Raw genomic sequence first — 69,184 nt, forward strand, 5'->3', positions numbered from 1 at the left:
ATGTAGAGTGGAGTTTGCCTGGTGCCAGGATGTAGAGTGGAGTTTGCCTGGTGCCAGGATGTAGAGTGGAGTTTGCCTGGTGCCAGGATGTAGAGTGGAGTTTGCCTGGTGCCAGGATGTAGAGTGGAGTTTGCCTGGTGCCAGGATGTAGAGTGGAGTTTGCCTGGTGCCAGGATGTAGAGTGGAGTTTGCCTGGTGCCAGGATGTAGAGTGGAGTTTGCCTGGTGCCAGGATGTAGAGTGGAGTCACGTAGGTAAAACATCAAAATTAATGAAAATAAAAGAAAAAAAGAAAAATCACGACGTTTCGGAGGCAACACAAGTCTCCGTCATCAGGTGGGACCGTCACAGCCGAATTAGCTGCATCAAGTGAGGCAATGATTCAAGAAGTAATCCCTTATAAGCAAGTTGAAGGGGGGAGGAGAGGGGGGGGGAGCTCATCAGAATGTGGTAGCCAATGAATGGAACGTATCGGGAGGGAGGGGGGGCTCAAAGACAGCACGGAGTGCTAAGCACAACGCATCGGGAGGGGGAGGGGGGCGGGGCCAAAACAATGGACGACGGCTTGGACGCGGTTGCTGCTGCACACGCCAACACAATGGACAGAGAGGGGGGAGGGGAGGTCTGATACACATGATAGACAAAAGAACGAAAATGGCCATGTTTATACCAATGCTGGCTGAACAATGAAGAGAGCACTGCCAAAAAATAACTGGGGATGTTAACACTCGGTAAAGTAAAGTAAAATAGTGCCTGTCAGATAAGATGGTCCAAAAAAGTGTAATTAAGTCTTTTTTGCGTGGTTGATAACATCTTTCCAATGATTACTAAGTTTGCACCCATCATCACGGTTGAAATTATGTCTGTGTTTGTATATTTGTATGGCTTCGTGTACAAACCTTTGATGGTAGCCGCGAGGTTTGCAGAGAACCTTGGTCTCGGAAAAGACAATTTCATGAGAGCCCACCGAGTTGTAGCAATGATCGGCAACGGCAGAAGAATCAGTTCTGCCGTGTTTCAGATCTGACTTGTGCTCGCGGACACGATCAGAAACATGACGTTTCGTTTCTCCAATGTAGCAATCACCACAAATGCAACTCAATTTGTAGACGGTCCCACCTGATGACGGAGACTTGTGTTGCCTCCGAAACGTCGTGATTTTTCTTTTTCTTTTATTTTCATTAATTTTGATGTTTTACCTACGTGACTTTACCGAAAAAACCTAAGAATATGATTCCTTGCAGTCACGAAAGCTTCAAATCTAGAATTAATGTAGAGTGGAGTTTGCCTGGTGCCAGGATGTAGAGTGGAGTTTGCCTGGTGCCAGGATGTAGAGTGGAGTTTGCCTGGTGCCAGGATGTAGAGTGGAGTTTGTCTGGTGCCAGGATGTAGAGTGGAGTTTGTCTGGTGCCAGGATGTAGAGTGGAGTTTGTCTGGTGCCAGGATGTAGAGTGGAGTTTGTCTGGTGCCAGGATGTAGAGTGGAGTTTGTCTGGTGCCAGGATGTAGAGTGGAGTTTGTCTGGTGCCAGGATGTAGAGTGGAGTTTGTCTGGTGCCAGGATGTAGAGTGGAGTTTGTCTGGTGCCAGGATGTAGAGTGGAGTTTGTCTGGTGCCAGGATGTAGAGTGGAGTTTGTCTGGTGCCAGGATGTAGAGTGGAGTTTGTTTGGTGCCAGGATGTAGAGTGGAGTTTGTCTGGTGCCAGGATGTAGAGTGGAGTTTGTCTGGTGCCAGGATGTAGAGTGGAGTTTGTCTGGTGCCAGGATGTAGAGTGGAGTTTGTCTGGTGCCAGGATGTAGAGTGGAGTTTGTCTGGTGCCAGGATGTAGTGTGGAGTTTGTCTGGTGCCAGGATGTAGAGTGGAGTTTGTCTGGTGCCAGGATGTAGAGTGGAGTTTGTCTGGTGCCAGGATGTTGAGTGGAGTTTGTGTGGTTTATAGCAATACAGTATATAATGTAATGGTGGGTTTGTCTATGGCAGTATATAGTACGGTGTAGACTCGTGTGATGTAAGAGAATAAAGTTTAGATGGAAGCATATTATATTTTTTACGATGTAGAATTGTAATGTATTACTTACTGTTAGTAACTCAGCTTATTGTAGAGTATATTTAGTATACTGATGATACTATGTAGTTTATACTTTAGTTGTTTACGTGGTGGTTTTAGTTACTGCAGCTACATACTATTAACACTCCTTCCCTTTATTAATGCTACCCCTATCCCCTCATTTGGATGCTGCTAATCCTGCATAATGCACGGGCATAAGTAGTACTAATCACATACCTGCATTTCCCATATCCCCTCCCTTTGATGCTGCTAATCCTGCATAATGCACGGGCATAAGTAGTACTAATCACATACCTGCATTTCCCATATCCCCTCCCTTTGATGCTGCTAATCCTGCATAATGCACGGGCATAAGTAGTACTAATCACATACCTGCATTTCCCATAAATATGCTCAATTCCTCTTGATATGCAAATTCTTTTGTCAAGGCCCCCTTTCCCCCCCTTCCAACCCAGATTAAATATACGCTCCAAGCATGGTGCTGTTTCATTCAGACGCTGTCTCCCCGACAGACCTGGTCTTCACCTGAGGACGGCTGCTCGCGTTGTGGCCGAAACGTCGTGAGAATTATTTAATGTTATATTTTATTATTTCCATTCTACGTGACTTTACCTAAAGAACCAAGAAGACGCTTTATTCATATAGAATACTCTCAAATCGGGCGTTTAGGCTGTCGACGACACCGTCCTCCATAACCTCCTCGTCCCAGTCGTCTTGGTCGATGGCGATCTCATCAACAACCTGATCAAGTTCGTCATTGCCATCATCCTTGGACGGACGACAGGCAATAAGATCCTGCGCCGCTCCAGCCCAGTTAGACGTAACCTTCAGGCAGCCGGCCGTGATCCATGAGTGCAAGCACATGGACTTTATGAAGAGCGTCGTTGACAGCGACTGGTGAACGCATGTGAACTCCCGCCCGGCTCCGCTATTCGCACGTTCACAGGGAGTTGACGTAGCCGGCGCTCCCAAGTAGTCGCAGGCCATCTTGTAGTGGGCGGGGAGCAGCTCTTTGCGGAGAAACCACCACTGCATTACGTCAATGAAGGCGCTGGCGGTCGTGACGCCCATGCTCAGAAAACGATCGACTTCATCGCCGTCGTCTATGGAGTTGCCGACGTTGGGGAACAGGGTGCTGAACAGCGACCGCTCCTCCATATGGGCAGCAACTGCCGTCGGCGAGATCGTGAGCACGTCCGAGTAGCGATGCTGCAGGACAGAATGAATTGTGGCCTTCAGTGTAGCTAGCTCGTCTTGGTCTGTCGTTTTCGGCAGCTGTGGATTCAAGTAGGATGCCACAATGGCGGGTTCCTGAACCAGTAGGTGGCGGTACCGCACCAGTTCGGCCTTCATCCCTGTCGCAGTCAAGGGCTCATCGATCGCTCTAAGGGAGGCTTCACCGTGATCGCAATGACGGACGAGGTGCTCTATCGTCACCGGCACGAGATCCAATGTCGAATTGTGGTCCGCCGACAACGAGGCCATGACCTGGCGCGGCATTCGCAGGAATGCTGTCACGCCCTCGATGTTTGCCCACTGCAGTTCAGATAAAGCACCGACACCAATCACATCCTGGAAGCGCGCCATGATAATGTCCAATGGGACACACTTCTTGATGGCGTCGTCGTCCATGTCAAACGTCGAATGCCACCTGGTCGGCGAGTCCTGGTGCGTCGGCTCCTTGGTGGCGAGCTTGGCGATCTCAGCCTCACGGCGGTACGACTGACGGACGACCTTGCTGCACCTGATATTGACGAGCGCCTTGCGCAGTTCGGCATTTGTTGACTTGATCAGTTTTAGAACTTGGACGACACCGATCTGGACGGAATGATCCGCACATCGAATATGGTGGCAAGCCCGCAACTGCTCATATCCGGCGTCCACGTTGACCAGGGCGAGCAACGTCTTGACAGCACTGTTCGCATCGGAGCCATTGTCGCTGGTGACAGCGAGCAGCTTGGTCGAGATATTGTGCCCGAGGCTTTGGAGGTGCTCAAACAGAGCGGCCCCAATGCGCTTGCTGACACCCCTTCCGGACTGCACATCGAGGATTGTCAGCAGAATCGATTTTGACGCACCAGATTTGCTGTCGATCCAGTGCACCGTGACCATCCAAAATCCCTTCAGGTTGCGGTTCGACCACCCGTCGATGGTGAGCGAGATGGCGACATCCAGGTTGGAGAAGAACGCCCCGGCGATGGGCAGCATGATGGCGTGATGCTCGACAATCCTGCGAATGATGGTGCGGGTCGATGGGCCCTCGTATCCCTGCATCAATGTGTTGACCAAGGTCTTGAACTTGTCGCTGCCGGCGGTTCGCAAAGAGATTGCACCTTGGATAACAAAATCCACCACTGCGTTCTCAAACTTTACCAGGAGGCGATCCGGGATTGCTGGCCGGCTCAGCGTTTGCTGTATTAGGCGGCTCGCCGACGCCGACGACCCAACCTCGCTGCCTGGGGCGAGCACATTGTGTTTCTTGAGGTGGGCTTTCCACCCCGACGTGTTCGTGTGGGTGGAAAACCACTTGCGGCAGTGCGTGCTGTGCATGCGGATCACCCTCCATCCAATCGTGTGTGTGCTCCCACGGGAACGCATACCGCTGCCTCTTTCGATTGCTGTTCGCAGCAACCCCAAAAAAGCCGTTGCTGGCATCCTCGTCCTCTAGTACCTCGACCTCAAGAACGTGGACCGTCTCCATGTGCTCCGCCATCACTTTAAAATGGAGGCCACGGACTGCGTCACTGCGCCACGGAACTTTTAGCGGTAAACAAGGTACTGTATTTACCGGGTAATTATTCGCCCTACCCTTACCCTACCGGGTAATTCTTCTGAGCTACCTTTACCCTACTCTTTACCATAACCCTTGGCATGTCGAAACCTTTACCCTTTACCTTTACCCTTTTACCCGGTAATAAAGGTAATTTACCTTACCTTGCCGAGGCCTACCAATCAGTGAGAGCAAATCAAACCTTTGTACCTATGCGTATTAGTAAATATAACCCTATATACCAATCAGTGAGAGCAAATCAAACCTTTATACCTATACGTATTAGTAAATATCTTACCTATATATATCAATCAGTGAGAGCAAATCAAACCTTAATGCCTTTCCGTACTAGTAAATAAGACCTTCGTCTTCATATTCTTTGGGTCTTTCAGGAAAGTCACGTCGATAGGTTCAAAGAAAATAACAAAAAAAACTACGACATTTCGATCAAACACAAGCGATAGTCATCAGGAGGAAAAATAAAACCGTTGAAAAAAGAGGTGGTGAAAGCCGCTGAGGCAGACTTTTTTAAAGGTTTAAAGTGGGTGGAGCCCAAGGGTCATAAACGAAGTGGGCGGGGCTAGCGATCTAAATGTGATAAATTAGCATGTGAATGTAAGATCAGAGAGCAGCCTTCACGAGGGCGTGGAGGTGGCTATGTAAATGTGAGAGATTAGAATGTGAATGTAAGATCGGAGAGCGGCCTTCACGTGGGCGCGGAGGTGGCTATGTAAATGTGAGAGATTAGCATGTTGATGGGAGATCAGAGAGCGGCCTTCACGAGGGCGCGGAGGTGGCTATGTTAATGTGAGAGATTAGCATGTTGATGGGAGATCGCAGAGCAGCAACGTCAAGCTCGGCGAGTGAGGTGGCTGTGTTAGTGTGGGAAATTTAACATAGCATGGGAACATCACAGCCAGTTATGACTTAAACTGGTTGATAACGTCCTTCCAATGATTGCTCAGTTTATATCCATCTTCTCGATTGAAGCTGTGTCTGTGTCAGTAAATGTGGATGGCTTCATGAACGAATCTTTGTTGATTGCCAGTGGGTTTGCAAAGTACCTTCGTCTTAGAGAAATCAATTTCGTGTGAGCCCACGCGTTAAAACAATGATCAGCCACCGCCGAGGTATTGGTCCTACCGTGTATTAGATCTGCCTTATGTTCACGAACACGGTCCAAGACATGTCGCTTAGTTTCCCCAATGTAACTGCTGCTGCAGACACAGCTTATTTTGTAGACGCCGGGGTATTGCATGTCAGGGATCACATCCTTCACAGATGACATCAGATCACGAATTTTATGTATTGTGTTAAATCGAACCTGGATCTTGTGTTTGCTCATGATTTTGGAAATATGTTGGGTGACCCCTGCTATGTATGACAAGGTGATGGTTTTGATTCGGTCCTCAGATGGTTCTTTCCCAACGGTTGGGGTGATAGCTTTACGGATTGTGTAGTTTGAATATCCATTCATCTTGAGAGCTTGGTGTACATGTTCCAGTTCACTGGCTAGGTGGTGACAGTCGAAAATGCATCGAGCTCTATGGTGTAGAGTTTTGATGAGGGAATTCTTCTGGGAAGGATGGTGGTGGGAATCAGGTTTTAGAAATGCATCTGTATGGGTGGCTTTCCTGTGGAGACAGTGTCCCATTGAGTCATCTGGTCTCCTTTCGATTAAAACATCCAAAAATGGTAGCTTGCCATCCTTTTCTACCTCCATGGTGAATTTGATGGCTGGGTGTATGGAATTGATGTGATTGAGGAATTGGTTCAGAGCTGGTCGGCCATGTGGCCAGATGACGAACGTGTTATCTACGTATCTTTTCCACAAGGATAGACGTAGAGTGGATGCCTGGATGGCATCTGTCTCAAAATTTTCCATGAAAACATTAACTACAACTGGAGATAAGGGAGAACCCATTGGGGTATCTTCAACTTGTTTGTAGAAAGTTCCAAGTAAGTGTTGGTGAGGCAGTGTCTAACCAGGGCCGGTACATCAGCATTCACTTATTGTTAGACCAAGTCTTCAATGATTGCAATGGTGTCAGGCACAGGAACTTTGGTAAACAAAGAGACTACATCGAAATTAACGAGCAAATCACCTGGAGATAGTGAGATGTCCTTAATTAACGAAACCAAGTGAGCTGAGTTAAAAATGGTTGTAAGGTCTCAGACAGAAATCGGGCCAGTTTGTAGGTGGGTGAGTCAATGGTGGAGACGATCGGACGAAGGGGTGTACCCTCTTGATGGATTTTGGTAAGCCATACAATCTGGGTGGTCTAGCAGCAGAGGGTTTTAAGGAAAACCGCTTGGTTGGTTCGATTAAAGTTGTCGAATCGGTGATGATATTGTTGGTTTTCGTAACGAGGCTGTTGGTGGGATCTCTTTTAGTTTTGTATAACTACCATCATTAAGTAGGTCCTGAATTTTGTTACTGCATGTGCTTTTGTCCACGATGACTGTGTCATTGCCCTTAATCGGCTGAGAGAATGACGATATCATCTCTCTTTTTTTTTAATTGGGGGGGAAAACTTCTTCCTTTTCCGAAACAGCAAATACAATCTCGCGTACCAATCCGCGCTATGAAATATAACTAGACAATGCCCTAAGCGCGCTGGGAAATGTAACGTCACCCGACCGCCGTCATGTCGGACGTAGAGGACGACTTCATGTGTGACGACGAGGAAGATTACGACTTGGTGAGTCGTGGCACGCGAGCTGGGGGCGAACACGGCTAAGACGCATGCGACTAACTAGTTAGCCGAAGCGACTAACGATCTCGAGGGTCTGTGTTCTTCAAAGCGAGCGAATTGTAACGATTTAATCTCATCGCGTGGAGGGCGACAGGGGCCTGGCCTAGTGCGGCCTAGGCCATAGGCATGAATGTTCTTATTTCTGAAGCTTTCGTGACTGCAATGATTCATACTCTTAGTTTTTTTTCGGTAAAGTTACGTAGGTAAAAAATAAATACTAAAAATAAATAATAATCAAAAGAATAGGAATAATAATAGAAATAAAATAATAAATCGGTGATTTCTTATTTTATTTCTATTATTATTGCTATAATTTTTATTATTATTAATGAATGTTCTTAGTTTAACGCGTTAGCAGCAGCAGCAGTAGTAGTAAGTAGTTGGAGATTTTCGCGACTAATATCCTTCATAGAGTTGTTTTGTCACGATGTTATTACTGGCAAATGTTCGTACTCAAGATTGTAACATGTTTGTGGATTTGCTCTCTAACACACAGGCGGTGTCGTTGCTGTATTGGTAACGAATTGGCCACGTTCTGTTTACGTGACAACCCTCTCACTAATTGGCTGTGTCGGGTGGTGGTGGTGGGTTTAACGACACATTTATATATTGACGCAAAAAAACTCGTGGATGGAGGTTGTCACTTGGTATGATGGGAGGTGGGGGAGCGTTTCGAATGTGCGCTTAGTTGGCCCAATTAAATATCATTAATGACACGATTCGGGCAGTTGTTTGAGATCAATTAAAGTCGCGTTTGTGGAATTGTTTAGTTAGGTTTAGACGTTTAGTGGTTGAGTTTTTTTTGGCGGTGGCAATGCGGGTTGCGCCGTTTGTCCCGATTCGTAATCGATAATCGATTACTTTTCAATGCTTTTATAAATAATAATAGTGTAATACCGTCATCTAATTGGGTGACGGAGAGAGAGCTTGACTCGCAGTGCTGTTAGTATCTCGAAAGCTAAGCAGATATTGAGCCTGGATAGTGCTTGGGGGGCCGTCCATAAATGACGTCACGTACCTGGGGGGGTCAGACATTTGTGACGATGTGTGACGAGGGGGGGGGGAATGTGACGTCACATCAAAATGCACAACTTTAAATAAATATAGAAATGCTATAACAACACTCGTACAACATCAGAGTGCAGCACCACATTAAATACGCACTGCAATGACAATAGTTTAAATCGATTTGAAGCATGTTTTATTTTCAAAATGGAAATATGGTTTGGGGGGGGGGGCAGATTTTTGTGACGTCATATTTGAGGGGGGTCTGACTTTTTGTGACGCTGTGTGACGAGGGGGGGGGTCAAAAATCGTCCGAAATCGCGTGACGTCATTTATGGACGGCCCCTTAGCCGCACTTGAAGAGCATGGCCAAGTATGGTCAGATAACTCCCACGGCAAGACACGGTGTGCAGAGGAGGCCCTCATCCAGCAGTGGATTGACAAAAGGCTCTGAACCTGTGGATGATAATGACAATGACGATCTCAAAACCTCACTGTTGCATTATTAAATACGTATTTTGTGTGTATGTATGTTGAACTTTTTATTTCGCACCGTACGTAGTCATCCGCGCTAATCGGAGGTGCGGTGGAAGGACAACGAACTAAACACAAAAAGCAGTTATAAAGACTTGAGTTTTCAATCTAGATTTGAAAGTGGATCGCTCCAGTGGCTTCCTAATGTATGTGAGAGACTGAGAGGAAATCGAAAGTTCCTTCCGAAACACACATTACAACTGAAAATACATCCAAACGCTGAACTCTAATGAAAAGTCTCGATACTTTGTGAGGCTTTTCTTGATGAATATGACATTCCAGTAATCGTAAGCATGGGGACACTTTCGTAATGCTGTATTGCACCAAGTGTCACAGCTCTCCACATCCCCAAGGATCATAATTGTATTTGCAGATGCAAGTCATGGCAATACAATTTATGTGCAATTTAACAGGTAAAGCTAAATTGAGTGTCAGGACTTGCAATGGCATGTTTGGCTAATTTCACGGCATGCTTGGTCAGAGCACATGGAAGCACCACACTCGAGACTGATGCGGTGTTGCAAATTCCTTGAAGTTGAAAGTTGCCAAAACTAACCTCAAAAGATCACTAAATGCTATGCCACTATATAGACTTAAAGTTTAATTTTTTTTGGCAATCCACAATTTAACATGTGTTAAACATAACAAGCTGATACAGAATTCCTAATCCATATCTGGAATAATGTCAGTGCACAATTTACCAAGTATTAGACAGAGTAAACTTATATATGATACTTAAACCATATCTGTTTAACACGTAGGCTTTCGCGACCAATATTGTTCATAATCAACGATTTTTGGGTTTAGATCGCGTTATTTATAAATGTGTCGTAACCCTCCACCACCCGACACGGCCAATCAGTAAAAAAAAAAGTGTCACGTTGACAAAAGACAAATAGTTCACTGCTTTAGCCCACCGGTGTGTTGAAGCGTGAAACCACAACATTTACAATTTGAGTACGACGTTTCGCTGGTAATTGCATCCAGCATCATCGGGCAATTCGCCAGAATGGTGAGGCTCTGCTGTGTCTCCCGTTCTTATATAGAGCAGCAGCAGGGTGACGTCATCATTAACTCATTAACTCATCAGGTGCAAAGATTTGAGGGGGGGGGTTATTGTAATTATATACTTGATTAGTTTATTTTAACTGCGTTTGGTATTACCTTCGAATCTCTGCACCTTTTGAGGAACGCCAATGAAGATATCAATTTCATCCGCTTAATGCGGAGCTTCTCCAATTTTCTGGTTTTAAGAAAAGTATCCTCCCCATAGAGGTTAGTCAGTTTGACTCTATGGGGAGGATACTTTTCTTAAAACCAGAAAATTGGAGAAGCTCCGCATTAAGCGGATGAAATTGATATCTTCATTGGCGTTCCTCAAAAGGTGCAGAGATTCGAAGGTAATACCAAACGCAGTTAAAAATAAACTAATCAAGTATATAATTACAATAACCCCCCCCCTCAAATCTTTGCACCTGATGAGTTAATGAGTTAATGATGACGTCACCCTGCTGCTGCTCTATATAAGAACGGGAGACACAGCAGAGCCTCACCATTCTGGCGAATTGCCCGATGATGCTGGATGCAATTACCAGCGAAACGTCGTACTCAAATTGTAAATGTTGTGGTTTCACGCTTCAACACACCGGTGGGCTAAAGCAGTGAACTATTTGTCTTTTGTCAACGTGACACTTTTTTTTACTGATTGGCCGTGTCGGGTGGTGGAGGGTTACGACACATTTATAAATAACGCGATCTAAACCCAAAAATCGTTGATTATGAATAAACCATATCTGTATTCATACTCTTTGTTTTTTTCGGTAAAGTCACGTTGGTAATTTTTTTAAAATAAATTTAATCACGACGTTTCGGGTGCAACACAAGCATCCTTCTTCAGGTGGGGACAACTTAGCGAAAGCACACTGCTTAAGTGTGTGACTTAAAATCTAGAACCATATCTGGAATTTATCGTACATTTGCATAACGTCATCATCCCAGAAAGTCTCTAAATTTGTCGCTAAAACAAAATGATTTCACTAGTAATGCCCAAAAGGTTGCTGGCTTTGGTGACAAAATCGCTAAGTTGGCCACACTGTTATGATGTGTATCCCACTAGGAGTATTCGGAGGACAGCAACTCGGAACCAAACGTTGACCTAGAGAACCAGTACTACAACTCCAAGGCTCTCAAGGAGGATGATCCCCATGCGGCACTCGCCAGCTTCCAGAAGGTACGACAATTTTATTTATACGTCTAAAGTGTGACCACAGATAATGATCATTCTGCAGTCACAGGAAAATATCTGGTTCCTGGCTGTCTGTCATTTCAGTCTGAATGTACTTTTTGGTTCCAGCCTTGCTCCAATCCAGACTTCAGTTTATTGAGGTGGCTTTGGGGAGCAGTGATTTGGCACCAATGATATTCCGGTTGAATTCAGGGTTTTTCCCGCCTGTGATTTAAACCGGTTTCTCAAGTGTTGTACATTGATAGCATCAACACAATCACATGCAAGAATGAAGTAACTTTGCATTTGGTTTTAACTTAATTTCGTGTATTTTCAACTATGAGCAATTAAAAATGTTCAGTTTGCCATACAGTGAACACCGCTATAGCAGTGCATGTGATAAGATGGCATTTTAAGGGATCTCAATTATAGTACGAAAGTTCCATGATAGACTGGATTCCTCCAGTCTAAATAACGATTCTGATTCTCACATGTCTTCGTCTCATAACAACGTGCTGTCGATACCACAATTGGAATATATTTGAAAAAAGGCAAAAAAAGAGACTTGGGCAGCTGGTGCATGCGGTACCATGTGTAGAGTCTTGGCTAAGCCAGGTTCCATTTGTAGAATATTCACCCTGGATCTTTTCTGCATTTCAGAAAAAAATTAGATCCCCTCGTGGTGTGCCAGTCATGATGTAGTAGGGCATGTGGTATGTTCTCCTCAACATCACTTCTTAATGTTAGCCTTAAGTGTCCGCTAACAGCACGTGGTCTAGCAGTGTAAACACGTCTTTCATGGGAAACAAGTAACTTTTATTATATGTGTCGTTGTGCTTGCTTAGGTGTTGGACCTGGAGGGAGAGAAGGGAGAGTGGGGATTCAAGGCTCTCAAACAAATGATCAAGATAAATTTCAAGCTGGTGAGTCTTGACAATATTTAAAACATACACTTTTCAGGTGGCTGGGTGGCTTGGAGATTAGGGGCTAGAGTACAGAATTACCTTCATAACATAATTACGTAATTATGCTAATACCAATAATTAATATGAACATAAACATATTTGCCTCAGCCACAGACTGGCTGAGGTGCACAGATGGAATCATTGATCATCACAGAGTTATGATGTCATGCTGGACATGTTGCATAGGTGGATTTTATGGTGACCATTTTGCATGGGGTGTTGTCTTCCTGACGGTTGATTCATTGGCGAAGTTGGAATTATGATATAATCTGTCGCAACCGCTCTTACGTTGTGTGAGATAACAACTTATGATCCGTTTTTCCTCCTGCTATGTAGGATATACTACATTTGTAGCCTGCTGGACAAATGACTTATCTTAGGAGCATTTTCTGTACTCAAGCCCTAGCATGCTGACCTGGGCTCAGCCCAGTCACCAATGACTACACAAAAAACGCCACACTAAAGGAGGTTTTGCACTTAATTTGGTCGTCACGCGACGGACATTGCTGTTGGTGGCAGGGCCGGTGGGAAGGTGCTGCCCCCTACTGTGTGGATCAGAGGTCACTTGAAGGCATCTCAGAGGTAGCTCTCTGATATTTGCTTCTGTGGGCTACTCTCAACACGAAGGGTTGCACTGCTCCGTGATAGATTGGAATGGTTATTTTGTCTCGTGACATGATGCTGATATCACCATAAGGAATAACATTTGGTTGAAAGATTAAGCCCTTTTTTTTTTTAAAGTACGTTTCATTTTAAAAATCAACGCGTTCTCTTCGGCACGGCTACCCCCCACCATCAGGGAAACTACGCTGAGATGATGAACAGATACAAGCAGCTGCTGACCTACATCAAGAGCGCCGTAACGCGCAACTACTCAGAGAAGTCTATTAACTCCATCCTGGACTACATCTCAACTTCCAAGCAGGTGAGAGATTCCAGGTTGTAGTGCATCACTATTGCAATTTTTTTTCCACATACAACCCTGACTGTTAATGAGCTTGAGTGGTTGGTTGATCAACTTCTCGTGATTTGGCGAAGCATTCGCGTGCATAGGCTCTCGGTTAGAGCACAGCGGCTGCCATGGGTAATACTGCGGGTGTATTTTGTTATTTACCTTAAGATGCACCACACAGTCTGCTTGAAAGTGGTTGTTGAAAATCTCGTGACATTTTACGAATAGGAAGGAATCATTTTTTTTTGTTCATGGTCAAAATGTATCAGATTTAAAATTATTCAAATGACCAAATTGAAAAACCACGTAGCAACCTCAACCCCGTATTGTGACACTATTGCTGATGATACTTGTCTTTGAAACACATCACTTTCGTGATAACCTTGTGATATAAGAATGGTCTGAAATCCAATTGTACTAATGATTTGATTTGCTTGATGAAGAGAAACTCATCGCCTCTGCAGATGGAGCTGCTCCAGGATTTTTATGAGACGACACTGGAGGCACTAAAGGATGCCAAGAATGACCGCCTCTGGTTCAAGACCAATACAAAGGTGACTGCAGTCACGAGGTTCCTCTCATGAATGGAACCAGCAAGCTGTCACTCCTGTTACGTCCACGTAATGGATTAATCCTGTAGCAAAATCACCAACAATGTGCCCAATCTTGGCATATCTATGAGGCTAAGCAGATGTGAGCTTGGATACAACTTTGATTGGTGACTGCCATGGACAAACAGGCTGTCACAGGGCTGCAGTGCAGAAAAATCCGTTGCTGTACTTTACTTCTATGCTTCCACGCCTGTGCTCCCAACCTTCAGCAACCCCCACTGACCAGCTTGAAGTTTGTTAAAATGAACCGCATGGTATAAAGGAGGTCATCATCCAGCAATGGATTGGAAAATGGCTGTACATGTACAGCAATTATGATGCGCTATTAAATAGTGTACAGCTCGCTACAGCCCTGGTACGTGGCTGATTGTTCAGCTGTGTCGTCATTTATCAGTGAAATTAAAGCCACGGCTGTCTCCCCTCTTGTCTCTCGCAGCTGGGAAAGCTGTACTTTGACCGAGAGGAGTACGGAAAGCTGCAGAAGATCCTGCGGCAGCTGCACCAGTCCTGCCAGGTACACCAACACAGCACAGCAAGGCGCGCTTTTGCCCCTGCATTAATATTTACAACCCAAAACACAAATAGATGTTATCTTATTGATATTAACCTATACAGAATGTAATGATTCATCAGTGTATTTTAAGTCCGTGATACACGCATTGAATCGTACATGCAAGAATCGGTTATTTTCAAATCGTGCAAATGTATTCTTTATGCTAATGGTCAGAACCGATGAGACAAACACAGATTTTATAAATGAGACAACACAGATGAGACATATAGGGTGGACATAACATAGCAGGTAGTACAGATGAGACGTTATAAACTGGACAGTGTAGACGGAACACAATAGCGCACAATTAAGACGGACAACAAAGAAGATGGACTCTATACAGAGTGTCAACTAGGCAGTATGAGCTGGAGAGCAACAATTGATTCTGAAATTGAATAATGACTCGGTAGCCTGACAATTTACCGGGGAGATAATTTGAGACTTTCTTAGTACCAAGGATGTGTCTGGCTCTCATTTAGGATAAAAAAAAAAATTTAAAGTTTCGGTCTGGTGCATCATTCGAGAGTCTTAAGAATTGTTGGGTCAACATCGCTCAAAATGTCAATACAGCATCAATGCAAGGACCAGTAAAGAACACTATGATGTAGGTTGGATTGCCCTGTGTGCCAAACACCCACATGCAGAGCTCTGCGTTGGCCAGTAGGAGATCACAGGAGGTGTGTACGCATGGCATGTCACTTCATTGCATTGGCCGAACATGCTTTTCTATTTAACGCTGTATATTTTTATCACAGCTTTTGTGCAATGCTTCGATTAATTTGACCATTTTTTTTAATCGGGGTAAATCCCTAATAGCAACACAACTTGTTACCATAAAATATTTCATATTGGATATTTTTTACGAGAACTATTGTGACCTTCCACTAGATACAGATGGGCAGAACTGACGCATTAATGCTGTCAACCTGAGTTGAAAAGTGAGAAAAAAGGAATTAGCTGAACACGGTTGTGCAGGAAAGTCTTGAGACTCAGCTGAGCTGATGGTGATCGGCGGTCGATGTTGTGTGCCTGTGTTCAGACTGACGAGGGTGAGGATGACCTCAAGAAGGGTACGCAGTTGCTGGAGATCTACGCGCTAGAGATCCAGATGTACACGGCGCAGAAGAACAACAAGAAGCTGAAGGCGTTGTACGAGCAGTCGCTGCACATCAAGTCAGCCATCCCACACCCGCTCATCATGGGTGTCATTCGCGGTGAGCGACCGCCCCCTCCCCTGGGCCACTCGCGGCCATGGTGGCACAGTTCAGAGGTGGTCTCTGCAGGCCACATTAACGCACGGTTCCGAAGTGGGCTGTATTTATCTTCTTGGTTCTTTCGGTAAAGTCACGTAGAAGGGAAATAATAAAATAATACAAATAACACATAATAAAATAATTCTCACGACGTTTCGGCCACAACGCAAGCAGCCGTCTTCAGGTGAAGAACAGGTTTGTCGGAAAGACTTGAGGACGGCTGCTTGCGTTGTGGCCGAAACGTCGTGAGAATTATTTTATTGTTTTATTTTTATTATTTTATTATTTCCCTTCTACGTGACTTTACCGAAAGAACCAAGAAGATGAATCCCTGCAGTCACAAAAGCTTTAAATCGAAATTTGGGCTGTATTTCTCACGTTAAGAGACATGTTGCCGAGGTGCCCTGTCGCAATAACGGAGTTTAGCGGTTTGTTCTGTGGACCACAGCACAATTCAGAATATCATTAAAAGCTACATTAACATAGTTCGTAAGTAGGATTGATGTGTCACATTAAGACATATCTGGAGTAGCCTATCTGTTAAAAAATAATACATCTCAGGTAAGCTCTTTAGTTATATTGTTGTCGTGGTTTTGCGCGGCAATCGTTATGTGCTGCTCTAGGTGTTATTGGTCTGACTGGTAGTGCATTTATAAATCCATGCTGCCACTCAGGCATAGAATGATTCTCTCCTCCCTACAAGTTAATTCAAGGAGTCAATGCTTTCTTGTCTGATTTGTTGTCTTGTATGTATTGTCTGTCTCAATTAATTTAACCATTAACCTAAATGTAACATTTTCATATAATTTGCACAAGTCGTAAATAATCGATTCTCACACGCACGACGCAATGTATACGTCACGAGCGTAATAATTTATTTTAATCGAAGAATGGTTACATTTACTCTGAACTACCATCGGGGTGAAACAGTCACTTATGGTATTATAATGAAGATGATGTTAATGATGTCGCTTGTGGTGGTGGTGGTGGTTGTGCTGTGCCCAATGTTGTGTGGAGTGCAGAGTGTGGAGGGAAGATGCACCTACGTGAGGGCGAGTTTGAGAAAGCGCATACGGACTTCTTTGAAGCCTTCAAGGTGCCACTTTATCCCCCCCCCCCATGCCACTTGGCCACCTGTCATGAAAAATTCATCCATAGGAAAATGCGCTGCACTTCGGTTGATTTTTTTTATAGAGAGGCGATAGATTTGATGGCAGGTCCTTGAGAGTGTGTGGTGTTTCACTAGAAAAAATAAAAAACCTGGTACTGACTTAATGGCATCAAGGATGTTTTTTTTTTGCTTTTTAGTTATTGGAGTAGTTTATCAAAGTCAACAGTTGCCTAACTGACCATGTTTCAGTGTATTTTTTTTTTACATTACATGGCACTACACTCTTAATTATAATTGACGCAAAATATAATTGAAGGTTAAATTCTTCAAAAGTAACTTGGCATTCATGTTTGCAAATTCCACAGTCATGGCATTTCAGTGTGGGGTACAGAATCTGTTCATGAAAAGAAGAACAAGCATCATTAGGACTTTTGCACTGTCAAATACAATGAAATGTGCCTACATTGCTCTCGCCATGGAATCGCCAATGTTTATTTTTCAACGAGTGCTTTCAGTTCCTCGACCTGCAACACTTGTTCCTTTTTTACACCCCCCTAGAACTACGACGAGTCTGGCAGCCCACGTCGAACCACCTGCCTGAAGTACCTGGTGCTCGCCAACATGCTCATGAAGTCAGGCATAAACCCCTTCGACTCGCAAGAGGTAAGCCCTCTCGTGCCTGCGGCAGTTGCACGTGCACCTCCGCGTTTACATGTCAACTACGAAGACCACGGGCCATGAGTGTTCACACGTGTTACTCTTGTCTCGCAGGCAAAGCCGTACAAGAATGACCCCGAGATTCTGGCCATGACCAACCTTGTGAGGTGAGTGGAAAGAGGTGGGGACCGGTCCTATGGCCTTGCCAAATTGTCCATTTCATTCACAAACTCAAGTGCATTTTACGTATCGATGCCAGTTGGGTAAAACTAAAAATCGATTAAGTTAAGCAATGATGATAAATTACCCTCATTTCTTAATGGACAGAATGCTAATTTAATTATATTTAGAACCATCACCTGATAATGAAGCCTCATCTCATCTTTAAAAGAAACAATTATAGAGCCCTTATCCCATCTAATACAGAACCGTTGTTTCACCCTACAGGACCTTCATACGATAGAGAACCTTTGTCTCATTACAAAACCCTCACCTCATCTGATTGCAAGCACATTTCTCATCCCGTACGGAACGTTATGGTGGTTAAGTTAACTCTTGGCCCATTCTGCTGCTTAGTTATTGTTAGTTGTAACCCTGAAGCGACGTGATAAAACGCCGAGAGTGAAGCAGGCGGGACACATTATCCCTGCGGAGGTGTGGCGGTGGGTGGCTCAACACTGAGCGCGATGTTGTGTGGGCTGCGCCATCTCTTCCTCAGTGCGTACCAAAACAACGACATCAACGAGTTTGAGAAGATCCTCAAAACGAACCGTAGCAACATCATGGACGACCCTTTCATACGCGAGCACATTGAGGGTACGGGACTACCCTGGGGGTGTAAAGTGCTGGACTTGGAAGTGCCAGGCATGCATGCTGTAAACATTGTGCTGTAAACATTGTACTTGACCAGATTAAACCTTTTGTATTCTATTCAATAGATTTCAACCAGTGCACTTGATTGGGCTATAACAAGTCACTGGATTGATGACACCCATGCAATAGACTTGATTCACGTACGTCAGTTGACTACAACAATGTTACAAGATTTCGATTTAAAGCTTTCGTGACTGCTGGGATTCATCTTCTTGGTTCTTTCGGTAAAGTCACATAGAATGGAAATAATAAAATAATAAAAAATTAAACATAAAATAACTCATGTTTTATTTTTATATTATGTTTTATTTTTATTGTTTTATTATTTCCATTCTACGTGACTTTACCGAAAGAACCAAGAAAATGTTACAAGACTAGATTAACAATGCTCTGGACTGGATGAGACTGTACATACACTGGATGAGGCTACTATAAAGCACTGAGTTAGGACCAAAGCAATTCATTAGGTTGGACTCTCACAATGTTCAACATCTTTGGCCATTGTTAACTGAACCTCGCTGGCCCTTTCCTAGCTTCTATCAGTTTAGAAAATAAACAAAAACCCACCTCAATTGGAACTTTCCCATAGTTTGTAATTTAAAGCGGCACTATTTTAGGGGGGGGGGGGAAATCACGAACATGACAGGGCATCGGTTCAGTGGCCTGCAAAATGTTGCGCAAGCATGTGCGGTGCTGGTCTCACCACCACTCTCCCTTGTGCCGTGCCAGCCTAAGCGGATGCTACAGTTGCTACCGCTGAAGTGCACAGAACTGGGACGTGTCTATGGCAAGAATAATATCTCGGTGCCAGACGAGGGAAGAACTACACGTAAATCCATTGTAATTGAGCGGTGCATTATTACGCATATGACAAAAACCAGGAGTTGGTGGCAGCCCTAGTGGACATCTGCTGAGCGAACCCTCCCTGTACTTTCTCAGTGGGGCTCACGTGTGGATGTGCTTTCGTTTTCGTCACACAGAGCTGCTGAGGAACATCCGCACGCAGGTGCTCATTAAGCTCATCATGCCGTACACGCGCATCCATATTCCCTTCATATCCAAGGTAAGCAAGCGACTGATCATAAAGCAGGGGTAGGGAACCTATGGTTCGTGACTTTATTTCATGTGGCTCGCACGCAAACGATATTTGAAAAACCAAGCTAGCAACACTGTTTACATTTAGAAACACTTGAGCACTGATTGGATTCATACTACTCGTGGATAATGTTGAAGTGTGCGTGATTGTGTTGCCAGTCAAATGAATTTGAAAATCTTATTTGGTCCTCAGTAATTCAGTAAGGAAATGATTTCCCACTCTTGTCTTAAAGCCTCGTCTAAATGCTTACTTTAGGTGGGTTATTGGTTAAATAAAGATCACCTCCAGACATGACATATCAAGTAATATCTGAACCAGTTCTGGGCCACCCCCTTCACCAACCTGCTCTGATCAGAGTAGTGACATGCTCAAACAAACCCCAATAACCAACACGGTGTGGAAGGCCTTCATTGACCAGTGGTTTTATAAAGGGCTGTAAATGATACATTATTATTATTATTTACTGTACTTAAAAAAATCACATCTTCTGTAGCATTAAAAGTGGGAGAATCTAATCCAACAACGGAACCCATTAAATCTGATGGCTTGGTTAAGAACAAATACATCACGAGTGATAGATTCTGAACGATGTTGTCTCTCCGCTTGGATTTGCAGGAACTGAATATTGACGTGAGTGACGTGGAGAGCCTCCTGGTGCAGTGCATCCTTGACAAGTGAGTGTTGCTCTCTCACCCACGTAGTTCTATCCCTGACCGCCGCCGTCCAAATTTCTCCTCTAAGGCTAGCTCCTAGAGCTAGTCAAAACCTCCTGCTGCTGCGAGCCATCAGGACCTCGTGAATTGGAGGCAAGCACTTGTACAGCATCTTGACACGTGGCCACATTAAGACGCTTAATTCTAATTCTACGCGCCGAGCGCGCGTGTACGAATGTGCGCGCGATGTTGATGGTTTATGTGTGTTAGCGTATCTACACCCATATGTGCACGACTGCGTTGCGCCTCTTCCACCCTCAGCACCATCAATGGCCGGATTGATCAGGTGAACCAGCTGCTGGAGCTTGACCACCAGAAGCGCGGCGGCGCTCGCTACGCTGCGCTGGACAAGTGGACCAACCAGCTCAGCTCGCTGCACCAGGCTATCGCCAGCAAGTTGGCATGACTGCCTGCCCACCCGCTTGCCCATATGTCCACTGGACCTATTTCCCCTGCAAGTTGGTCCTGAGATTAATGGCCCCTGCTTGGAGCGACAAGTTGCATCGCTTTCCTCGCCCAGCCTCGTCGCAATGCCTTGTTTTCATGTCCCGTGCCTGACGCATGAACTTGGAAAGACATCAAAAGAGAACAGGTGCCACTATTGGGGGGGCCCTTGTTACTCTCCTTGCCCACGGTTTTGTCTTTCGCATCCACCAATTGACTCTGGGACAAATTGATGCGTGCTTGTGGAGTTGCTGATGGTGTGAGATGCTGCGATGAGCTGGCTGGATGTCTTGATTGGTAGATGTGGAAAGCTGAGTCGTGGGTACGCCTTGGTGTCAATATTGATACAGAGAAAAGGCTCACATGCTGGGAGACACTGAGTACTTGCCAACTTCTGAGAGACGGGGTATGACCATGCGTTGCAAATTACTGAAGATTCAACATATCTTTAAACTCCAGTGTCTCTAACAATGCTTCTACCCTGGTTGCATTAATAATTTGGCACGTCAAAGTAAAGGTGGCAAATATAATTATTTTAATGATTTTCAGCGGTATTGAGGTGATTTGTGTCCAAGCCACACAATTGCTTTAATTCGTTTTCCACGCATATGATCGCATAATTGTGCGGGAACTCATGGCGATACACCTATGGTATGAAATGTATAACATGTCGGTGTCCACATATGTAACAAAACATTTAGCAAAGTACGGCAGTAATTTATAATGACCATTGACTTGTAAACTGTGAGTAGAGTGGTGGCATTGCATCAAACGCCGTGTTGGAATTACCAAAATGTATATGGGTGGCTCATGTCAGGATTCTTGAGAAGTTGGAGCATTTTGTTTGGCATGCATACCCCTCTTACCGCTGTTGTAGATAAAAGTGTTTTGTAAAGTTTGCGGTCGCCTTGTTTATGTTTTCACAAGTTGGATGGTGGGGTCGGCGTGTTAGTGGTGTGGTTCTTGACAACACATTTCGTCATGTTTGATTAGGGTTCCCACCTGGCCCGGTGTACCCAGGATTACATTTTTTTAGATAGATATCCTGGGAATATCTACGTCTTTCTGGGTTAATAAAAGTCTTGTCTTTTGTCAGTTGGCTAATAATACTCAAAGCAATACATGTCGTTCTTTCCTCTGAGTATTGTAAGATATATTGTTCCAATGGCACATCTCAATTTGTTTTGTATACCTCAAAGGTGGTAACCCTAAATCAGCGTGCAATATCTGGTGAGCACGTGACGGCCGCCTAAACACCGTGTCCTGATTGGTGGAAAACGAAGTGGTCCATGTGAGACTAAAGGCCTGGTAAGGGATTGGCTGCAGGCTGTTGCGTTTGCAGCAGAATGTACTTGTACGTAGGTCGATGTTGGACTTGGACATTTGTTACTTAATGCCAGGCGGGAGCCCACTGAGGTGCAGATATTTTACTGTGGGGGGAGTCCTGGCAAAGATTATTTAATTGAGGCAGACACCATAGCCCTGACCTGAATGCAGACTTTGTTACCCAATAAATCACATTTGTTAACGAGCAGGATTCTGTTGGATCACATTTTTTATTATTAATATCGATTCTTAAGTTCAAGGATACACGCATGTAATATTTATTCTCCTGGCCACCTCACCACACACGGTGGCGAGATGTTAACGACCTCGCCGTGTATGCAGGAGGTCGTGGATTTCATCTCAACCCTTGACGTCTGTTGTATATTTGGAGTGTGGATTTTTCTCCGGGTTCTCGGGTTTTCCCCCCTCCACATTTCGGATCAACTTTCGCTTAAAGACCATTTGGCTACCAGAAATGTCCACGTGACAAGCCACTTCGTTGAACTATCATTTGTGGCCAGGCCACTTTTGAAAAGAGAGCTATGTAGCCTTACATGGTAAAATAAAATAGTTTGTAAATGAGAGTATCCTAATCACTTCCGAGTTCAACTCGTGAAAGGGGTAAATACGTCGAAATAGTCGACCTGGCGTCCATCTTGCTCAGGGAAGATTTCCATTAAAACGGCGTGGAGGAGTCGAAATCTTTATGACGTCACGGGGGGGGATGACGCTTCCCCTTAGTAAGATGGCCGCTCGTCGCGATGTCTAAAACGACCACAGCGGCTCTCCCTGCGCATCATGGCGGTCGCCACGGTCTTTGGTTGAGCGCCGCTACCGCGAAGGCTTGAGGAGGCGGCTTTTAATCGGCAGCAGCAGCAGCAGCATCGCCGAGCCGAGCCCCAGCGACAAAGAGCCATGTCGCTGCGACTCGCCGACAAGATCAAGGTATGCGGGAGGCTGCATTTGACGCCCGGGAACGAGTTGAGGTGCGGGCCCGCAGGCTTTTTACGGCGTTGCCTGAATTCGCTGCGGAGTTTTAGTGCTCGCGATCGGCGGGCCTGGTACGGTAATGGGGGGGGTCGTGAGCGGGTTAAAGAAGTCGTGTGTCGCTAACGCAGGTAATGCGTGGAGACAAGTACGGTGTTGTGGCGTTGTACGAAATGTTCGTGCGTACGTAGGATGGCTGTTTCGTAGAGCGAGATGATTAAAATGTACGGGAAGTGAAGCGTTGTTGTGTTGGGGGTGAAGGGCACAGGTAGCAATGGAGGTCTTCTCTTTCGGGGTGGCGTGTGTAGCGATGGAGCGTGTTGGGTGCGTGTGTGTTAGCATGGTGTAGTAACTCAAGGTGTGTGTGTGTACTGGGATAGTCAATGTGTAGGGGTGGTGTGTGTAGCGATGTAGGGTGTTGTGAGTGTGGAGGGGTGGGGTGTGTTAGCATGGTGTAGTAACTCAAGGTGTGTGTGTATACTGTGATTGTCTATGTGTAGGGGTGGTGTGTGTAGCGATGGAGAGTGTTGTGAGTGTGTAGGGGTGTTGTGTGTTAGCATGGTGTAGTAACTCAAGGTGTGTGTACTGGGATAGTCAATGTGTAGGGGTGGTGTGTGTAGCGATGGAGCGTGGTGTGTAGGGGTGGTGTGTGTTAGCATGGTGTAGTAACTCAAGGTGTGTGTGTGTAGCGATGTAGTGTGGTGTGTAGGGGTGGTGTGTGTAGCATGGTGTAGTAACTCAAGGGGTGTGTGTGTGTACTGTGATAGTCAATGTGTAGGGGTGGCGTGTTTGTGGGGAGCGGTGGTGTGGCGGTGAGCGCGCTGCGCTGTGAATCCTGTGACCCGAGTTCGATTCACGCTCACGGGACCACAACCAGTGACGATTATCTGAATCGGTCCTGGGCCTCCCGTAGGTAGACTTAGCCTCAAATGACTACCTCGTACGGCGTGTAAACATCGCCACTGGGGAGACAAAGACGGCCGGGTGTGGTGCTGGCCACCCACCCCCTCGTTTGCCGTGCCGGCCTTCATAGGTGCTCGCTAACATCAATTTCCCCAGTCTGTTAAAGCTATACGGGGGATCTTTGTCTGAGTGGTGTATGGAGATGTGTATTTGGGTCAGTCTGTAAGCTGAAATATAATTCTGGAAACCGTACATGTTAATGTCAAAACTATAAGAACTCTGTCATCTAATTTTGACCCCCGAATAATAATCATAACAGTAAAAAGACAGCTAGCACCTTCCACAATACATTATTGCAATGTAATTTAGAACCTATAACAGTTACAATGTGTGAACAACTATTTGAATTCACATTGAAACCAAAACGTTATCTGTAAAACTGTGATTTTTAAATGCACAACACATAGCAATTAAGAAACTGTTAGAAAAAAGAACAAGCCTCATGATTTGACTTTAAAACATTGTTTGGGTCTGACTTTTAGATTGGCTTGAACAGTGAGTTCCAGAATTCAGATCTAGAAACACAGTCACTGTGTCGCCCGTGATGTCCCCAGAGGGAAAAGTGGTAATCCAATGTTTGATGAGATCACTAGAATGTAGAGAACAATCAGTTCTGAAAGATACGTTTGTGCCAAGTCTTTTATCGCCTTAATTGGGGCGCCATGGTGGCGAGATGTTAACTACCTCGCCTGGTATTCATGAGGTCGTGGGTTCGATCCCGACCCAGACGCCTGCTGTACATTTGGAGTTTGCGGTGTTTCTCTCCACGTGGTCGCGTAGATTTTTCACCGGGTCCTCTAGTTCCCCCCCCCCCCATATTTATAATCATCATGCGTTTGGAGTATTTGTTTTATACATTTCCACATGATAAGCCACTTCGTTAAGCTATCGTTGGTGGCCAGGCCGCTTCTGAAAAAGCGCGATGTTGCTCAGTGGACCTTACGTGGTAAAATGCATAAAAAATAGTTTTAATTCAGAAGTAAAACCTCTCTTTAAAAAAGGCTCTTGCTCTCTGTGGACTCATAGTAGTGATTTATAACTATAAAAACCCTCTGTCCTGTTCTGAGTGAACGCCCCCTCATGTTCTGTCAGTCATGGGAGTTATTCGACCATACTTCACCATCCTGGTCAGTGTAGGTTGGTGAAAGGGGGAGGGCCAGGAATGTTGTAGATGTCACTTGCCACTGATGATGGGAAGTGTTTTCACTGACACGTATTGACTTTAATCATTATCAAGCATGCACCATTTTCTTAAACATTTGTTGCTCGACAACATTGACTGTTTACTGGTTCAGATACAGTCATCGCTTGATTATACAGGGGGATGTGGGTGTGCGAGGGGTAACCCGAATAAAAAAAAACATTTATATTGCAAAACATATTTAACGTATTAAGCTATACAAATGTATGTATTGCCTACCAGTGTAGATTGGGCGCGAAGAAGCAAAATTTTACCATTTTTATTGTTAATCAAAGTAATCGGTTTACTTCATGATGTGGCACTTGGGGGCTCTAAGTTAGTGACATCGACGAGTGAAGAGCAGCTAATGATTATTAAACCAGCGCTTACGTGAAAGGCAGATGCAGAGGATGACGTTCAATCCGCAACCCAGGTTATCTACCCACGGATAACCCAGAGTTAATTACTTACAGCTTTCCATTGTGTTTTCGGGTTGTACCACGTGTTGTTTGGCATGATGTCTGACGTTTTTGAACCCAGCCCTACAATAAAACATTGTTCATCATGGCGGGAAAAAAACGAGGTTTCAACCAAAAACACTCATTCGAGAGCTGGTGCAGCACAAGTGTGAAAATCAAACGCGGTATTTGTACTCATCATAGATTTGTCCTTGCGCGAGATCGTGATGGTGCCTCACGAAACAGCCTTGCCTCTGTTGCCCCCAGGATAGCCGCCTCTCGGCCGAGGTGGAGCCTTTCGTGCCGGCGGGGTTGGTGGTGTCGCCACCACGGCTGGGGGATGTTCACGGTGGCGTGGAGGCCGTCAGTCTCGCTGCCGGGATGGAAAGGCCTCAGCACAGAATGCTGCCCAGCTACCAGCCTGACTACTACCCCTACGTGCAGCACCACCCTTCTTCACCTGCCGATGGGTACGGTAGGAGAATGGAGCTTGGTGGTTTTTTTTTTGTGCACAACCCCGCAGGTCAGATGGGTTGCAAGTTCTAATGCCGGGAGGGGGGTCGATTCGGCCGTTGGTCATTCCAAGGAGGGACTCTGTCCCGGTGGCTCAGGAGACAGAGATTTGAGCTTGCACTGCTGATATACTGGGTTAAAATCTGGGTTTCAGCCATCCGTGATTTAATGAAACTTAGCAGTAGTTTCAGCCTGATCTTGAATGACTTCACAGCATTATGCACGTTTGGTTTTCAATTGAGTTGAATTGCAGCCCTGCAAATTAAAATAGTTGGTTTGATTGACAGCTGACAAACAATCTTCACAGAGCTTTGAAAGTTGTGCCCCTAGTATTTCTCATGGGACGACACTGATGACACATTTAAAAAATAAAATTGGGTAAAAAGGCAAAACTAAGATTACCGCTTTGTGGAAAGTGACCAGCAGTTGTCTTGTTGAAATACTTTCCCCTTGCCATAAAAATGTGGAATTTCACCACTTACTCTTATGAGCACCGTTCTTTGCCCCTTTGAGCGGTTAACCACTTTGACATTTGAGTAGAGCTGTGTGCTTCTATGGGATTCTGCTGTGTCATTGTGCACTTAAAATACGCTGTGTCATACTTGAATGTGTATGAATCATCATTGTTATTGTTTGCATGGGCATTTACAGCCCTGTGTCAATCTGCTGCTTGATCAGGGCCTCTGTGTCTTGTGGGTCATGGGCTAATTTGGCCATTCTTCACCACACTGGTTAATGTGGATTAGGGAAGGACCGTGGTCAACATAGATGCTTGGGTGTAGAAGTACATAAGAACAATGCATTTTGGTGCACTGCCATCCACATTCCCACAGAAGGCTATACCAACCTGTTGTGTGCATGGTTGTCACCCAATCCTGCTTAGCTTCTAAGATATGATTAGATTGGCTGTTTTATGGGTGCTTTAGTCATATGCATTCACATTTAACCTTTCACGTATTTTTTTGCAGCAGTTGACATACACCCAACGTAGAAAATGACCTCACTGAATACGTTTATCTCTTGAATATTACTCTTAATATTGTTATCGTGATGCCAAATTTCCAAATGTCAAAAACATAAATGTAAATAAGCAGCCCTGCATTTGCTTACTTGCTGACTCACGCCAGAGCTGCCTCCACTAGAGGGAGCTCGAGATGGTACTTGGTCTACTCTTCCATGCTGACCAGATGTGTTAGTAGAGGTGGCGTACCCAGACTTTACCCCACCATACGTGACCTGCTATTTATACTGCTGCATGGATAGAGGTTGTGGAATTTAAGAAACTTGTGCTCTTGTTTGAACTGTTATGCCAGGAGATCTAATCGAATCAAAACTGTCAACCTCTGAATCGGGCGTCCAGTGCGCTAACCACTACACTAAGCGAGCTCCTCCCGAAAGACCATTGAGAGATAAATATTCAAATTAGGTACTAAACCAGATGTGCTATTTCAAATACACATAAACACATGCATTTCAATTAATGAATCGAAGCATCGTGAAATAACATTTCTGTCTGTGCACGAACAATTATTTACACCTGCACCGCCCCCTCGCTGTACCCTCAGCTTGTGCGTGATGTACGATGCCGGCTATGACTGGCACCCGCCGCAGCAACCGTACTCAGACTACGGCCGATATGGCTACACCACGTACGCCGTGCGCTACGATCACAAGGACCCCAACAAGGGCGTCTACGCGGCTACGCCGACCGCTGGGCCAGAGACGAACGCCCTGGGCTGCGGGAGCAGCGCCGCTCGAGCACCAGCGGCATTGGCCTGTCAGGCGCCGAGCGTCCTGACACCCGACAAGACCGCCTTGAGGACACCGAAGGCCGAGAGGTCACGGGGAAGAAAATCTGGCAGTCAGGGGTCGAAGGCGGAGGGCAAGGAGAGGTCTGCGGAGGGACCAGGCATTCCTGATCAGAATGGGACGGTGCCAGCCTCTCTGCCCGAGGTTTGCCATAGCACACCTCAGTGAGCTTCTGTTTGTGGATCTCTTACTGCTCACATGCAGCTTACTCTGTCCTCTGGTGGATGAATTGCTCCTTGTTTTGTCACTATTGTTTCTGTCTCTCTGCGATTTCTGCATATCTCTCTTATTATCTAACCTTTTGGAACTATAATCCAACTGTTGAAATTACGGACTGGTGGTGATTACGATCACATTGTTGGAGTTTAAATATTTTGCTCGTTAAATTAACGGCAAGCGTAGCCCAGCCTCTTGCTATGACCTCGCATTCCCAGTCGGTAGCTTACATGTAATCATCCCCTTGTGTCAACGACACGTGTCTGTTAAATTTGACATGTACGTATGTTGAATTTTTTTGCACCAGGTGCAGGGGGAGGCCAACAAACGAAACACAAACAATGTACAGCCCTTTTCCATTACCATACCGTGTGGCTCATGGAGGTTGTTTTTTCATACTTTACCCCGCTGGTCAGTAATGATTCATGAAGGCAGAGAGACCTTGGTCGATACGAAATCCCTTTGAATAACGAGGCTAACAAAACTTTACGTCCGCTCATGCACTCGCTCCCATGTGATCTCCTGCCCCTGTCTGCTCGTTTCTGTCCCTAGGGCTCCAGATCGACTACTGAACCCCAGGAGCCACACAAGATGTCTGGAATCAACCCCGACGTTGCACACAATCCCAGCTCCACCCCCACAGCCTCTCATGGCCAATCGGCCACCGTCCTCACCCACCCACAAGCACCGTCCAATCGAAGATCACCCCGCGAAGCAACCACCAACGCAGCCACCGCCAACGCAGTTACCGCCAAAGCAGCTAGCGCCACCACTTCTCCAGAGGCCGCTGGCAGTCGGGCACCACCGACTCTGTGGAATCGCGCAGAGGAGCAGGGGGAGGTGGCGGCGCGTGGCAGTGGTGGTCCTGTAGCGGCCCGTGGTGGGAAGAGCGGCCGTGGCCGTGGCGGTGGCGGCGGCGGTGGCGGTGGCGGCGGCGGCGGCGGCGGTGGCGGTACAGGAGTTACGTGGATGCAGCAAGGGCGGACGTCGCTGGGGAGCGAGCGGGAGTGTTGGCGTGCCCCGGCTCGCGTGTTGTCCAAGGTACGACGATGATGGTGAATACGCTGGTGAATGCGATGGTGAATACAATGGTGAATGTGATGGTACATGCTAAGCATGGAACTGTGCCATCTTGGCCACTTTGTGCCATTTAGCAAGTTTTGTTTAACAATGACAGTAAGGGATTTTCAAACTGTACGTAATATATGAAAATGTTTCACAAACCCTGTATAATTGGGTGAACTACGTTATTATGTTCATTATGGAGGCCCATTAAACAGTGTCTGTCGCCACGAGGCATGCAACTTTTCATGGATTAGCATCAATCTTTAAACACAGGATACTAGCATTAATTCACATGTGTGAGAGTCAATTATTTCCAGTTTGCAATGTGTTGTATATAATAAAAGTAATGACAATGCCCTCTTTACCAAGGAAATCTTCAGTGAGTTTCAATACTTTAACAGGCTGGTCCTGCATTGGTGTGTTTGGCAATTTATTTTCACAAGTATTTGTCATTTAATTGTTTCACGTAAACCCTGCAGCCTTGGGGACACCTCGTTCACCAGTGCAAAATTGTTTCTTGAATCGACTCGTGAATTAAAATCTCAAGAATGCATCATCCCACGAGGATTGGCAGTTTATTACAAGCCTAATGACAAATCCAGTCAAACGCTATTGAGCCATGCGGCCTAGCCGTACACGGTTTATGGGCCTGACGTGTGCGTGTCTTTCCTGTCGCGTGAAGGCCGGTGAATCCCCGGACTCCGGTATCGGCTCCACTCCCAATGGAACGCCCTCTTCCACCTCCTCGCCCTCGTCGCACCCGTCGGAACGGCAGCCCCGGAACGCCGACGAGAGGAGGAGCAGAGGCGCGCTCCCCGGGAGGGGAGACCCACGGAGGAGCGACGCCCGAGCTGAAGCTGGAGCTCACAGTTCCACCCGGGGTCCTCCGGCTCCTAGGGTGGAGCCAGAGCCCAGGGACGGAGTTCCACGTGGGAGAGACGTGCAAGACAGGGCTGATAGAGGAAGCAAAAGGTCCCGTGGAGGGGCCGGCAGAAGTCCATGTGACGGAGCTGACAGAGGGTTCCACGGCAGAGCTGTTAGAGGTTCTAATGGCGGAGCTGGCAGAGGGCCTCACAGCGGAGTTAATAAAGGATCAATAGATGGTGCAAGCAAAGTGCTCCCTGATGGAGCTAGTAAGGGATCCGGTGACAGAGCTGCTAAATGGCCCCAAGGTGATGATAAAGCACTCACAGATGAGGTGAGTAAAGGGCTGCCTGTTGCAGCCTTAAAAGAGTCTCATGGTGGAGCTACTGGGTGGCCTGGTGCCAGGACACCAACTCGAGACTATGCTGTCGCCCGCTCCTCCGAGCCCAGCGATGAAGGCGGTGCCCTCGCGGCGCCCGACCGCATCTCGTGGCCTGAACTCGGAGCTGCGCGAGGAGACCGGTCGTGGTCCCTGGGCAAGGACGGTGGCGCCGCAGTGAATGGACCTCGCCCTCAGCACGGAGCTCTGCCTGGGGACCGGACGCTGCCCACCCCTCCCACCCCGAGTGAGACAGCGGGGCGGGGCGGGGGGCTTGATTTTTTAAAAGAAAATGCTCAGTGAGATATTTGGGTATAGCACGTAGGTCATCGCAGCGACTCGCAATGCAAGTGTGATCTACATGGTTAGGTTGCAGGTTGAGCAAGTCTTCTCTAAAGCTTTCACCACGCACATACTGCTGCGGGTATCTCCGGGAATTTGTGAAAGTCATCTCCTGAAGTTGCCCGCAGTAGTGCGTGGCCAATGAATGAGAGAAGAAATCCTGAACATGCGGCATAACCCGGAAAACCGCACTAAGATACTTTGGTGTGCATCGCAAGCGATAACAATGCTCCCCTTTAATTTAGGCTCAATTTCCTGGCTGTACACACGAATGTCATCAACGTTTGCCATGCGTGAACAGGCCTTGTTCCAACGCATGAGAAATAAGACCTGAGGTGCACTTTTTAAATTACACTAAAATCTTGCCAATCTCTTGCATCTGATCTCATACGCTAAGCAGGATTATTCTTGGGGAGTACTTTGTTTGTAGACTGCCCAAAAATATGAGGTGTTATCGGCTTTGGTTGCCAGGTGGTAGGGAGATCACTACACAGCAATGCATTTATTCTATCACCGTGTCACTTTTGAGTGTTATCCCGATTTATCTGTATTTAATTTAATCGGCCAAACATCCAAAGGCAGATTCCCTTAGAAAAATATCCCTGAGACTCGCTGGGCAAATTAAGAGCGTTTATTTCATGTTACTTGCCCATGCAGCCAATATTTGTCAAGTTTTGAATCCGACCCAAAAAAGCGTGCGCAGTATAGAACGCACGTGCGCTGGATTGATGGTAGCTGGTTGCTCCCACCTGCCTCTGTGTACGCTGCACACACTCCCCCCTCGCTCTTCTCCTCTCATCTCTCACGCCCCCTCCTCCGCCTCCTCCAGCCGTGATGACGTGGGCGAAGGTGGCATCGCGGCCACCCCCGCTTCCAGCGCCCCGTGGGCCCCCTGTTTCACAGGCGGCATGGACGTCGACATCCACCAGCGGTCGTGGGCAGCAGGTGGGCGGCAGTTTGGGACCCGGATCACCGAGTAGAGGTGGTACATGTACATTTTGTGTGGCTTATTAGGAGGCTTGTAATGGTTTGATCTTCTTCCTGTGTACGGTTGGATGAATTGTAAACCTATTGGTTTATGTCCAGATTCGTTAACCAGGATGTGCAGTGAATTGTACTCCACCCCACCCAAAGCCTATTGGAAGCTCTTGGAAAATAAAGTGTGCGTGTATGTATGTTGAACTTCTTTCGCACCATACACAGCCAACCGTGCAAATCGGAGGTGCGGGGGAAGGGCAACAAATTTTATTTAGAGGCATAGCGCCGTTGCTTTTATAAACATCGTACTCACCGCAGAGAACCGTAGCGACACGACCGCACTCTATGATAGTTGGCGCAAAACTGTGCCACACACCCTCCCGCATGGCCTTGTGGGAGCCTCGGCACCGATAAAGTTCAAATTTTTATTTACTCTTGTGTTGTTTTGACGTCATCGGAACGGGAAAGTGTTAATTTGCGTGCTCTTTTAAAAGGCTGCTAATTCTTCTCCGTCGGCGTGTGGCTCCTGCCAGGCCGAGAGCTCGGATGAAGATGACGGCGGTGGCAGCAGCAAAAAAAAGACGCAGAGGAAGAAGAAAAAAAGCAAGAAGAAGGCGCCCAATACCACCGTGGCCGAGACCCCCCCTCCGCATGTCGAGCCGCTCAGATTTCAGGTGATGGCGCGGTCGGGGGAGTAGTGGAGCCACTGGCTCGCAACGGCCTAGCCGGCACGGAGAGCACTCAGAGGTTTAGCGTTTGTGATCGGGCAGACAGCAGCGTGTATGAGTGTTAACATTCCCTTTGTAACAACAACAACAATAATATTGATGTATGCATATTTAAATTTTTCGCACAGTACGTAGCCAACCGCGCTAATCAGAGGTGCGGGGGAAGGGCAACAAACTAAACACGTAAAGCAGTTCTAAAGAAGTGAGTTATCATTCCAGATTTAAAAGTGCATAGCTCCAGTGACTTCCTAATATCGGATGGAAGAGCGTTCCAGACTGCCGTAGAAGCACATTTGATGGTTCTTTACAGATCCTTTATTTTCTATGTGCAGAGACAGATAAGTGAAGGAGACATTGTCTGCTTATCTATTTATTATAGTAAGTTATAGGATTGGTCAAATCTCACTGGCGCTCTGCTGGCGGCCTCAGTTGTGCCATTGTTGGACTCATCGTTGGTGCTGGGCCCTGGTTGATTGTTACCGGGCTGTACCGCGGTGTTGTTTTGTCTTCTTCTCAAACTTCACAATGTAGGAGACTCCTTAATAAGTTCTGAGAACCCATGGGGCTTTCCTGGATATATGAGCATCATTATAAAATTTTCTCACAGGTCACCCTTGCATTGGGGACATGGTTTGTTCCTATCATATGTCCCCCGATTAGCACGGTTGGCTACGTACGATGTGAAAGCAGTTCAGCATACATATGACAAAAACCTGTCGGCTAATTCAGTTTAAGGTGTTGTCATTCGCTGCTGATAATTATTTAGATGTATAAGGCACCCTTAAACAATGGATCTCAGAGCGCCACGAATGTGAAGACAGAAATAAGTGAGAAGTAACTGTGCAGAGAGAGATGAAATGGACACGATAGAGAACTAGAGAGGGAGAGAGAGAGTAGGCCTTGTTAAACAGGTGTTGGTCTTCAACCGGGACTTAGGTCTCCATTGGCTGCGAGCTCCTCGCCTCGAAGGGCAGGGAATCTCAGAGCCTGGGCGCCGTGCAGACAAAAAGTCCGGCCGTCACCGCAGGTTCAAATCCTTGGAGCGCACGTTTATTCTGAGTAGGGCACGATCAGTGGAGTGGAGTGGTGTGTGTGGCTGAATCAACTCCTGGATGTGTGGTGGAGCAAGGGCATTGAAAGCCTTCAATGTGGGTTTGAACTGGAAGCCAATACAGAGCACAGGCGAGATGTGGTCTCGAAGAGGAGTGCGAGTGAGCATACTGACGGCCACATATTTGGCGGACTGTGGACTACCAAGGAGGTTACTCGGGACTCCGAGTAGCAGGACATTACAAGAGGCATTTCGCACCTACGATTAGCACGGAAGTTCAACATACATTGAACAACATAGTACAATCAAGACGTGAACTAAACGAGCGCATGACGCTTCGACTGAGGCTTTAAATAACCAACAAACAATGCTTTCACTCCCCACGCCCTCCTGTTCCCTGTCCCTAACAACTGCGCTCACCCACACCATCACCTCTTCTTGGGATCAGGACGATGAGGAGTTCCCTGGGCTCTCGGCCTCGTTGGGACCTCGTCGACTCCCGATGGCCCGGCCAGGGCTCCCGGCAGCGGGGACCGCTCAGCAGCCTCAAACCTCTGTCCCTAAGGTAAGGGGTCAAGGGGGTGGCAGAAATGGGCATTGCTTTGCCAGTTCGGATATTTTTGTTTTGTTGAAATGTTATTCCAATTGTGCTGTCGGCTTCGTGTTACGAGATGAAGGAATGTCCATCCGAGGGGCCCTCACGGCGCAGCGCTTCGCAGAGCAGTTCCGCACAGGGTACTGTTCAGAAACGGCCCGTGGAAGCTGATTCCACAGAGCTACTTCTGAGAGGTCCCTTCAAAGGACCTACTTATCCACACTTGGAGCGCTGCACTTTTCCAAGTGCCCTGCTATAGAGATGTTCATCACATGGTAGTCAAACCAAAATGTGAATACTTAATTCTCCCAGCTGGAATTTTTGGCAAATTAATTGCAAACCCAAATTGAATTAAGTTTTCTCTTTTTGTGTGTATCGGGTCATTAGTGGCCAGACCGAGACCAATTAAGTCCCCACACTTGAGAACCCAGCTTGTCATACACGAATTTAACCTGAATTCGAAAGCAATGTTCACAGTGGTGCTGACTCACTTCGCTTTCAGCAGTATAGGTCACCTGAGCCATGGAGCCACCTTATGCTTCACTTGTAAGTTTTCTGTTGGGCCTGGAGCGTAAGCAGGGTTGAGTAGGCTTGAGCGATGTGGGGTGGGGGGCAGGAGATGGGAGTACAGTAATGGATTGTGGAATTTATCTGTATGAATTTGAGTTTGCTCGAGTATTTTTTTGGATACTCCTGTTTCATCCCACACGTTCAATACTCGTCAATCGAATAGTCAAAACATTGCAGTGCAAACCCTACTTAAAAGGAGCCTTGAGAATGAGGCTTTCCTGGCTATGTGAAAGGACATCATCAACTATTGATCGCTGTGGGCAGCCCACGTGGACAACCGGTGGCTGGCCGCTTGATGGATACCGCTAGTTGCTCACTTCCGCCAGTAGCCACCAAAGGAGGCGAAGGGTACGGGACGCCGTTTTCTGCCCTGCAGAAGGGCTCTGGCAAGAAGAGCAAGGCCCCAGTCACGCTGGATCTGGGGGACGTCCTGGCCACCTTCGAGCGGCAGCAGCACGAGCAGCAGGAGATCGCCGAGGCGAACGCTGCCGCCGCCGCCGCCACCGCCGCCACCTCTAGCTCCGCGCTGCCGACCTCGCATGGTTCCACGCACCTCGCCACGTCCAGGCCCGCCAAGCCCATCATCTCTGGTGAGTGCGATTCACTGTCGTCAGAAACCACGGTGTCCGTTAGTCCTCTGCCCAAAGCCAGGTCCTTGGCTCAAACTCCCCCTCCATTGTGTCCGACCTCGAGCATTCTTCTTCATTTCACTGCAGAGCATCCTGATGTTCATCTCCTACCTAACCCTTCTTTCAAATGAAAGTACACAAATGAGAAGGGAAAATTGGAACCCAAAAGAATCTGTCCTATAATCGGCTTGCGACCCTGAATCATGACCATGTATCTTCACCGGGGGCATGAATTGTTACACTCATAGTCTTCATGTCACACTGAATATCTTCTAGGTAGTCCGGCACATGATCAGTATCCACAGCCAAAGCAAGAGATGTACTGGATGTGTTGTGCCAAGTGCAGAGCTATTTTCCTGCCGCGGGTAGACTGGCATAAGCACGTGGCTAGTATCCACAGTCATAGCGAGTGGTATACTGGATGCGGTGTGCCGGGTGCGGAAATATTTAGCAGTTCACCGACTCAAGTTAAGCCTTGCTCGTAACTGTCCACTTCTGTCCCACGACTCGCCTTCTCCGCGGTGGGGGTGCACAGTTGGCACGGCCTCAGCCCCGCTGCCTAAGAAAGAGACCCTGCTGGGCTCTTCCAAGAAGAGTGGGCGGGGGGGTCCTGCGCCACACAACCCGCTGGACTCGAGCGCTCCGGCCGTGAAGCGCGGCAAGGAGCGCGAGACACCGCGCGCCAAGAAACCCACAACGCTGAAGAAGGTGAGGGTCAGGGGTCAGAGGCCACCGCCGCCGCCGCATGGCTCCGGACATGTATAATTTATATTTAGTGATTTTCTTACCATTTTTTTTATTTTGGACTCGTATCGTTTTTTGTATTGTTTGCTGCTATTTTTACCTGCTAACCCGCCCGTACTGGACATCTGTGAAAAGAGCGTCATAGCTTCTCGGTTTGTATCCTCAAAATTCGTTATCCCAATCGTGATTAAATTGGGTTTTCAAGTCTCGCGATTTGATGGTCGCAGCCGAGCTATCAATGTATTATGTAGAGAGACCCGTGGGCTCCCCATAGAGACACGCAGACTTACGTAGACGCCCAAAGACTTGCACGTTGTTATAAAGGAAGCGTCGACATGCATTCTTCCGTCAGCTTTTAAAGAAGGTGAGGATCTGACCTCGTAATGGGGGGCTCCTTTAGGGTCGTCCCCTTCGCCAGCCGCTGCCCTGGGGCAGTTTGGCCCCCGATCCTGGTGGTGGTGACGGTGTGGGGGAAATCGCGGGCGACGCTGCCCCCTTGCTGCCGTGCCGTACCGTTGCCTCTGTGCCGTACCCTCCGTGCGCCCCAAGGTGATCCTGAAGGAGCGCGAGGAGAGGAAGAGGCGGCGTTTGTGCGAGGAGCGAGGCCTCGTGTACGTGCCCGGAGGCGACTCGCCGGCTAGCGATGCCGACGCGCGCAAGGATGAGGGTGGCGAGGTCAAGGACGAGGTCAAGGACGAGGTCAAGGACGAGGTCAAGGACGAGGTCAAGGACGAGGTCAAGGACGAGGTCAAGGACGAGGTCAAGGACGAGGTCAAGGACGAGGGCAAGGACGAGGGCAAGGACGAGGGCAAGGCTGAAGAAGGCACGGAGCCAGTGGACGCCGACAACGACGACGAGACGGAAGCCGAAACGGAATCGGAGCTGGAGACGGAGCAGGAGACGGAGGCGGAGTCGGATGCGGAGCGACCGATGGGGGGCTCCCCCGTGGACGTGGAGCCTCCGGACACCCCCCAAGACAGCTCCGCCGATCCCAACGGGAATCAAGGTACCGTGGTCGATGAGCGACGTGACACGGGGCATCGGTTTGTCGTTTGAAATCGATTCTTAACGATCGTGGATGATGCGTGCAATTGCGCACGCAGGAGTCTCTTGTGGCCGATGCCAATTCTGCGTAAATGTTTTTGCCAGTGTTTCATTCGGTTTCGTGGAGTGAACAACTGTAACAAGCGCCCAGAACGTATGAGGAACGATACAAAATAGACCCAAAAAAAAGCTATTCTGGAATCGTGACCCCCAAGTTGTGAGGTCAAGGTGCTGATGATGGCATTGCGGATTGCGGGGTGATGTGGTGCTCTATCCACTGCTGCATGAATGTGCTATTGCCGGGCAATAGAGGATTATGCAGTTCGGTTCTGTATATTGATTGGTTATACAGTAGAGAGGCCGTCATCCAGCAGTGGACTGACACGGGGTAGTATTTTTGTCATGTATTATTTATTAAAAGTTTTTTGTATGTATAAGGGGAGTGGTGATTTCAGAGCTAGTGTGTACTACACTTTAATTCCGACTTCCTGGGTTCGATTCCCAGCCACTGTAAACGTCGGTGACGATTGCGTGAACCGTTCCTGGGCCTCCCCTCGGAGGCCAGCGCTGGGAAGGCAAAGGATGCCAAGCATGGGTCCGGCCACACCCCCCCCCACCCCCTTGTGCGCCGTGCCAACCATTAGAGGTGGTCACTAACAGCCCCTTGCCATAACAGCTAGAAAAGGCTATTCGGGGGGGATCTTTGTATTTATACACGTGTTGTATACAGATGTAAATGGAGCCCCTCCCATTAATGGTATGAATTTCCAGGTTTCCTTTTCAATTAATGAAAGATGAACTTCCCGTAACTGATTGGCCTGCCTAGATGTTGCCACGAACTGCTTTCTTTCCCCCTTCTCTCTTGCGAGGCCCCCGTGTTGTTCTAACGCCCGTCTCTGTACGTTGCTGGTGCTGCTGCTCCGGTGTTTTAGCCACGGACGTGGATGACGATGGGCGCGAGTCCCCGTCTCCCGTCGTCAGAGCAGAGCTCCCGCCGCCAGGCCCCAAGATTCACAGCCGCCGCTTCCGCGAGTAAGCGTGTTTTAAAGGGGGGGGGGGGGGGCACGGGGTGGGGGGGGGGGCACGGGGGTGGGGGGGGTGGGCACGGGGGTGGGGGGGGTGGGCACGGGGGTGGGGGGGGTGGGCACGGGGGTGGGGGGGGGTGGGCACGGGGGTGGGGGGGGTGGGCACGGGGGTGGGGGGGGTGGGCACGGGGGTGGGGGGGGTGGGCACGGGGGTGGGGGGGGTGGGCACGGGGTGGGGGGGTGGGCACGGGGTGGGGGGGTGGGCACGGGGTGGGGGGGTGGGCACGGGGTGGGGGGGTGGGCACGGGGTGGGGGGGTGGGCACGGGGTGGGGGGGTGGGCACGGGGTGGGGGGGGGAGGCACGGGGTGGGGGGGGGTGAGCACGGGGTGGGGGAGGGGCGCGGGGTGGAGGCACGGGGTGGGGGCATGCGGCATGCGGGGTGGGGGGCAGACGATTCTCTCCTTCCCCCACACAGGATAACCACACACTCGTGCTCCTATATTGACACCAGAAGGAGGGGTGGGTTGAGTCACAACCCCAACCGTTCATCAGGTTCACCATGATACCTTCTCTGCTCTAATTCATTATGGCTCACACCTTTCCCGCACTAACATGATGGGCTGCGCTTTGCTTGCCCCTCGGCAACCTGTTGATGCTGACATTCCCCCCCGTCCAGCACCAGATTAGTGCGGCGAAGATGCTCGCAGCGACGGCCAAATATCGCTTGAATGCCGTTTCGAAGTGGTGGCACTTTCGTGTCCCCCGCCACCCCCCGCCGCATGCCATTCGCTTGGGAAGTCGCGTGGTCAGACGTGGCGCGTGGACCGCTATGTCCCACGCCCCTAACCTACAGCGGTGGGAAAAAATAAAAACACAACCCTGACCGATAATTGTTTTTTTATCCTTTTATCTGGCACACAATACCTGCAGGTATTGTGGTCTATGCAAACATGACTCCTTGTAAAAGAGGTGTCAGTTTTGTTGCCAGATAAAAGGGTAAAAAAACAATTATCATATTTTTTACTGGCAAATGAGGTTCCAATGGTGTAAATGCTTACCCCGAGCTCTCATACTCTGATGGTGCATTGTCTTTGAGTTGTGCGCCTTTTGGCGTCATCTGGTGCAACACCATGTGAGACTAGGCTCTAAGGAAAGCTGTCTCGGGTGTGGACCAATCAACTTCAAGGACAGTGCATACATTATCAGAGTTATGTTTTTTGTTTGCATTACGACTGCAGGTATTGTGGTCTATGCAAACGTGACTCCTTGTAAAAAAAGGTGTCAGTTTTGTTGCCAGATAAAAGTGTAAAAAAACAATAATATTTTTTTACTGGCAAATGAGGTTCCAATGGTGTATACAACCCTGACCGTCGAACCGGCGTTTCCTCCACCAGCTACTGCAACCAGGTGCTGAGCCGTGAGATAGACCAGTGCGCCAGCGCGATGCTGCTGGAGCTCGTGCGCTTCCAGGAGCGCCTGTTCGAGCGAGACCCCGAGCGCGCTCGCCGCAAGCGCCGCCTCGTCATGGGCCTCCGGGAGGTCACCAAGCACCTGCGCCTGCGCAAGCTGCGTGCGCTCATCATCTCGCCCAACTGCGAGAAGATCCAGGCCAAAGGTCGGCAAGGGAAGATGCGCGCGGGATAGGACGGTAGCGGGGGTCTGAACTAAAACTAAACTTTTTTTAATTTTACTAGGTAAGGCCCACTGAGCTTCGTAGCTCTTTTTGCAGAAGCGACTTTTTCGTCACGAATGATAGCTCAACAAAGTGGCTTATCACGTGAAAACGTATAGCAGTCAAATAATCGCAACACACGTTTCTAAATGTGGAAGGAAAAACCAGAGGACCCGGAGAGAAATCCACACAACCACGGGGATAGCAGCAGTCTTGGTCAGGATCGAACCCCACAACCTCCTGTATACCCGGCGAGCTGGTTAGCATCTCGCCACCGTGGCACGGTGTGGGTTAGGGGTCAGGGGTCAGTAGGCAGGCAGGCCACATGTTTGAATTATAGTGGTAAGTAATTGGCATGTGCCCATGACCAAGTCACCTGGACGCAACCGTTCCCCGTCAGATCTGGAACCCAAGTAGGGTTGAGCCCACATGGATTGGCAAAGCGCCTGCGTGTGTACGTTTGGGGACGCAGCAATCTTATCGATCCGTGAATTAAAATTGATTGGTATGCTCACAGATAAATGCCTGGAATCGTGCTCGTTGTCGCTGATAAAATATTATTTTGTAAATGCTGTTTACATTTTATGCCAATTACATATTTAGGGAAATATAAGGAATGATGCAAAACACTGTACCCAGGTCACTCTTGCAAATAAGACTATCTTGATTTCTTGAGAGCTTACCTTGTTAAACAATATAGGCTAGACAATTTACAACACTCGAAATATGTCAATGCACATCGCCCTGTTTGACAATTTCTCGCGATGCCCATGCCTTGCTTTATGTACAGATGCAGCTGCATTTAGCACACTTTTCTGTACGTCCACGGTGTATTGTGTGTGTGTGTAGGTATATAGCGGTCATTGCATTTTGATTTTGTCAATCTGGTGACTTTGGTCACTCTTACTTCGAGACTCATCCTTGCTCTCTCGAATTTCTCACCCGGTTACACGAAACAAACCGTTTGAACGTGTGTGCTGGCGCGCGGTGATGGCGGTGGCGGCGGTGGCGGCAGGCGGACTGGACGAGGCCCTGCAGACGGTGATTGCGCTCGCCAGCGAGCAAAGCGTCCCCTTTGTGTTCGCGCTCAACCGCAAGGCGCTGGGCCACTGCCTCAACAAGAAGGTCCCCGTGAGCGTGGTGGGGGTGTTCCACTACGGCGGCGCCGAGGTGACCTCGCGCTCGCGCGCCCGGCACAACCGTGTGTCGCCCAAAATGCACCCCTCACTCCACTCCCACCCAAAGCCTATTGGAAGCTCTTGGAAAATAAAGTGTGCGTGTATGTATGTTGAACTTCTTTCGCACCGTACGTAGCCAACCGTGCTAATCGGAGGTGTGGGGGAAGACAAAAAACAAACAACACAAAACTAATTTATAAATTGTAAAGAAATTAGTTTTCAATCTCGATTTAAAAGTGCATAGCTCCAGTGGCTTCCTAATATTGGAAGGAAAAGCATTTCGGACATCCGCGGAAGCACACCTGAAAGCACGCGACGCAGTGGCTTTGTTTGTTCCAGGGAATCAACCCCAAAATAGGATTAATCCCAGATAGTGATGATAAAGTATACTATGCCACGACGTCTCTTGAGCTGGAATGATGCCTTCGGCTTATGACCAAATTCACTCTGAATTGGGCGCGAATCGGTGTGATAATGGTGATCATAATATTCTTGTTGTGGATTCTGGTAGTAATATTAAGGGTGGTGGTTTTGTTAAAGGTGACTGTGATGATTGTATAGTCATTTCAATCCTGGTGGCGGTGTAAATAATGGTAATCGTGTTGACTGTTTCAGTAAGTGATCATGGTGACAGTGGTCGTGTTTTTGGTGTTGATCGTGATGATGGTGGTGCTATTATTGATCGCGGACGTGAATGCGGCAGTGATCGCGATGACGGAGATGATTGGTACGTGACGTTGACGGCATCAGTGACGGGAGGGGGGGTGCTGTTGGCGGTGGTGACTGCTATGACTCAGGTAGCGATACCGGTGGTGGTGCATAGGCCGATGACGGTGTCGATCGAGCTTGTATTTACGCCACCCTTCACTTTCCTTCCCCACCCCCCCCACCGCGTTGCTGCCCGGGCACACAGACGCACTTTCAGCGGCTGGTGGCGCTGACGGAGGAGGCTCGCTCTGCCTATCGCGACATGGTCAGCTCACTGCAGCAGCAGGAGGCGGCCGCTACCGGCGAGTCGACGGGGCACACCGAGGACCCCCTCGAGGCGTCCGCGTCGCCTCCCTTGGTGCCCGCGCATGATCCCACCGCCCTGCTGCACCTGCTGAGGCTGCCGCAGGGCCACAGGGAGGAGGACCCAGCCGAGGGGTCCGTGCGGTCGCCCGGAAGGAATGCACGTGGCAATGCGGAGACGGAACGACGGATGCCCGCCGCTAGTGGTTGTGGTGGTGGTGGTGACGATCGTGATGAGGGCGATGATCGCGGTGGCGTTGGTGGAAAACGGCCAGATACGAATCTCTGCCAGGATGGCGTTACCGCAGTGTGGAGTGGGGCAGGGCGTGGTGGAGTTGGATAGGGTTAAGTAGGGACATGTATAGGCCAGTGTTGTGTAGGATTAAGGTCAGGTATCATGGGTTATTAATAAGGTAGAATAAGGTAGGGTGAGGTTGGAGTTAGATAAGTTAGGGTAGGGTTAGAGTAAGGCCCGGTAGGGGAAGTTTAGGGTAAGCTATTTGAACCTGCGAAAGGTAGTGTAAGATGCTAGAGTAATGTGAAGTAATATTACGGAAAGTCTTACCGAGTGTCAGGAGAATCCGACATTGGGATGCTTTGGCCAGTTAAATTTTTTTGTTATGTTTATTTCCTTATGATAGGAAATCTGGGGGGGGGGGGCGGTTTAAGAAAGGAAAAAAAACATCCATGCATATGAAAGAATAACACCCTAAGATCTCCCCACGTTCAGGAGTTCATGAAGCCCAATTGCTGTACTGTCACTTGTTGGTTAAACTGCCCTGGAGGTTTTGGAATTTCACGAATCCTATGCGATTCACCTACGCTTGTCTCTAAAGTTCTGCATTACAGATGTAATGCAAGATAGCCTCTTTGATTACTATGGCAAGGTGTTGTGCGGTAAGGTAATGGCACTCCGTGTTAGTGTAATGCAGGGTGGTAGAGTCGGAGTTAAACTGGCTAGCGTAGGGTGGAGTTCATTAACCCTTTCCCATTCCGAGACGCCTGCAAGTTTGCAGGGTGGGTCCCGTTCACCTCTGAATCTCGGAACGTGCAAGAGGCTCGGTGTTAATTTTATAGAGGCATAGCGCCGTGGTTTTGAAAGACATTGTGCTCACCGCAGAGAACTGTGGCGACACAACCGCAATCTGTGATCGCTGGCGCCAAACTCTGCCACTCGCCCTCCCGCATGGCCTTGTGAGTTATTTTATCTTCGTTTTCCTTCCAGTTTTATTTTGACGATGTCCACGTCGGTCATCGGAAAGGGGAAGGGTTTATGCGCAGGTCGGAGCGAAGAGGCGTCGAGCAGAACGTTTCCTGCGTAGGATTGTGTACAGTCCCATAGGGCGAGTAACGGTGGTCCGGAGAGCAGGTAACGTGATCGATGGGATGATGGAGCGGTGTTTGTCATGGTGCCGCCTTCCCGCGGCAGTTTCCAGCACAGGGCAGCGCCTTCCCGAGACTTCTCCAATCGCCCTCCAGGTCCACTGACGATGACGACGAGTGAATGTTTCAGACTTTTCTTGGCGCTGCACTTGCAGCGCCTTACAAAGTAAAACCCCTCGCGCACACAGGCACTGCAGGGCTCAGCATAGAATACGCCGAAAGCCTGTGGGCACGTTATGCCTACGGAAAGAGCTTTGAGTAAATCATGTAGTTATATTACTGTAATTGTGCTCAGAAGGTTTTCCGCAGATGTACATTGATGGTGTTTTTTTTGTTTGTCAAAACGATGTAACGACAAGCCGTTACAGGAGGGCATTCAACGATCAATTGTACCCACGTGCAATGGTGTCACGGTGGCCCTGGCAGCTGTCGCACTGAAGTTAAAACGGCCACGCTTGCATTGCGAGCACATAATGACAGACCCTTGCGCACGTGCGTAGGAGAGTGGCGAGCAGAGATGGCAATCGGGTACGCGATACCCGTACCCTACCCGATACCCGACTACCCGTACCCGGCCGGGTACGGGTACCCGTTTGCGAACCTGGTGCTGCCGGGTATGGGTACGGGTAGGCCGTGAGTCACTGGTGAGTAACCGTTTGTCACTCATTTCTCAACGTCTTGTCTCTTCTCACAATTCAAGTTCCTAGAATCAACCCACCCGCGCCTGCAACATGGCTTCATCACAGAGGTTACAATCGAGTACCCGATACCCATACCCTACCCATACCCGGCCGGGTATCGGGTAGGGTACGGGTACCTGTTTGCGACCCGTACCTGGCCGCACCAGGGTAAGGAATCAAAACCCGTTTGCGACCTCTGGTGGCGAGTAAAGGAATTGACCCCCACGGTGGCGAATTGTTAACTCCCTCGCCTGGTGTGCAGGAGGTCGTGGGTTCGATTGTGATCCTCATGCCTGCTGCTGTATATTTGGAGTTTGCATGTTCTCTCCGTGGTCACGTGGATTTTTCTCCGGGTCCTCCAGATTTTCCCTCCACATTTACAAAACGTGCATTTTGGGTATTTGGCTGCTCTAAATTTCCAAATAAGCCACTTCGTTGAGCTGTCATCGGTAACCAGGTCGCTCCTGAAAAATTGCTCAGTGGGCCTTATCCGGTCAAATAAAAAGTTTAGTTTTGGTGAGCCAACACAGAGGGCCGCATGTTCCCACATGGCTCGTAAAGCTTCACTTCCAGGTACAGCCACGGCTGCTGCTGTATCAGCGCTGTCCATGGTTCTGGAATTGATGGGCATGGGAACATGAGGTTTGGGAGGGCCCAGGTGTACACCAAAGAGCAGCAAGCCATATGCCGTGTTCTCTCACAAGTAGGGTTGCTATGATTCACTCTCCTCCCCCTGCGATGTTTGTGTGTGTCACGATTCGTTATTATGATTTGGTTCGAGAATCAATATTTTTTTTAGTTTCCTTGTCTCGTTTTCGCCCTTGTGTTCTCTTGTTTGTTCACTTAACCTAAAGGTAAAATTTGCATATGATTTATATTCGTAGTCTATTTTTGCGTGCACGTAAGAAACTCTGTAACTCGATTTAATGTAATTGTTTATTTGCCTGTTCAATTGTTGATATGTGGCTCCATGGCTATGTGTTCCCCACAACTTAAAAATCATTCCCATGTGCCGATACCCGTGGCAGATGCGTATGGTTTTACATGTGCTTCTGCTGGTTCAACAATGTGAATCCCAGCAGCGGTCAAGAGAATGAGGCTCGTCTTTGGTGAGGCAACGCCAATGAACCAAAGCCATCTCAGCGACACAACACGTTTTTATGGACGTACGTTGAACCTTTTTCGCACCGTACGGTGCCAACAGTGAAGTTGTTGCGATGGCGCCGAAGTGGTTTAGCGCGCTCTGCACTATCAACCAACTGGCCATGGCCAACACTAGCCGAGAATTATGTCTGAAGGGGTCCCTGTCACCCCCCCTTTCACCAACCCACGCTGACAAGCGTGGTGAGTTGTGGTCGAAGAACGGCAGTGAGAAAGTGGGGAGGCCTTCACTCAGCAGTGGGATTGATAAGAAAGTTTGGCAGCGCACAAACGATTTTTTGACGGAATTTATTTTAGCGTTACAATTGTGCTTTTATTTTACAAAATCTATAAAAAAAAAAGACGGATGGTGATGCATGAAATCGTGTAACGATAATTATGTCATAGGGTGAGTACTGGTAATTATGGTAATACTGAATCACTATTAAATTTGACTAATGCACTTATTCTGTCCTGTAATTTGCAAGAGGTAGGGTCGGGAACCTTGTTTTGCGTTTGTTTATTTTTTCTTACCGCAGTCAGCAGCGTTGATGCGCTGCGGATTCAGCATCGCAAAAGCACAGGGCATTACCGTGCGGGACTGTACAATCGACAGCGTAATGGCATAATGACTCGACGCCGCATCATGGATTTTACAAGTGAAACACAGAGACGTCAATACAAGTAATGAAAATGTGAAATAAAAAAACCTCAAATCTTTAACGCGATCTGTGTGGTCCGTTTTCTCCTCGCCCTTCGTCGTCGGCTTCGGGGCCGTCCATAAATGACGTCACGCACCTGACGGGGGGGGGGGGTCTGAAATTTGTGACGATGGGTGACGGGGGGGCGGTTTGAGAAATGTGACGTCACGTCAAAATGTGCAACTTTAAATAGAGACAACACGTTCTACTTAATTAAATAGACGTTTTAAATAAATGTTTTCTCCAACATCAGAGTGCAGCGCCACATTAAATACGCACTACAATGACAATAGTTTAAAGCGATTTGAAGCATGTTTAAAAAAAGTTTGGGGGGGGGAGGCAGAGCTTTGTGACGTTATGTTTGAGGGGGGGGCTGACTCTGTGACGAGGGGGGGGGTGAAAAATCGTCCAAAATCGCGTGACGTCATTTATGGACGGCCCCTTAATCGTCCTTCCATGCCCACCGGGTCGGCGGTGGCTCCGCACACGGACTGTGATCCCCACCACTGGAGGCGAGGAGTTGGTGGGTCACAGAGACGTTTGGAAGCTCCCTGCGCCGTGGGGCGTGGAGGTGGCCCCCTGAGATATTTCGATGGGATTGAGACCCCAAGTGTTGCGTGAACACTCGACTTCCGAGTGCGTTGGCACGTACGACACCAGGTTTTGACATTCGAAACTTGGGTAACGTTAACATTTAATGTTATTTCATAACCAACAACACTCAACTAAAGGCTGTTTTAGACTGTAGATGGTATTTTAAAATACAATAGCATGACATTCCTAAAATACCTGTGAGATGCATTCTTAAAGGAGATTACCTATCCTAACCTGAAATACTAGTTCTCACATCAGATTAAAGTTGCACTATTAGTGTTTTTGGTATTTGATAAGAGGTGGGAGCGGTGGCGCAGTGATTACCGGAGTGCACCGTGAACCAGATCATCTGAGTTCGATTGACAGCCATGGTTATCGAGCATCGGTGGCGAGTGATATCCAAACCACAACCATTGTGGTGAAGTATCGTAAACTGAACATCTGTGGGAAAAGACCTGTTTAGCTCATCGGATTCCTCCAGTATAAATGAAGATTCTGAAACGACATCCGTGACTGAGGAGGCAGCGTGGGGAGGCATTCGTATTGTTAAACTGTGCTAATACACTATTGTATTATTAATCTACGAATAAACATTGTATTATATTGCTAAACTACTAATACACATTCTATTGTATTGTTAAACGTTGTGGAGAGCGGTTCGTGCTATGTTTAAAACCCAGTGGCTTGACTTCCATTCGCCGAAATTACGATTTTACATTTCCACGCCTGGTGCACGCCTTCCGGATGAGTACAACGACTCTTACGAACGAATTCGGTTCCAGAGGTCTGTTCCCAAGTCGATGTTTTACTCCTGCCGATTACAGTGTTGTATGGCATGTACACTAAAAGTTGTATAATCTGCTGCAGATGTAGATGCCACTGGTTCTTCATGTTCTGCAGATGTAGATGCCACTGGTTCTTCATGTTCTGCAGATGTAGATGCTACTGGTTCTTCATGTCCAGCAGATTTAGATGCTACTGGTTCTTCATGTTTTTACAGATGTAGCTGCCACTGGTTCTTCATGTCCAGCAGATGTAGATGATACTGGTTCTTCATGTTCTCCAGATGTAGATGCCACTGGTTCTTCATGTTCTCCAGATGTAGATGCCACTGGTTCTTCATGTTTTGCAGATGTAGATGCCACTGGTTCTTCATGTTCTCCAGATGTAGATGCCACTGGTTCTTCATGTTTTGCAGATGTAGATGCCACTGGTTCTTCATGTTCTGCAGATGTAGATGCCACTGGTTCTTCATGTTTTGCAGATGTAGATGCCACTGGTTCTTCATGTTCTCCAGATGTAGATGCCACTGGTTCTTCATGTTTTGCAGATGTAGATGCCACTGGTTCTTCATGTTCTCCAGATGTAGATGCCACTGGTTCTTCATGTTTTGCAGATGTAGATGCCACTGGTTCTTCATGTTCTCCAGATGTAGATGCCACTGGTTCTTCATGTTTTGCAGATGTAGATGCCACTGGTTCTTCATGTTCTGCAGATGTAGATGCCACTGGTTCTTCATGTTCTCCAGATGTAGATGCTACTGGTCTCTTCATGTTCTACAGATGTAGATGCCACTGGTTCTACATGTGGCATCTACATGACATACGGACAGGTTTGTTCGTATCTCTGAAAGTTCGTAAATCGAATGTTCGTAGGTAGAGGATTCCTCGTCCACAGATTCATCATTTTGCTCCACGAGGTCGACAGTTCGACTGTGGCTCAATGCTTCCCCACACTTGGCCTCATCGCTCGCCACCATGAATTCTTCGGCGATTGCTTGCCGCCGCTGTCGCGTTTGCAGTGGTGCGCGGACAAAAATAACAACGCGAATTCAACACATTCGTCAGTAACATACATATTATATAACAGGTGAAGATGTGTGCAATGTGCTCTAAAGAAGGGCCCATTATTGACCAAAATGTCACCTATTTTAAATTGTTTACTTTTCATCCAGGGTAGTGTTATCGACTAACGTGTCGAGTCGGTGTTTTACTGTTCGTAGTGGGCAGTGCTTCCCAGAGCGTGATCCCCCGATCACGGTGAGTGTCACTCAGACTGGTGGTGAGTGTCACTCAGACTGGTGGTGAGTGTCACCCAGACTGGTGGTGAGTGTCACTCAGGCTGGTGGTGAGTGTCACCCAGACTGATGGTGAGTGTCACCCAGACTGGTGGTGAGTGTCACCCAGACTGGTGGTGAGTGTCACTCAGACTGGTGGTGAGTGTCACCCAGACTGGTGGTGAGTGTCACCCAGACTGGTGGTGAGTGTCACTCAGACTGGTGGTGAGTGTCACCCAGACTGGTGGTGAGTGTCACCCAGACTGGTGGTGAGTGTCACTCAGGCTGGTGGTGAGTGTCACCCAGACTGATGGTGAGTGTCACCCAGACTGGTGGTGAGTGTCACCCAGACTGGTGGTGAGTGTCACCCAGACTGGTGGTGAGTGTCACCCAGACTGGTGGTGAGTGTCACTCAGACTGGTGGTGAGTGTCACCCAGACTGCTGGTGAGTGTCACCCAGACTGGTGGTGAGTGTCACCCAGACTGGTGGTGAGTGTCACCCAGACTGCTGGTGAGTGTCACCCAGACTGGTGGTGAGTGTCACTCAGACTGGTGGTGAGTGTCACCCAGACTGGTGGTGAGTGTCACTCAGGCTGGTGGTGAGTGTCACCCAGACTGGTGGTGAGTGTCACCCAGACTGATGGTGAGTGTCACTCAGACTGCTGGTGAGTGTCACCCAGACTGGTGGTGAGTGTCACCCAGACTGGTGGTGAGTGTCACCCAGACTGGTGGTGAGTGTCACCCAGACTGGTGGTGAGTGTCACCCAGACTGGTGGTGAGTGTCACCCAGACTGGTGGTGAGTGTCACCCAGACTGCTGGTGAGTGTCACCCAGACTGGTGGTGAGTGTCACCCAGACTGGTGGTGAGTGTCACCCAGACTGGTGGTGAGTGTCACTCAGACTGGTGGTGAGTGTCACCCAGACTGGTGGTGAGTGTCACCCAGACTGGTGGTGAGTGTCACTCAGACTGGTGGTGAGTGTCACTCAGGCTGCTGGTGAGTGTCACCCAGACTGGTGGTGAGTGTCACCCAGACTGCTGGTGAGTGTCACCCAGACTGGTGGTGAGTGTCACCCAGACTGGTGGTGAGTGTCACTCAGGCTGGTGGTGAGTGTCACCCAGACTGGTGGTGAGTGTCACCCAGACTGGTGGTGAGTGTCACCCAGACTACTGGTGAGTGTCACCCAGACTGGTGGTGAGTCACCCAGACTGGTGGTGAGTGTCACCCAGACTGGTGGTGAGTGTCACCCAGACTGGTGGTGAGTGTCACCCAGACTGGTGGTGAGTGGTCCGTGACGATCCTCCAGATGGTTCGTGGGGGTTGTGATGCACAAACAGCTTGATCGGGACAATAATGACTATTAATACCTTTTTATTTCGGACATTAATTACAATTTCATTCATATTTAATAAAAAAAAAATTAAGTTAGGTAAACTACTCTGATTAAAATAGCCCTAAAATCTAAATGTCCCCCCAGCCCCCCAACAAAGAAACTGTATAGCTGCATTAAAAAAAATCTCTTGATGAATCATTTTGTATTTAGAGAGAGAAGCGAATGCGTTTAGCCACCAGGGGAAAGGGAGGCTGTGTGCTCCGCGGAAATGTTTGCATCGGCCGAGTGGTCCATGGGATAAAAAACAAAATTAGAGAAACACCGCTCAAGACTAAGGGGGACCTACAGCTTCATGTCCTACGGGCCGCAGCAGCATGAGGCCGACGACCCCTTCGAATATGGTCCCCAACGTGAAATTTCCCAGATTATTTCTCACCGGCTGGCTGACTGGCATCGTCGCCGCACTATATTTAGACCTGATCGGGGACATTTTCGAACTTACACGACCGCGGCTCGATTTGCTGCGCGCACTAGAAACTTCTGTCGCTCAAAGGGGTGGCAAAGAGGATTGACTGAGCTGCGCGTTCATGCGACCCTTCCCCCCGCCGTCCCATGCGCGTACGTATCTTTGAAAGGTCTTCTTCAGCCCCTCGGGCCAAAGGGACCGGTGCATTCGCCGCTGCCATAAAATGTGAAAGTGCCACGCAGCGACCACGAGGTGGCGGCCCTACATCTCCGCGAGGCTTTCAAAGTTCAAACCAACCCCGAGCGTGCACATGCAGCCCTGTGCCCAAGGGGCCTAACCCAGCCCTGGCTGGCGCGTTTGGCATACGGGTTGACGTGGCTCTTGCGTGACTTTATCCGCGACATTTAATACCTTGTTACACAAGGAGCGCTTAGTAAGCAGATGCGTTCACGTGATTCCCTGTACGTGTTTATTCGAGACTCCAGCCGCTGGAACGGAGAAACAGAACCGAATGTTTACCGCTGCATGTTCGGACTCATGGAGCGCAGCCGACGCTTTGGAGTGAAGCATTTGGCAGCTGCAAGGAAACCCCACCGAGGTTCTGCTGGGCTTTGTGTCGGGTCGTGGGTTGCTCCACCGCGTGGTGGCAACGCGGTGAAAACCATGGACAGGCAATGGTGCATCGCTGAGTCTCAACAGGACTCGAGTTTCAGGGGTGCCCTGCACTGCCACGATGACGAAGACTTGCACGGATAAACGTAGAGAGAGAGAGAAAGAAAAAAAAATTCGTGCAATTTGTTTTTGTAAAGTCTACAGATCTAGGTGGATGAAAGTTTAAATTCCTTAGCCACACCTATGGTAATAAATAGAAACAGAAAAGTACTTGATGCAGTGCACGTAACTTCCCTTTAGGGCGTTCATGAATCACTCATTACATGCCGATGGTCCTTTGTGTTCCCATGTGTAAATATGCAATTTATAGTCACAGTAACTGCAACTTATGTTCTTTATTTGTTGTTTCATTATTATTACCCTTCAAACTTTATAAGCCTTGTTTCAATGCCGATAAGGACACACATGTAGGCCCCTGTCTAAAAAAAATATTAAAAGTAAAAGCACTTCAATTGCTCACACTACTGCTGCTGTCTGCAAGGGCCTCCACTCGAGCTAACTTAGAGATGGTATTTGGCCTACTCTTCCACGCTGACCAGACGCGTTGGAAAAGGTGGGCGTTACCCACACTTTATACCACCACGTGCGACCTACCGATCGAGTAACTTTGGTGTACTGCCGGGTGAACAGAGGCTTAGAGAAACTTGCCCACACTCTTTCAACTGCCGCGGTGGAAGATCGAATTAAACCGGCGACCTCTGTATTGCAGGTCTCAGAATGGGTACGTGCCACGGTTTTCGAGATGTGAACTACCTCGCCTTGTGTACAGGAGGTCGTGGGTTCGATCCTGATTCTGACGCCTGTTGTATATTTGGAGTGTGCATGTTCTCCCTTTGGTACGCATGGATTTGTCTCCAGGTCACTCTGGGTTTTCCATTCACGTTTAGAAACATGCCTTTAGAGTATTTTTTTTGCTGCTATACATTTCCACGTGTTAAGCCACTCCACAGGGCTATCACGTGTGGCCAGGTCGCTTCTGAAAAAGAGCTATATAGCTCAGCGAGCCTTACCTGGTAAAGTAAAATAAATGGTTTAGTTTAGGATCGATTTTTCACCGATTGGGTGGGATTGAGAGCAAGAAAGAAAAAAAAACATTCTACAGGACTACAAGGCGGCTCCTGGCCATGCAGGGCCCGGTGAGATCAAAGGGATAACCACCTAGAGCCATTGCCCAAGGCCGCCTAAAACCCGCTGTGAACACCCACTCCTCAACTATAGGGTTGCCTATATTCTGATTCCGCAGTAGAGGAATTGATTTTGTTCAAGAAGAAAGGAGAACTACATATGTGTTTTGAAGTGCATTGTCTTGAGTGGTACATTATGCAGCTGGAAAAAAATCAAGGAGATTGAATGTCCTGGGTAGACTTACACGTTTCCCCAGGATAGCTACGTAAATAACAGGACGGTCCTGGGAAACCTGGGCAGGTGGCAACCCACCACACTCAATTATCCATCTTCAGTTTCTCAATTGCCCCGAGCTATTCCACCTCTGTAATCCCACCCAAAAGCTGCGCCCAGCGAATCTTGCACGACTGATCGCTTCACCTCAATAATCTTGCACGACGAATCGCTTCACTTCAATAAACTAAAAAAAAAACGATTTATATATATTTTTTATTTTACCAGGTAAGGCCCACTGAGCTATATAGCTATATTTCAGAAGTGATCTGCACACAGATGATAGCTCAACGAAGTGTCTTATCACGTGGAAATTTGTAGCAGCAGTCAAATACTCTAAGCGGATGTTTCTATCTAGATTTGAAGTTTTCGTGGCTGCAGGGATCCATACTCTTTGGTTCTTTCGGTAAAGTCACGTAGATATAATATAAAATCAATTAAATCACGACGTTTCGATTGCAACACAAGCAATCATCATCAGGTGGGAATTAATTTTATCAAGTTTTATTTTTATTATTTTATAATTTCCCTTCTACGTGACTTTACCGAAAGAACCAAGAAGATGAATTCGGGTGTTCTCAAGAATGGAAATTCCTCATCCTCCCCAACAGTTAAACACAGCGCCCCCCCCCGCCCGCCCCCGATGTCCACGTGAACACCGTTACTCTTTGCATTCACTTGCACTGAGTCTCATTGCTCAGCCAACGAGCCCACATGGGAGGAGGCCACCCACAGTTCCAACTGTGGAACGGTGCAGACGGAAACGGCCGCGTGTTGTGTAACCTTGTTTAAACGGGGCACGGAGGGAGATGGAGGGGGGTGTTAAATACACTTTTAAAGGACGTTAAACAAACTTTAAACGGACGTTATACGCTGACCAGAATGAGTAAACGATACGATTCCCCCTGCCGTTGTCGACAATTCAATCCGCCCTCGAGCCCCTGAGCGCGTACGAGGAAACGGCGAGGCGCCCACAGCTTCATCTTAATCACTCCTGGAGCAACATTTTCTTCTCGACTCGATGTTCTAAATTTAGCAAGAGGGGGGCGGTGAGCTTCATTAATAATTCATCCTTGCCGATGGTTATTGTTGTGCCCTCTTGGCCAAGAAGATGAGTCAATGAGCAATTTCCATGTTTTTTTTGGTCACAGATACTGCAAATTCTAGATTTGAAGCTTTCGTGACTGCAAGGATTCATACTCTTAGTTCTTTCGGTAAAGTCACGTAGATAAAAAATGAAATAAAAATTTAAAAAAATAAAACAATAAAAATCACGACGTTTCGGAGGCAACACAAGTCTCCGTCATCAGGTGGGACCGTCACAGCCAGATTTACTGCAAACTTATGTTCTTTACTTGAGATGTTTTCATCCATGATCCTTTACAAGCTTAATTGGTCTATCGCTGATTCAATATTATAGGCGCGTCTTTAAAAGGTAAATGCTCTGCAATTTCTCGCTGAGGGTTACTGCTCGCGTGAGGACCTCTTCCGGAGCCAATCGTTGACGGTACTTGGTCTACTCTTCCACGTCGATAAGAGGTGGTCGTACCCACCTTTTACTTCACCACACGCCACCTGCCGATATACTCTGTAGTGGACCAATGTTTACTATTGAGTGGACAGAGGCAGAGGAAATATGAGAAACCTTTTCACCGTTATTTCAACCGCTGCGCCAGGAGAGGGCATGGAACCGCCGATCTCGAGATCGTAAGTCCCAGTGGCGCTCACACCACGGGGCAGATTGGATGCAAGTTGAACTTCTTTCGCACCGTACGTAGCCAACCGTGCTATTCGGAGGTGCGGGGGAAGGACAACAAACGAAACACACAAAAAAAATCAGTTCAAAAGAAATTCGTTCAAAAAAAATCTAGCTTGGCCTGTCCAAGGGGCAATAAGATAATGACCAACATTGTCGTTATTCACACAAATAAAAAAAAAACAAAGTGCATACCAGCTCCTTGAAGACAAGTCGACGATTCAACACGTTGCATTCGACACGCACAACCAGGATTTACCCGTGACCGAATAACCCCGTTTCATCTGAACAATGAGCGGTCGGATTAGGTGAGTGCTCGGATGGGAGAGCTGCGTGCAAATGTTCGACGTCGCAGGCTTTGGGATACAGAAGTGGGCCAGTGGATGACGGGACCGTGAGTGGATTTGTGGGGAAGCCTTCATCCCAACAGTAGCTGGCCTGCACCGCGCGCGGCGTGTCGCCCACCTTTTGTGACGTTATCTGAGCTCGCGGTGGCTATAGGAGATGTGATCTCCCTCGCCTGGTGTGCAGGAGGCCGTGGGTTTGATCCTGATCCTGACGATGCCTGTTGTACATTTGGAGTCTGCGTGTTTTTTCTCGATCTCGATCTCCCCGTGGTCGCGTGGATTTTTCATTGGGTCCTCCGGTTTTCCCCTCCACATTTAGATGCAACATCACGCGCTTAGAGTTATTTGGCTGCCATGCATGTCCACGTGATGATGATGATGATGATAAGCCACTTCGTTGAGCTGTCGTCGGTGGCCAGGCCGCTTCTGAAAAGAGCTGGACAGCTCAGTGGGGCTTTTCGTGGTGAAATAACAAGACAGTCTCGTTTTTGTTTTCGTGCGGTGGACACTCCCCAGGTCCCTCGGGGTTCTCCCACACGACGTACGTATGCTGAACGTATGTGTCAACATATGTTGAACTTCTTTCACACCGTACGTAGCCAACCGCACTCATCATGAATGGAGTTCCCCCCAACCCCCCTCCCTGGACAATAGTCTTGAGACTCTGGATAGAGTCTTGAGACTCTGGATAAAGTACATTATTGCGTACTATCATCATCGTCATCATTTGGCACGGGATATTGTAAGGACCACAATGTTCTTGCTTAGTAGGCGCGCACGAGATGTTGCACGTGCCAGGGGGGTGACGTGTCTCTCGTGGAGAATGGCAGGGTGCGGTTGCTCAGTTATCCGTGCCGATCTGGGAAACCTGCTCAATGGCATTATTAGAAAAGTCGTCACACCCACACCCGATTTCACCCCGAGGGCTGTTGGCACGCGAAGCGGCACTCAAAGCGCAGCGCACTCCACTCGGAACTCACCCACTCGTGGCCCTGCCAATCCACAGCTGGATGAAGGTCTCCCGGCAACGTTGTTGGTAATCGTGGTTGTTTTGACCATACTTCACCACGCCGGTCAATGCGGATTGGTAATGGTTTAGATCAGTGAAAGGAATCTGACAACCGTGCAGGTTTTTAAACAAAATTGTAAAAAATGCGGTTGGGCTGCGAAACAACTCACGGGGGTGTTGTTCGGGGTTGTGCCACGTGTTGTTCGGCACCATGTCCGACGTTTCGTTGCATGGCTCATTTTCGGTGAGAGTGAGACGCTCTTGCAAGCACAGAGCTTCACGGTGTCGATACGTGGCTCGTCAACGCTGTTGGTGTTCTTAGCCATGGCGAGCAATCGAACTTGGTCATCTCAGGAGCAAAGTTTTGCAGTATATTCATATTCTTGGGTTTTTTCGGTAAAGTCACGTAGGTGAAAAAAAAAATCATGACGTTTCGGAGGCAACACAAGCCTCCGTCTTCTTTTTGCAGTATACCTGAGGGCCCTGTAACTCGTTCTCTGCGAGATTTTTTTTTCGTGTATTTTTTTCATATTTTTGTTACTGTTGCTGGGCTCGCGCACCACGCATCTCCCGTGTAACACAGCCGGGAAAACGGGGTGAACGGGATCATCATCCGTGAAAACAAATCGAATCAACAGTCACGAAAGCTTTAAATCGAATAAAGATCGGAGTGTCCGTGCGTTAGCTACGGCACCATCGCTTAACAGCCAGAATCACAACTACCCGATTGCATTATTATCACCCGAATAACCACCACAATGTTATTACGCGTGTGTGTGTACGTTGAACTTCTTTCGCACCGTACGTAGCCAACCGTGTTAATCAGAGGTGCGTGCGGGCGGGGGAAGGACAACAAACGAAACACAAAATGCAGTTCTCAAGAAACGAGTTTTCAATTTAATTACCTTATTAATTCCTGTGCCCTCAAGGGCCACATTTTTGTTTATTTTAAAAATAACTACGTCAACATATTCATTGTATATCTTTAAGCATTGCAAAATAGATGCCAGTTGTCTTTTTAAAAGATCAACTCAAGAGGTAGATTATGTAATATAATCTACACGGTGAGCTCTGCGTTCTGCTCGCGGGTTTTTGAACGCAGTATACAGGGGCATATAAATTACACCGATTTATTAATACATCCTGTTTATGAATAGGTGGATATCACGATCATCATCATCATCATTATTATCTGCCATTATCTATCCACTGCTGGACCTCTTGGTTTTGCGATGCCACGAACAGAACTCACTCCATGCATTCCTTCATCAGTCTAGCCCATCGTTTCGATCTAAAGCTTTCGTGACTGCAGGGATTCATATTCTTGGATCTTTCGGTAAAGTCACGTAGAAGGGAAATAATAAAATAATAATCAAAATATTTGTATTACCGAAAGATCCAAGAATATAGCCCATCGTCCCTAGAGCCTTAGAGCGATTTAAATTATTTTGACAACTATTTCAATTTTATTTTTTTACCAGGTAAGGCCCACTGAGCTACATAGATATGTTTTTTCAGATACGACCTGGCTATCGCAGATCATGAGCTCAACGACGTGGCTTATCGCGTGGATATTTATAACAGCCGCCAAATGCTCTAACCGCACGTTTCTAAACGTGGAGGGGAAAACCGGAGGACCCGGAGAAACATCAACACCACCACGAGGAGAGAGAAACATGCAAACTCCAAAATGTACAGCAGGCGTCAGGAATAAGAATCGAACTCACCACCTCCTACATACCATAATAATTAATAATAAAGTGGTTTATGGGTTATATCGCGTAAATGTTAATGCGTCGTAAACCCAACTCCACTCGACACGTCCAATCAGCAAGACGTGAGCAAAACGCGCCAATCAGTTACGACTTCAGCACACCGTTTGTGCGTTTGAGAGTAAACCCAAAACATTTACAACTTGAGCCAACGACGTTTCGCTGGTGATTACAACCAGCTTCATCAGGCGATTGCCAGAATTGAGTCGCTGTGGGAGTCTCCGATGCGCGTTTGGTTCCCTGGCCCACGGGGTTGCACGTTCTGTCTCTCACTGACTGTAATTCCCAGCATGCCCTCCTCCCCCTCCCTCCCCATGCTTCTCGTTGAGCACTTTTCAGCTTTTTTTCCCTTTGTCTTGGTCAGTGTCCAGGTAGTCTGACCCATACGTAGCTGCCAACGGACCTGTCCCTTAATTGTATACGCAGAGATTAATTTTAACAATTGTTTAAATGTCCACTTTCAATGATTTTCTTATTATTACGTATACTGTACATATTTAAGTATTTTGGTATGTATGTATGTATGCATATACAGTTCATACATATCAAACGAAGAATTAAAGAGGTGAGTGAGAGTATAATAGAGAGATTTTAGGAAATGAGCTTCAGAATTATAATGAAAATTATTGTTACATTTTATATAACATCGTTCATACAACATTGCTTCCCACAGCGCTGTACAAGACAACAGCGAAATATATATGTAACGAAAAGGGACGTAGCACTGCGAACACTAATAGACTGGCCGATAATACATTCATATGTAGAGGACCGCAAAGCTTGGAGAGGGGGGTGTGGAATTTGTCGCCGGCTTGTTGCTGCCTTTCCCGCTTGTTGACGGAGGTTCCTCCTCGGGTCTCCGAGTTATTCTCCGTCTCTCTTCAAGTGCGAGTGAACACAGTGGGTGGTGGTGGAGACGTTCCAAATCGCAATAATTGAAGAGGCAGTGCATTTAAATTGCAATGACACGGATCGTGAGAGAGGGACTCTTGCAAAGAGCATAACATCGCAGCGGCTCTTGGTTGGCCGGTTGCCGCATCGCGGCCTTTCAGATGCGTTTTCTGCGGCCGTCTGGAGCGCTCTTCCCTCTGATATTGGGAAGCAACTGGGAGCTTTTCACTTTCTAATAGTTTAGATTGAAAACTAATTTCTTTAGAACTCCTCTTTGTGTTTAGTTTGTTGCCCTTCGCCTGCACCTCCGATGAGCACGGTCGGCTACGTACGGTGCGACAGAAGTTTACCGTACATACAACAAAGTGTGAAATACGCACGGAGAGATGCACGCTGGGAAATACTGTGCTGACAAGGAAAACACACAGATCAGAGGAGACGAATTGGAGGTGTCTTGTCGGGCAGTTAGGAAACATAAAAGCGGGCTTGGGTCAGAACCCAACTCTCGTCGAGATGATCGCTGATGGACGAGAGAACGCCAAACGGTGGAGATGGCAGCGATGATTTATCGGCCCATGCGCAGTCGCCAGAGAGATGGTGACGATTCGGGAAGGCCTTTGTCCAGCGGTGGATAAATAATGGATGGTGATGATGATACTCTTATGGGAAATGTGATACTCGCTATAAAGCACAGCCAAAAGCCTCTGAAGTATTGTACGGAAGAATGTTTGATACTCAAAATTACGCATTACGTCTTCGTTTAATGTTGACAGTGTAAATGTCAGAATTACGAATGAAAAATTGTAACAATTTTTTTTTTAATTAGAAAAGCGAACTCGTATTATTTATCTTGCACATCGCAGAAATGACGCCAGACTTGATGTCACGGCTAGGTAACAAACACTGCGTCTTTGTTCTGTTCTGTATTAATCATGCACGCAACTTTACTTTACCATCCATTCAATGTGTCGCGTTGTTATCACAAGACGAGACGTATGAACATCGTTTAAAGGGGGAAAAAATCCCTAAGTGGTATTTATTTGGAAAGTTCAAACATTTTGGTGATTTGCCGTTTTTAAGGATACGTTGCTCAATGATTCATAATTAAATCGCTAATTGATGTATTTTTAAAGGCGCCATCAATTTAACTTGGTGCCACGGTGGCGAGATGTTAACTACCTCGCCTGGTATACAGGAGGTCGTAGTGTTCGATCTCCAACCCTGACGCCTGCTATATATTTGGAGTTTCCATGTCTCTCTCCCCGTGGCCGCGTGGATGTTTCTCTGGGACCTCTGTTTTTTTCCCCTCCACATTTATAATCAACGCACGCTTAGAGTATTTGCCTGCTGCTCAAAATTTCCATGTGATAAGCCACTTCGTTGAGCTATCACCAGTGGCCAGGTCACTTCTGAAAAAGAGCTATATAGCTACGTGGGCCTTACTTGTTAAAATAAAAAAATATAGTTTTAATTCTAGATTTGAAGCTTTCGTGACTGCAATGATTCATATTCTTAGGTTTTTTCGGTAAAGTCACGTAGGTAAAAAATTAAAATAAATAAAAGTAAAATAAAAATACATTAATAATCACGACGTTTCGGAGGCAACACAAGCTTCCGTCTTCAGGTGGAACCGTCACAGCACGTTAGCTCTCACTTGATACAGCTATTGTGCTGTGACGGTTCCACCTGAAGACGGAAGCTTGTGTTGCCTCCGAAACGTCGTGATTTATTTTTTATTTTTATTTTACTTTTATAAATTTGAATTTTTTACCTACGTGACTTTACCGAAAAAACCTAAGAATATACAGTTTTAGTTTATTTGATGAAAAGGGCATTCGGGGGCTTCGGGGTGATGTTGTGCGTTCACAAGCAATGTGGCACCACGATATTTGCCATGCGCGCCAGCGGCTGGCAGACTTAAAAATGCATTTTGACGATGCTTGCTAGAATAAGTTTCTTGCGTTTTTTATGGAGTTAACTCGAATTGACGAACACATCCGATTACATCTGAGGACACTGCAATAAAAAAAAACCCAAAGTGCTTTCAGATTCAAACGGGCGTGTAATTGACCAACTTCAACAATCTCATGGCAGAGTGTGTGTTAAAGCGCGCCCATTACTGTTCTGTATGTTGAACTTATTTCGCGCCCTACGTAGCCAACCGTGCTAATCGGAGGTGTGGGGAAAGTCCAATAGCACAAAAAGCAATCTTGATTTTAAGCTTTCGTGACTGCAGGAATCCATACTCTTTGGTTGTTTCGGTAAAGTCACGTAGGTAGAAATAAAATAAAACAAATCACGACGTTTCGATCGCAACACAAGCATTCATCATCAGGTGGAACATTTTCTTGCTGTGGTTGTCCCACCTGATGATTGCTTGTGTTGCGATCGAAATGTCGTGATTTGTTTTATTTGATTTTATTTCTGCCGACGTGACTTTACCGAAATAACCAAAGACAACACAAAAAGCAGTTCTAAAGAAATGAGTTTGTCTATCTAGATGATGACTTAAAAGTGCATAGCTCCAGTGGTTTCCTAATATTGGCGGGAAGAGCGTTCCAGACGGCCGCAGAAGCGCATCTGAAAGCGCGCGATGTGGTGACCGTCTTCATTCGATGGTTAGCCAAAATAACAACGATGGTCAGAGCATCGCATGACCGGGGTAAATGAAGGACATAAGTTTCATTTCATTTGCACAACTTTAAAAACTGGACACATGATTGCAACTGCCCCTACTGGATAATTTGTCATGCTCACACTGTAAAAATAACCCTATCATTTAACACTTTAGCGATGAAAAAATAAGAAAAGCTTCTTATCGTACATACATTCTATCCCATTGTGTAGCTCCTCAACCCGAGCTATAAAGGCCCTCATAGCGCATTGTCTTTGTACTGTTTGCATTTTGGCGTTCTCTGGTCTGACACTGGTGAGACTAGGCCATAAAGAAGGCTGTATGTGGTGTAGACTAATCAGTTTCAAAGACAATATTATTATCAGAGCATGTTTTTTGCATGTTCACCACATGTAGTGTGGTTAATGCACACTTGATTCCTTGCAACATCTTAAAATCTATTGTTATATTTTTTCATACTTTGATAACCGGCAAAAAGGTCCCAACTCTGAGATGTTACCAACTTCCACACCGTGATATCGTCGATTGGTATCGATGGTTTTCTCTGGACCGAGCAGCGACGTTCTTTTAAGTGCTTCCCTCACGTTCCATTCTCCGCGCGTGGATGATATCCAACCCCCGTGCCGTTTAAGTCCTAGGAGTTGACTATACTTCACCGCGCTGGTCAGTGCAGATTGGTGAAGGAGAAAGGGAGGTGAGGAGGTGTGGGTTCCATATCCCATTTGTGTAAATGTATATCACTCGCCAATGATATCGTCCGTTGAGTTGGAAAATTAGCTCACGTTTACAGCACAGCACGGCGCACATCGCGCAACTGCTCCCCATTCACTCAGTGCTTCGGGTTCTTATATACCGAGAATATTTTTAGAAATGCAAATTGTAGCCCAAGGGAAAAAACAAACTATTTGAAGAATGCCAGCTGCCTGTCGGTGCTGTGATTGAAGAGCTTCCGCCAGCTAGATTTACAATGTCGAGGGTGTCGGGGTGTCTTGAAAGGCTAAGTTTGTGTGTACAATCGTCTATTATATAAACGGGTTCTGCTGCCTCGTTTACCAATGCCTTTGCCCCACTTGGAGGCAAAATAACACGATGAAACGTGCACGAAAGGCACTCGGCCTTTTGGTGCATTATGCAAAAATAATCACCGATTTCAGAATAAAGCACATTGTGGTTCCCTTCCCTTAGGACACCGTTAAAACACAGTCGTCAACTGTGACTGGCCTGAGAGGCAGCGGTGATGCCGTAGACCCCTTTTGTACTTGTCAGTACACAATAGTCACCAGTGCTTACTTTTGCAAAGTCTTCCTTTGAAATTGTGCATGGTGGCCATTTTGTTTTGCATGGTCGCCATTTTGTTTTGCATGGTCGCCATTTTGTTAGTTTTGGCAATTTTGGTCCTAAACATCAATATTGAGAGCGTGGCAACAATTTTTTCTTGTTTAAATTCGTTTTCAGCTTAAACATGCCAACTTTGTAAAAAAAATTACGATTTGGCAACGTGTCCTTAACAATGTCTACTACGTTCACATTTTATTTTAGAAGTGTCCGAGGCGAAGTGATCTGGACACGCTCTGCATCTTATTGTAGCAGCAGCAAATGCTGCTGAATGGCGGCTGATTATATCTGAGAGTTCACAGCCCTTTGTGAGTCCACTGCTGGATGAAGGCCTCCCCACCCTATCTTTTTCAATAGGAGTTGTTTGCTCAGACTAAACTTTCGTTTGACCAGAACTTAAGGAATCGTGTGCCTATTCATTTGGGTATTTCGGTAAAGTCACGTAGATAGGTTTAAAGAAATAAAACAAATTGTATTATTTTTTGTTATTTTCTTTGAACCTCTCTACGTGACTTTACCGAAAGACGCAATAAATATGAATTCCTGCAGTCACGAAAGCTTTAAGTCAAGTTTGAATCGTGTGCCTCTTTGTACCTTTCACAAAGCCGTATATCAGCGAGCCTCAATCGTGGCCTTCAAAATATTGCCCTTGCTTCTGAAGAACAACAACAAAAACAATAATAATACAAATCCACAGCTCCTTTCAATCTACTGCCGACAGAAGGGCTGCCAATGCTTCTCGTACATGGTGGTCCAGATATCTTGTGACCCAATTTTTTTTTTTACCATTTACATGCACATTTCTGTTTAAAATAAACCTTACTTTGAAATATAATATATGAAGTCTTGAATAATTAAATTGGCAGTCACAAAACATCTGGACTACCCTGTACAACGCTTTTGTTTTATTTTTGCTTCGCTTGGCTGTGCGCCACGAGATGTTAACTACCTCGCCTGGTATACAGGAGATTGTGGGTTCGATCTCGACTCTGACGCCTGTATCGTGAACGTTTGCTTGTTCTTCCCGTTGTCGCGTGGATTTGCATACGAATCCTCTGGGTTTTCCCTCCACATTTAGAAACACGCGTTTAGAGTATTTGGCTGCTATAAATTTCCACGTGAAAAGCCACTTCGTTGAGCTATCATTTGTGGTCAGGTCGCTTCTGAAAAAGAGCTACACAGCGCGGTGGGCTTTACATGGTAAAATAAAAAAAATATATATATATAGTTCATAGTTTAATAGCAATTAGGGAATCTATCGAAATTGACAGAAATACAAATAATTTTAACCGTTCGGTTAGCGACAGACTTCGTGCTGCTTGGAAGCGAATCGTCAAACAATACATTGTTTAACTGCATGCCTATACCATACGTCGATGGTGATTAACTGTGAGCCTACAATAACAGGGACTGCGATTTTCGTGCACGCAAACGACAGGATGTACAAACACAACGTGCATGCATAATGTGTGTTGATTACCGTAGGAATGTCCCAAAACGGTAATGAGTAACTCATTGTGATTTATTTGCATTCATGGACCACCTCCCCAGTGGCGGTTCGTCTACTAGGGGCGTTGGGGCGCCGCTCCACCAAGCAGCTGGAGATGAGAAATGATTTTTCTCAAAAAAACCTTTTCTATCAATTGTTTTGCCGTGTTTAAATGTGTTCAAAAGTGTAATGACTCTTTCAAAGTGAAGATAACATTTCAAGTTGTTCGTATTAGAAACCGCAGCAACGCCGCAGTCTTATTTGTTCCTCGGGGAGGTCTCGGGGCGGCTGTGAACGCGTCCTCCGAGTGAGAGATTTCCCCTTAAATTTCGATTTAAAGCTTTCGTGACTGCAGCGATTCATATTATTGGTTCTTTCGGTAAAGTCACGTAGAAGGGAAATAATAAAACATAATAAAAATTCTCACGACGTTTCGGCCACAACGCAAGCAGCCGTCCTCAGGTGAAGAACAGGTCTGTCGGAAAGACAGCGTCCTAATGAACACTGCTAAGCTTGGCAGCGTATTTTGCTGCCAAGCTTAGCAGACGCTGTCTCCCTGAGGACGGCTGCTTGCGTTGTAGCCGAAACGTCGTGAGAAGTATTTTATTATGTTTTACTTTTTATTATTTTATTACTTCCCTTCTACGTGACTTTACCGAAAGAACCAAGAAGAAGCTTAGCAGTGTTCATTAGGACGCTCTGTTATTCACCTGAGGACGGCTACTTGCGTTGTGGCCGAAAAGTCGTGAGAATTTGTATAAGGATTTATTTATTTCCCTTCAACGTGACTTTACCGAAAGAACCAAGAATGAGATTTCCCCTTCTTCAGTCATCGCGATCAGCTTCGAGCATCGTAGCCGCGACGTTTGAGACCCATTCAGGGCGGTGACAAAGGCGTCCGTGGCTGTAACGAGACGATGTCACAACGCGAGGTTGCGCTGAGCAAATATAGCAGCAGGTCACGGCCGATACACGCTCGAAGCTCTTGCGGGGCCTTTAGCATATTCTAAAAAAATCTTTTTTAAAACACACATTTTTTACTTGCACAGTAAAGTAATTGTATTTTTTCACTTGCTATACAGCCAGATAATACGAGAAATATCTCACCTTAAACACCCAGTCGTTCATAAACGTTGTTGAATGCAGTATAGTACTATAGTAATAGAGCAAGTGCAGAATCACTGAACCGGAGTTGATAGCTTGAAAGCATTTACCGCGTGGCCCTTGAAAGTGCGGGGCCAGTTGCTACATATGTAGCTACTACTACATGTGTAGCTACTACTACATGTGTAGCTACTACTACATGTGTAGCTACTACTACATGTGTAGCTACTACTACATGTGTAGCTACTACTACATGTGTAGCTACTACTACATAAGTAGCTACTACTACATGTGTAGCTACTACATAAGTAGCTACTACTACATGTGTAGCTACTACTACATGTGTAGCTACTACATGTGTAGCTACTTTTGCTACGATGATAATCCGGCACTGACTGGAGGAGGAAACTACAGCAAAGGCGATGGCAGCAGGCGCAGCGAACGAAGAATTACCAACGAACACTGTGCAATTACTCCTACATATTTCATTTCATGGGGACGGCATTTGAGTGCATTGTTGTGTTGTTGTCGTATTGTAAATGCCTACCGTTGGTAGACATCGCTTTCACGGGAAGGCCAATAACAGGTCGAGGTTTTTTTTTAAATTAGAACACCGTATTTTTTCTCAATTAGAACACCAGATTATTCTTAATTAAAACAACAGATTTTTCTTTATTAGAACACCATATTTTTCTTCATTAGGACACCGTATTTTTCTTAATTAGAACACCAGTTTTTTCTTAATTTAAACACCATATTTTCTTAATGAAAACACCGGATTTTTGTTAATTAGAACACCGTATTTTTCTTAATTAAAACACCGTATTTTCAGAGTTAGAACACCGTATTTTTCTTAATTAGAATACCGGATTTTTCTTAATTAGAAGACCGGATTTTCTTAATTAGAACACCGTATTTTTCCTAATTATAACACCAGATTTTTCTTAAGTAGAAGACCGTATTTTTTACATTAGAAGACCGTATTTTTCTTAATTAGAACACCAGATTTTTCTAAATTAGAACACCAGATTTTTCTTCATTAAAACACCAGATTTTTCTCAATTAGAACACCAGATTTTTCTCAATTAGAACACCAGATTTTTCTTAATTACAACACCAGATTTTTCTTAATTAGAACACCAGATTTTCAGAGGTCACTCACAACAGCTCCCCCTCGAGGGGACGTCACCAGCCGCCAGTGCCCCCACCTCTGACTTTTGCACCTGAGGGACTCACAAGGGACGTCATCACATCTCTCGCTCGATTTAAGAAGTAAACGGGAGGATTTCTCCACAAATCTGGCTGTCCGCCTGATGATGCTGGTTGTAATTACTGGCGAAACGTCGTACTCAAATTGTAAACAATGGCGGAGCCAGGATTTTCAGGTAGGGGGGCAACCCCTCCAGCAATGAAAAATGATAGGAGTTGTTAGTAAGTAAGGACTTGTCCCTTGCTTTTTATTCGACGCGTGTGCGGCGATGGCGCAGCCATCGATCGAGGGTCGAATTCGACCTGCGTGTGATCGGCATCGCGCTCGCTGAAGGTGAATGCCTTCAGGGAAGTCGTGTGCTGTATACACGCAACTGCGCACAATTCTGTGAGTCACTTACAACTGCTTTACCGTTACTTATTGCCAATTATGGACTCAGACTATTGTTCTATCATCTCATAGAGTCCCTGACCTATAATAATATGCTACACAGTGGCAGTGGGGGTCGCAAAATGCCGATTTATTACTAATAAACCCCAATGATCCGATAGAAATTAGGGATATCGATCGGATCATGGGGGGGGGGGGGGGGGGTGGGGGGCACGTGCTACCCCCCCACTGGCTCTGCCAGTGATTGTAAATGTTGTGGATTTGCTCTCCAACACACCGGTGTGCTGTACTAATAACTAATTGGCATGTTCTCTTTACGTGACAAACCTTCCTAATTGGTTGTGTCGGGTGGTGGTGGGTTCAACGACACATATTACGTGATCTAACCCAAAAATTCTCTATTATGGATAATATTGGTCGCGAAAGTCGACTACTACGACGTGTTAAAGAGTTTTATAATAATCAGTGCGGGTTGGTGAAAAAGATTCAAACATCGCTCTCCGCTGATGCTTGCTATGGCTGGGAATCGAACACAGATTGCCGAGTTCATGGTGCAGTGCTCTAACCACGACACCACCACCCCACCTTGCTCATGCACATAACTCGATATGCATTATAACATGTCGAATCTAACGGCGTTCTAGAAGTGTTTAGATAAAACTGAGGTTTGGCACAAATGTAGTTCAGTTCATGACTACAACTAAAATCGAAACGTTTCGATATGAGAACCTTCAAAATTCGGGGCAATATATATACATATATTTTTTACATTTGTGAACGTAGATCCTACGGAATTGTGGGAGGGAGGGGGGGGGGAGACACTGGGAGCCCGTGCAAAAGTCTCTCACCACCGATGTAACGCTGTGTCGTGGTTGATCAAACTCAGATCGCTGCTAACTTCATAGCTCAGCACGGAAACCTCGCCGTACCACCGACACATTTGATTGCGGGTGCATTAGTATCGTTCCGGGCAGGGGTTTGGTCGCAATTGATCAGCATATCCCATCGCACCATCCTGGTTCAGCACCCGGTGCCCCCCTGTCCCGGTGAAGCTCACGATCCAACGGATGGGGGCCGATTACTGCCAGCTGCAACTCTGCTCGGAATCCCTTCCCTCGGTCTCACCGCCAGCTACCGCAGTAGCTTTGGCGTCGGGAACTCCTCCGGGTTCCACGCCTAAAAAGGTCGCCCGAACTCGGCGTTCTAGAACTCATCAACGTGGAGGATCAGGAGGTAGCCCAGCGTGCATCTGTTGCTTCAGACGACGCAGCTGCTGCCTGGCTCGATGCAAAGGCATCATGCTAATCAATAATAATGTGGATAAATAAGCTATGCTATACCAATGGGGACTAGGCTCTAAAGAAAGCCGTCTCGGGTGTGGGCCAATCAACTTCAAGGACAGTGCATATTATTATCCTTATCAGAGTTGCTTCTTTTTGTTTGCTTTATTGACTACTTGTGTTGTGGTCATTGCAAACATGATGCCTTGAATAAAGGTGTCAGTTTTGTACCAGTTAAAAGGGTAAAAACCTACCATTATATTTTGCCACTGGTAAAAGAGATCTCATAGTATAAGCTATGCTGGTGTAGCTCCAGCTGTTACGGGGGGGGGGGGAGTAGACCACAAAAGGAAACGTAAATTATCATCAAAATATACTCATTTATAGTTGAACATGTATGCTCTGTAGTATTGTAATAGTTTGCGAGTAGAGTGATGTTTTGACAGTCTCCATGGCTACATTGGTGTAGTGACAGCACTTTTGAAGTTGTAATAGAGGCAAGAATTGCAGTGTACTTGAATTGTACAAGGTTGTTGGGAAGAGATGCGTTGATGAGATGCAGTTCGAAAGTGGAATAATGCGAGGGGAGAAGAGGACAGAGAAGTGGTGTGACCTGTAGTGTGGTGAGGTGGGTATGTGGGTGAATGAGTGACTGGGTGAGTGGGTGAGTGAGTTGATGGGTGAGTGAGTTGATGAGTGGGTGAGTATGTGGTTGAGTGGGTGAGTGAGTTGATGAGTGGGTGAGTGAGTTGGTGAGTGGGTGAGTGAGTGAGTTGGTTGGTGAGTATGTGGTTCAGTGGTGAGTGAGTGAGTTGGTGAGTGAGTGGGTGAGTGAGTGAGTTGGTGAGTGGGTGAGTATGTGGTTGAGTGGGTGAGTGAGTTGGTGAATGAGTGAGTTAGTTGGTGAGTATGTGGTTGAGTGGTGATCGAGTGGGTGAGTTGGTGAGTGAGTGGTTGAGTGAGTGAGTTGGTGAGTGTGTTGATGTGACCTGCAGTGTGGAGGGTAGTTGATCACAGTGTGGTGCATGAGATGGAGCAGTAAGTGTCTGGTAGACACGGGTGGCGGAATCGGTGAGCGAAGTTCTGCTGAAATAGTTATCATGGCACCCATGTATTGCACGTTGAACTTCTTTCGCACCGTACGTAGCCGTCCGTGCTAAATCTGAGGTGCGGGCGAAAGACAACACAATCAACACTGTCCATCCAAAAGTCGTAGCCGAAGTAAAACAATCAATCTCCTGCTGGTAATCTCACGCAGATTTGGCAGGTGCGTCTGAGCGCAAGGCGTTCACCTCTGCGTCACCACTGCCACGGACAATGGCAATAACGTGGGTTACTATTTTTTTTTATTTTTTCATATTTTTTGTTGCAAGTGGCATGCCACGGCGGCGTCAGTCGATTTCTTCAGCGCTATTACGACAACATTCCCCGTTAGTGCCGTAATTTGACGCGCGCGTCGAAAGGCTCGGCTCGTTGAGGCAGGCAAACAGTGGCCTGCACAATTTGGTCGTCATTTTTCAGATTCTCTCCAAAACCTAAGACCAGACGATGCACCACCCTGCGGCCTTTGCGCCGCGGTCGACTGCGCGCGTTTGTCGGCCGCGTTTAATGAGCGGTGGACGGAGCGTAAGTCG

General features: G+C 47.1%; 2 protein-coding genes across 4 annotated transcripts; both read left to right on the top strand.

The window, feature by feature from the left end:
• The first annotated feature begins 7,454 nt into the window (after positions 1 to 7,454).
• Positions 7,455 to 22,114, top strand: COPS2 (COP9 signalosome subunit 2). 3 transcript variants are annotated; one of them, XM_078874520.1, is made up of 14 exons: positions 7,455 to 7,537; positions 11,247 to 11,360; positions 12,200 to 12,277; positions 13,119 to 13,244; positions 13,715 to 13,825; positions 14,319 to 14,396; positions 15,475 to 15,649; positions 16,711 to 16,784; positions 17,358 to 17,462; positions 17,571 to 17,623; positions 18,175 to 18,272; positions 19,310 to 19,392; positions 20,041 to 20,099; positions 20,400 to 22,114. In XM_078874520.1, exons 1-14 carry the CDS (start codon positions 7,484 to 7,486, stop codon positions 20,542 to 20,544), a joined length of 1,353 nt encoding a protein of 450 aa, XP_078730646.1. In that variant the 5' UTR covers positions 7,455 to 7,483; the 3' UTR covers positions 20,545 to 22,114. The 3 variants fall into 3 exon arrangements, with proteins under 3 accessions (XP_078730646.1, XP_078730648.1, XP_078730647.1); XM_078874522.1 differs by having other exon boundaries at positions 13,736 to 13,825; XM_078874521.1 differs by having other exon boundaries at positions 7,468 to 7,537; positions 11,250 to 11,360.
• Positions 22,115 to 22,639: 525 nt separating this feature from the next.
• Positions 22,640 to 45,836, top strand: LOC144945894 (uncharacterized). Its single transcript, XM_078874519.1, has 15 exons — positions 22,640 to 22,853; positions 25,764 to 25,966; positions 27,575 to 27,962; positions 28,587 to 29,075; positions 29,782 to 30,589; positions 31,514 to 31,629; positions 32,196 to 32,336; positions 33,890 to 34,006; positions 34,983 to 35,196; positions 35,771 to 35,943; positions 36,529 to 36,985; positions 37,956 to 38,055; positions 39,444 to 39,664; positions 40,737 to 40,891; positions 41,813 to 45,836. Exons 1-15 carry the CDS (start codon positions 22,824 to 22,826, stop codon positions 42,251 to 42,253), a joined length of 4,053 nt encoding a protein of 1,350 aa, XP_078730645.1. The 5' UTR covers positions 22,640 to 22,823; the 3' UTR covers positions 42,254 to 45,836.
• Positions 45,837 to 69,184: the final 23,348 nt, after the last annotated feature.

Source organism: Lampetra fluviatilis, chromosome 39 (genome assembly GCF_964198595.1).
Source record: "Lampetra fluviatilis chromosome 39, kcLamFluv1.1, whole genome shotgun sequence".
NCBI classification, from domain to species: domain Eukaryota; kingdom Metazoa; phylum Chordata; class Hyperoartia; order Petromyzontiformes; family Petromyzontidae; genus Lampetra; species Lampetra fluviatilis.

What these genes read in the sequence shown, in the direction of transcription:
- COPS2 (XM_078874520.1), top strand. Translation starts at nt 7,484, where the DNA reads ATGTCGGACGTAGAGGACGACTTCATGTGTGACGACGAGGAAGATTAC. An exon ending in CACTCGCCAGCTTCCAGAAG is followed by an intron (nt 11,361 to 12,199) that starts GTACGACAATTT and finishes GTGCTTGCTTAG; the next exon opens with GTGTTGGACCTGGAGGGAGA. An exon ending in ACATCTCAACTTCCAAGCAG is followed by an intron (nt 13,245 to 13,714) that starts GTGAGAGATTCC and finishes TGCTTGATGAAG; the next exon opens with AGAAACTCATCGCCTCTGCA.
- LOC144945894 (XM_078874519.1), top strand. Translation starts at nt 22,824, where the DNA reads ATGTCGCTGCGACTCGCCGACAAGATCAAG. An exon ending in CGGCTCGCGTGTTGTCCAAG is followed by an intron (nt 29,076 to 29,781) that starts GTACGACGATGA and finishes TGTCGCGTGAAG; the next exon opens with GCCGGTGAATCCCCGGACTC. An exon ending in TCCACTACGGCGGCGCCGAG is followed by an intron (nt 40,892 to 41,812) that starts GTGACCTCGCGC and finishes CCGGGCACACAG; the next exon opens with ACGCACTTTCAGCGGCTGGT.